Genomic DNA, 60948 nt, shown 5'->3' with positions numbered 1-60948 from the left:
GATCATGGGGGCAGTTTCTAATGGTTTAGCATCGTCCCCCTAGTGCTGCTTGTTTTAAAGCATGTAGCACCTCTCTCACCTCCCGCCAGCCATGTGAAGATGTGCCTTCTTGCCCTTCACCTTCCACCATGATTATAAGTTTCCTGAGGCCTTCCCAGAAGCAGAAGCCTGTACAGCCCACAGAACCATGAGCTGATTAAATCTCTTTCCTTTGTAAATTACCCAGTCTCAAGTATGTCTTCACAGCAGTGTGAGAATGGACTAATACAGCTGCTAACACAACATCTCTTCTGCAGTGCATGGATCAAAGAGTCATTTTGCCTTTCAAGTCTTTTTTTTTTTTTTTTTGAGATGGACTTTTGTTCTTGTAGCCCAGGCTGGCATGCAATGGTAGAATCTCGGCTCACCGAACCGCCTCCTGGGTTCAAGCAATTCTTTTCCCTCAGCCTCCTGAGTAGCTGGGATTAGAGGCACCAGCCACCACGCCCAGCTAATTTTTGTATCTTTAGTAGAAACGGGGTTTCACCATGTTGGCCAGGCTGGTCTTGAACTCCTGAGCTCAGGTGATCCACCTGCCTCGGCCTCCCAATGTGCTGGGATTACAGGCATGACTCAACCGTGCCCAGCCTCATTATTGTCTTCTTTTAAGAAATTCTTTTTTTTTTTTTTTTTTTTTTGAGATAGAGTCTCACTTTGTTACCCAGGCTGGAGTGTAATGGCATGATCTCAGCTCACTGCAACCTCCGCCTCCTGGGTTCAAGTGATTCTCCTGCCTCAGCCTCCCGAGTAGCTGGGATTACAGATGCCCACCACAACGCCCAGCTAGCTTTTGTATTTTTAGTAGACATGGGGTTTTGCCATGTTGGCCAGGCTGGTCTTGAACTCCTGACCTCAGGTGATCCACATACCTCGGCCTCCCAGAGTGCTGGGATTACAGGCGTGAACCACAGCACCTGGCCTAAGAAATTCTTTTAAGAAATTGCCACCGCCACCCCCACCTTCAGCAGTCACCATCCTTATCAGTCAGTAGCCATCGACATTGAGGCAAGACCCTCCACCAGCAAAAAGACTATGACTCACTGAAGGCTCAGATGATCCTTAGCATTTTTAGCAATAAAGTATTTTTAGGCCAGGCGGAGTGGCTCACACCTGTAATCCCAACACTTTGGGAGGCTGAGGCAGGTGAATGACTTGCGCCCAGGCATTTGAGACCAGACTGGGCAACACGGTGAAATCCCATCTCTACTAAACTTACAAAAAATTAGCCAATCATGGTGGCGTGTGCCTGTAATTCCAGCTACTTGGGAGGATGAGGTGGGAGGATCACCTGAAACTGGGAGGTCGAGGCTGCAGAAATCACACCACTGTACTTTAGCCTGGGTGATGGAGTGAAACCCTGTCTCAAAAATAAATAATAATAATTTTAAGAACTCACATTTTTGAGAGTCTGAAGGCCTATACAAATGGCCAGCACCAATGCAAAATTTTGTGGACATCTCTTGTTTTAGCTTGAAAATTCACGCAGATTCTGTACTCTATGTTTGTTTTAATGGGAACGTGACATCTTGATTTTTACTTTTGGTTAAATTACCCAACTTTCTCACCACCACCAGTATCAAGAAGAAGAATATTGGCATAAAGTCGATACTCCAAGATGCATCATGCTCCTGTGGACCGGGGTCCTTTGTGGTCAGACTGTCATGCACCCAGGGGATGCGTGAACCCAGTATAAGAGGCAACCTAAGCCAGACGCGGTGGCTCACGCCTGTAATCCCAGCACTTTGGGAGGCCGAGGCGGGCGGATCACGAGGTCAGGAGATGGAGACCATCCTGGCAAACATGGTGAAACCCCGTCTGTACTAAAAATACAAAAAAATTAGCCAGGCATGGTGGCGGGCGCCTGTAGTCCCAGCTACTTGGGAGGCTGAGGCAGGAGAATGGCGTGAACCCGGAGGGCGGAGGTTGCAGTGAGCCGAGATCACGCCACTGCACTCCAGCCTGGGAGACAGTGAGGCTCCATCTCAAAAACAAAACAAAACAAAACAAAAGAGGCAACCTAGTGGGGCTCTCGTTGTTGTGAGATCCAGGGTTGCGAAGATCAGTGAGATTCTGAATAGAGAGCTATTGACACATAATAAGGTCTCAATAAATTTTCTTTTTTTTCCTTTGAGACAGTGTCTCATTCTGCAGTGGGATAATTTAGGAATCAGAGAGACCAAGAGGTTGAGGAGGATACTTATTATTTATTATTTAGTTAGGTGCACTGGCCCAGTCAGATTAACATCCAAAAAGACTGAGCCCTGAACAAAGAGTCCGGTTACCTTTTTTTTTTTTTTTTTTGAGGCGGAGTCTCGCTCTGTCACCCAGGCTGGAGTGTAGTGGCGCCATCTCGGCTCACTGCAAGCTCCGCCTCCCGGGTTCAGGCCATTCTCCTGCCTCAGCCTCCCAAGTAGCTGGGACTACAGGCGCCTGCCACCACGCCCGGCTAATTTTTTGTATTTTTAGTAGAGACGGAGTTTCAACATGTTAACCAGGACGGTCTCGATCTCCTGACCTCATGATCCGCCTGCCTCAGCCTCCCAAAGTGCTGGGATTACAGGCGTGAGCCACCGCGCCCGGCTCCGGTTACCTTTTAAGCATTTTGTGGGGCAGGGGGAGATCTGTGCAGGGGGAAGCATCTTACAGAAGCAAGAAACAAAGACAGTTATTCAGTTGAGACATGCATTACATCATTTTTTACTTTTCAAGGAAAAACATGTTTTATGACTTGAGTTTATCTGCCTAGTGACCTTGCAGCTGCACAGCTAGAGAAACAGGGTCTTCACAATGCCTGGGAAAGGGAGAGAGATAAGGCTCACTATCCACAGAAAAACAGGCAGTTAATTTTTAAAGGGCTTTAGCTCTTTCTCTTCCTCAGGGTGAATTGGGTTTTCTTACATACAACTGAGTTTTCGCTTACACATTCTTTAATTTCTTTTAATTCCTGTTTTAACTCTCTCACCCAGACTGGAATGCAGTGGCCTGATCTCAGCTCATCGGAACCTCTGCCTCCCGGGTTCAAGTGATTCTCCTGCCTCAGCCTCCTGAGTAGCTGGGATTGCAGGCATGCGCCACCATGCCTGGCTAATTTTTGTATTTTTAGTAAAGATGGGGTTTCACCATGTTGACCAGACTGGTCTCGAACTCCTGACCTCAGGTGATTCACCCGCCTCAACCTCCAAAAGTGCTGGGATTACAGGCGTGAGCCACTGCACCTGGCCACGATAAATGTTCTTGCTTGCAGTTTTATCATGGCCTTGGCAGGTTCAAGTTTGCTATTATGCTACCTAAAGATGTCAGGAAACACAGGAAATGTCTTGGCAGCCAGTTTCTGGGGGTTTCCAGCGTTCCCGTGGAGAGGAGGGACTCACAGAGGGGACGCTGGTGCTTTAGAACACATGTGCTGGAGGAACTCCCTTCTCTGTTCACATTTCACCTTCCTACATCCCCAGGGAGACCCTGCCTGGGTCAGGCAGCCCCACCCGACAAGGACCACCTGGATTACACAGCTTTTCCCACAAAGCCACCTCACTCAGTCAGCCATGGGCCATTTCCTTCAATGCATGCAGCTCAAGCTGGGGCAACTATACGCAGAAAGAACCTGTGGCAGCTTCGAAAGAAAGTTTCCTGATATAATTCCAACAAAAGGCAGCATACATTACTCAGCTCTGCAGGGAGACTAAAGCCAGCCCGGGTCCCGGAAGGCACAGGAGTGTTTGGACGGTGGCTCTGGCTGCAGGAGACGCCACAAGAGCCTTCCCTCCCTCCCTCCCACACGAACAGCAGACTTGCGACACGGTCTGATGGCCCTCCCCATCTTCCCTCACATGGGCATCTTCCCTCCTAAAATCTCTGCCCATTTAATCCTATCTTGGCATCTGCTTCTCAGAGTACCCATTTCCTCAGAAGGAGGCTTTGGGTCTGATACCACCATCCCTCCAGACACCCATGGCCTGTGTGTAGACAATTCAATGCCGTGGGCTACACATGGTGGAGGAGCTGCTGGGCGATCCAGAGAGGAGAGTAACTGATTCTTCCTGGAGGCCTAGAAGGTCAAGAGAGGACAGGAAATGGTGGTGTTTTGGGAGAGCCATGAAGGATAAGTGGGAGGGAACTGACATTCCTAAAAAAAGAAGTGCAGGGGCCAGGCCCGACAGTTCATGCCTGTAATCCCAGCACTTTGGGAGGCTGAGGCGGGCAGATCATTTGAGGTCAGGAGTTCGAGATCAGCCTGGCCAACATGGCAAAACCCCGCCTCTACTAAAAATACAAATAAAAATGAAAAAACTAACCTGGCGTGGTGGTGGGTGCCTGTAATCCTAGCTACTGCGGAGGCTGAGGCAGGAGAATCACTTGAACCTGGGAGGCAGAGGTTGCAGTGAGCTGAGATAGCACCATTGCACTCCAGCCTGGGCGACAGAGCAAGACTGCATCTCAAAAAAAAAAAAAAAAAAGGAGGTGCAGAGACCCCAGCAGTTCAGTTCAGCATGGCCAGAGAGTAGACATGCACAGGGCGGTGATTCAAGGTGAGGCTGGACACAGCCCACAGCCCACAGTCTACAGGGTGAGGAGCAACACAGGAGACCACAGGTCCCTCCCTCACTGTGGCCAGTCCTTAGCCTGAGCAATGACAGAGAGTTCAGTGACAGTCAATGGACAGCAGCCTTTCCCCAACACTAGGATCCCAAAGAGCTTTTGTTATGTGGGTTTATCTTTCAATATTTGCCCTGTTAGATATTAAAACAGAGAACTTTTCTTTTTAAGATGAAGCTGGGGCTGGGCGCGGCGGTTCAAGCCTGTAATCCTAGTACTTTGGGAGGCCGAGTTGGGGGATCCCCTGAGGTCAGGAGTTCGAGACCAGGCTGGCCAACATAGTGAAGCCCCTGTCCCCACTAGAAATACAAACATCAGCTAGGCGTAGTGTCACCTGCCTATAGTCCCAGCTACTCGGGAGGCTGAGGCAGGAGGATCACTTGAACCTGGGAGGCAGAGGTTGCAGTGAGCCAAGATCACACCACTGCACTCTAACCTGGGTGACACAGTGAGACTCCGTCTCAAAAAATAATAATAAAATAAAAGATGAAGCTGGGCTGGGCTCAGTGGCTCACACCTGTAATCCCAACACTTTGGGAAGCCAAGATGGGAGGATCGCTTGAGGCCAGGAGCTCGAGACCAGCATGAGCAACATAGTGAGACCTCATCTCTACCAAAATACAAAAAATAAAAAATAGTCAGGCATGGTGATGGGTGCCTGCCATCCTATCTACTCAGGAGGCTGGAGTGGGAGGATCATGTGAGCCCAGGAGGTCAAGGCTGCGGTGAGCCACAATCACACCATTGCACTCCAGCCTGTGCGACAGAGCAAGACCTTGTCTCAAAAAAAAAAAATTGTTTTTTAATTAAAAACAGATGAAGCTGGAAGGCCAGCCTGTAATCCCAGCACTTTGGGAGGCCAAGATGGGTGGATCACCTGAGGTCAGGAGTTCGAGACCAGCCTGGCGGGCACCTGTAATCCCAGCTACTCGGGAGGCTGAGGCAGGAGAATCCCTTGAACCTAGGAGGCGGAGGTTACGGTGATCACACCACTGCACTCCAGCCTGGGCGACAGAGCGAGACTCTGTCTCAAACAAAACAAACAAACAAACCAACAAAAAACATGGCAGAACAGCTCAAATGCTAAGCCAAAGACTGGGGGCTTTATCCTGTAGGCAAGAGGGAGTTGTTGAAAGTTTTGAGCAACTGAGTCCCGTGACCACATTTGCATGTTTGGAAACATTACCAAGTCAGGATTAAAGGCTGGAGGGCAATTAGGAGGCCTTGCAGTAGGTCACGTGTCTTTTCATGCGGATTTAATGAGGAAGGAGTCAGAATATAACAGTTTTATTAATGGTGTTGGATTTACAACCAAATATCCCTTAACTATATTGTTTTATTTTCTAACATGAAAGAGCTTCTACTGTTAATCCTCTCTTCTGTCTCCTGAAGCCAGGGCTCCACAGGCCTTCCTCTGGGAGACACACCCAGGTGTGCCGCCTTCCCCTGCCAGATCCTCAGGCCTTTCTTACCCAACTCACAACTTCCCTTTCACCCTTAGTCCCATACCCACCATCTCCCGAGAAAACCTCCGCAATGGGCTGCCGGGGCCCCAGGCCCTTCCACCCATCCCGCCAGCACACCCTCCCCGTGAAAATGAGTGACCCCAGGCCAGCGTCTTCCCTCAGGAGAGAAGCCTGTCTGGATCCCCAAAGGCCTCTCCCTCCAGGGAAGAGGGACTCTCACTCTGGCCTCAGTGGTTACTCCAGAGCCCAAGAAATGCCCTGTGCGCTAAAACCAAAGAAGGTGTGAACCAGCAAGTAAGTGGGGAGCGGCCAGTTCTGGGACATCTAGTTGGGGGCCTTCTCTTCCCCATGAGCAGCAGTGTGACCTTGGCATCAGGCTCTTTCTCTTGGCTGGCTTCCTCAACGTTCAAGACGCTCGATAAACATATCCCAGAGGCAAAGCAAGTTAAGTCGAGGGTTGTTTATTCACCTAGAATCAGCTCTGGCCATTTTCCAATGTCTTCTTTTTGTTGTTTTTCTGGTTTTTGTTGCAACAGGGTCTCGCTATGTTCCCCAGGCTGGTCTCAAACTCCTGGCCTCAAATGAGCCTCCTGCCTCAAACTCCCAAAGTGTTGGGTTTACAGGCATGAGTACCCAGCCCTTAAGTGTCTTTGCTTTGGTTTATGTTTGTTTGTTTCCTTCCACTCCTGGTGCAAACCTTACATGTTTTTGACTGGGGAAACATATTTTGGACCTATGCCTCTACACTGACAGTGAAGAGCCCAATGGGTTGTGCACTAGGTCAGGGCTTCCCGCAGCGTCAGCCCCTGTGGCCAGCAGCATCACCTGGGAACCTGCTAGAAATGCACATTTTTGGCAGGGCGTGGTAGCTCACACCTGTAATCCCAGCACTTGGAAGGCCAAGGCAGGAGGATCACCTGAGGTCAAGAGTTCAAGATCAGCCTGGGCAACGTAACGAGACACCATTTCTACAAAAACTAAATTAAAAATAAAAAAAAAAAAAATGAGCATTTTCAGCCAGGTGCAGTGGCTCATGTCTGTAATCCCAGCACTATGGGAGGCCAAGGCGGGTGAATCACTTGAGGTCAGGAGTTCGAGACCAGCTTGGCCAACATAGTGAAACCCCTACTAAAAATAAAAATAAGTAGCCAGGTGTGGTGGCAGGCGTCTGTAGTCCCAGCTACTTGGGAGGCTGAGGCATGAGAATTGCTTGAACCCTGGAGGCAGAGGTTGCAGTGAGCCAAGATGGCGCCACTGCACTCTAGCCTTGGGTGACAGAGCAAGACTCTGTCTCAAAAAAAAAAAAAAAAGAAATGAGCATTTTTGACCTGTCCAACCTACTAAATCAGAAACTTAGCACCCTATGCTTTAACAAGTCATGGCTAAGGGCTTTAAAAAGGTGATTTTAATGCATGCCTAAGGTGGAGAACTAAGGGGAAGGCCTTTGGGTAAGGTGAATCTGGAGCGGGGGACCCAAGGCCTAAGGAGGAGGGGAGTGTGAGGCAGAAGGAGCCCCTTACTCTACAGGTTCTCAAGCTCCTCCCATCAATCCCCCAACCTGGCCCTGTCCCTCCCTCGCTCAACCTTAGTTTCTTCCTGGAATTCTCAGGCCTCCTGGTTCCCAAATTCTGATTTCCCCACTGACCTGACTCCAGATCTCCCTACCCCACTGGGTCTTGTCCCCAGCGTCACTCCAACCCCTCACCAGCAGTCCCCAGGCCATGCCAACCCCCACACTTTTTTTTTTTTTTTTGAGACAGAGTCTCACTCTTGTCACCCAGGCTAGAGTGCAGTGCCGCAATGTCTGCTCACTGCAACCTCCACCTCCTGGGTTCAAGCAATTATCCTGCCTCAGCCTCCCAAGTAGCTGGGATTACAGGCGTATGCCACCGCGCCCAGCTAATTTTTGTATTTTTAGTAGAGAGGAGTTTCATTTCACCATGTTGGCCAGGCTGGTCTTGAACTCCTGACCTCAGGTGATCCACCCGCCTCCGTCTCCCAAAGTGCTGGGATTACAGGCATGAGCCACCAAGCCAGTCCTACCCCACGCTTGTCAGTATTCTGGGAGATCCCCCAGTTCCCAGCCCCCTGGGCCCTGGCAACCCGCTCCCCACCCTTCTCCCGTCAGACCCGACCAAGGAGACCTAAGCTTCAACCCAGGCCCCCGCGCCCCTCCACTACCCGTCCGGCGGCTCAGGCCTCGGCGCCTTCGGGACCCACGAGCAGCAGCGGCTGGGCATTCTTGCCCTTGTCGTGCCAGCACACGTCGAAGAAGGGGTACACGGGCCTGGGCAGGCGCTCGTGGAAGGCAAAAAGCGGCACAAGCGCGTCGGCGTCGCTGGCATCGTAGAAGGAGAGGACGCCGTCGCCGAAGCTCAGGTAAAGGCCAATGCGCGTGGGCCGCCTCTCGGGGCTGCGCAGAGCGCGCGGCTCCTTGGCCTCCACGTGCGCCTCCAGGATCTTGCCCTCGCGCAGCCCCAGCAGCCACAGGCCCTGCGAGGGCACCGCGTGCAGGCGCCCGCGCCGGGGGGCCTCGGCCGCGATCACGCCCAGCGCCCAGCGCGGCTTGTCGCCAACATCCACCTCCCAGTAGTGCTCGCCCTCGGAGAGCTGCTGGTGCGCCACCACCGCCACCGCCTTGTCGAACTGGCGCGGGTCCTCCCCGGCCGGCGGCGCCTTCTGCTCCGAGCACTCCACGCGGCGGCCAGAGGAAGACACCACCAGGCTCGGGTGCGCAGAGCTCGGGTCAAAGGTCAGCTCCTCCAGCGCTGCCAGAGAGAACACGGTCAGAAAACCCTAGGTTTCTGCCTCGCTGGGGTCTTCTCCCAACCAATTGCAGGCCAGCTTTGTCTCCCCTAATCCTCTTGGCATCTCTGCTCACTGGGCTTGGGCCACAAGATCACACCTGGCTCAACTTCAGTTTGCCCAGCTGTGAGATGAGGCCATGATTGCTTCCCTCCAGGGTTGCAGGCAGGCCTGCATTTTCTTTTTGTTTTTGTTGTTGTTATTGTTGTTGTTTTTTGTTTTTGTTTTTTGTTTTTTTGAGGCAGGGTCTCACTCTGTCGCCCAGGCTGGAGCACAGGTGCAACCTTGGCTCACTGCAACTTCCAACTCCCAGGCTCAAGCAATCCTCCCATCTCCCATCTCCCAAGTAGCTGGGACTACAGCCACGTGCCACCACACCTGGCTAATTTTTTTAAGTTTTTGTAGAGACAGGTGTTCTCACTATGTTGCCCAGGCTGGTCTCCAACTCCTGGGCTCAAGTGATCCTCCCACCTTGGCCTCCCAAAGTTCTGGGATTACAAGCGTGAGCCACCGAGCCTGGCCAACAGGACTAAATTGATACAAGGCATGGGACTCACCATCTGAGGCCCAGACAAGGCCCAAGGCCCAAGGTCAAGGAGCCTGATCTTCACATCAGCCTAGACCCAGTCTCTGAGCCTTAGTTTTATCTTGAATAAAATGAGGCTGTCTGCATTCCCACCTGCGCTGAGGCAGGAAGGGCTGCCCCAGCAATGTGTATGTCCCAGAGCTCTGTAACCTGCATCATCCAGCTCTTGGGGGGAGGAACTGAGCCCTTGGGCCTCCCCAGCCACAGGCCGCCAGAGTCACTCTCTGACCCAGGCCAGTCCCCAGGGTTCCAGGAGCTCTGCAGAGCCTCAGTCCCCAATTGGCAGGATTTATCATCTCCACCGTCCAGAGAGGGGCAGAGACTGACCAAGGATCACACAGCAAGTCAGTGGCTCAGACCTAGGCCCCAGCATCCCGTGCCGCCAACAGCAGCAGCATTTTCATGTCAGTCACCCACTGCAAACCCCATGCTCTCAAAGGCCCTCCTCCCAACACAGGTTAGAGGACTGTAGCGGCAGTCCAGAGGCAAAGGGGCAATGGGTACCTCCTTCAGTGGCCTCCCCAGTTGGGACTGGGAGGCCTCTCCAGGGTGGCTAGGGCCTCCCATCAACTGCCTGGTCACACACAAACCTGAGCCAGTCCCTCCCGGTACCTGGCATCAGAGCCCGGAACATCTTCCTCCACACCTGGAATTTGAAGTCATCTGAGATAATTGGCAGCTGGATGTCCAGACGGGCGGGTGGGGGAGACTCTGCCAGGATCTTCTGCAGCCTGGGGGTGGGGAGGGGAAGGGGAGGCATGTGTGAGGGGGGAGGACAAGGGCTGGGGGGATTCCAGGATCTCCCCACATCGCACCCCTGCTTAAAACTCTTCCTTTGGAGTTTTGGTTTGGGAAGATGAGAAAATTCTGGAGATAAACACTGGTGATGGTTGTACAATGTGAATGTACTTAGCACCACTGAATTTAAATGCACACTTAAAAATGCTTAAAATGAGCGAGGTAGAGTGTAGTCCCAGCTGCTCAGGGAGGCTGACTCAGGAGGTTCACTGGAGCTCAGAAATTTGAGTCCAGTCTGGGCAACATAGCAAAATCCTGTCTAAAAAAAAAAAAAAAAAAAAAAAGAAGCTCAAAATTGTCAATTTTATGTTACATGTATTATTTTACCACTGTTTATTTGGTTTTGGTCTTTTTTTTTTTTTTTTTTTTTGAGATTGAGTCTGGCTCTATCACCCAGGCTGGGGTGTAGTGGCATGATCTTGGCTCACTGCAGCCTCTGCCTCCCCAGTTCAAGCAATTCTCCTGCCTCAGCCACCCAAGTAGCTGGGATTATAGGCGCCTGCCACCATGCCTGGCTAATTTTTGTGTTTTTAGTAGAGGTGAGGTTTTGCCATGTTGGCCAGGCTGGTCTCAAACTGCTGACCTCAGGTGATCTGCCCGCCTCAGCCTCCCAAAGTGCTTGGATGACAGGTGTGAGCCACTGCACCCGGCCCAACTACATTTTCTTTTAATCCTTCTGTTGGGATAAGGTCCAAGCCTCTCAGCTTCGCCAGTGTGCACACACTTACTACCCCAGCTTCCTCTTCCCTCCCACTCGCCAGCCCTCTCGCTGGCTGTCCCCTCTCCCAGCAATGCCTTTCTCCCCGCAATGCCCTTCTCCCCACAGTGCGCTTCTTCTCCCAGCAATGCCTTTCTCCCCGCAATGCCCTTCTCCCCACAATGCCCTTCTTCTCCCAGCAATGCCCTTCTCCTAGCAATGCCCTTCTTCTCCCAGCAATGCCCTTCTCCCAGCAATGCCCTTCTCCCAGCAATGCCCTTCTCCCAGCAATGCCCTTCTCCCAATGCCCTTCTCCCCATAATGCCCTTCTCCCAGCAATGCCCTTCTTTTCCCAGCAATGTCCTTCTCCCAGCAACGCCCTTCTTCTCTCAGCAATGCCCTTCTCCCCGCAATGCCTTTCTCCTCACAATGCCCTTCTTCTCCCAACGCTTTGCCTAGCCAGCTCCTGTTCATCCCTCCAGGGCCCAACTCAAACATTCACTCCATCCCTGGCCACCTCTTTCCCTCAACGGCCACACTGAGCACACAGTGACGCCTGTGTCCCCACCCACATGTGTCTCACGGCACCAATCTAGGAGGTCCCTGAGTGAAAGGATCCTTCCAGATCATTTCTGTCTACAACCTTGTGTTCAGGCAGGGGTGGGGCAGCAGACTGAATTGCGGGTGTGCAGGCACAATAGTGAGTGGAGAGTGAGCTGGCTGGTGTCCCTAGAAGACTGGGACAAGTCGGGCAAAGGGACAGGGCCAGGTTGCTCTCACCTGCTGGTCACCAGGCAGTATTTCTGGAGAGAGAGAAAAAGAGAATGGTGGTGAAGCCGATGGTGGGGACACTGGAAACTTTTGAGGATGGGGTAGACAACTAGGAATGCTGAGTGCAACGTCAGAAAGAATCAGAAAAGCTAAAAGAGGCCAGACGAGGTGGCTCATGCCTGTAATCTCAACACTTTGGGAGGCCAAGGTGTGTGGATTGCTTGAGGCCAGGAGTTCGAGACCAGCCTGGCCAACATGGTGAAACCCCATCTCTACTAAAAATACAAAAAAATTAGCTGGGCATGGTGGCAGGCACCTGTAATCCCAGCTACTCGGGAGGCTGAGCCACGAAAATCATTTGAACCCGGGAGAAGGAGGTTTCAGTGAGCCGAGGTCATGCCACTGCACTCCAGCCTGGGCAACAGAGCAAAGCCCTGTCTCAAAAAAAAAAAAAAAAAAAAAAAAAACGCAAAAGAGACCTAGAACTCAAGGCCACCCCTACCCCTTCACTTTTATGTGGATTACAAAGAGGTATCTTCGCCTCCAAGAAACTCTGATTCCACCTGTTAGAAAACTGTCCTAATAGGCCGGGTGCGGTGACTCATGCCTGTAATCCCAGCACTTTGGGAGGCCAAGGCAGGCAGATTGTTTGAGCCCAGGCATTTGAGACCAGTCTGGGCAACATAATGAGACCCCCATCTCTACTAAAAATACAAAAACTAGCCAGGTAAGCGCCTGTAGTCCCAGCTATGGGAGGCTGAGATTGGAGGATTGCTTGAGCCTACAAGGCTGCAGTGAGCTATGATCATGCCACTGCACTCCAGCCTGGGTGACAGAGTGAGACCCTGACTTTAAAAAAAAGACCAGGCGCGGTGGCTCACGCCTGTAATCCCAGCACTTTGGGAGGCTAAGGCAGGTGGATCACAAGGTCAGGAGATCAAGACCATCCTGGCTAACACGGTGAAACCCTGTCTCTACTGAAAAATAGAAAAAATTAGCCAGGCGTGGTGGCGGGTGCCTGTAGTCCCAGCTACTGGGGAGGCTGAGGCAGGAGAATAGCATGAACCCAGGAGGCGGAGCTTGCAGTGAGCCAAGATCCTGCCACTGCACTCCAGCCTGGGCGACAGGGCGAGACTCCATCTCAAAAATAAAAATAAAAATAAGAGTGTCCTAATAAATATATAAACCTACAATGTCTATGATATGAATAGTGCTCACTTAATACAATGTCCTTATGCAGTGCTCAACCTAAACAACCATATAGCAGTCCTGAGGCCTGCCCCTCCCGGCTGTGTGCTGCTGGCTTATCCCTGCCCCTCTCTGGGCCTATCTGACAATGGGATGAGGTCTCTGGGCCCTGAGCAGGGGGCTGAGGCAGGGAGGGGAGGTCACCCAGTGCTCACCATGAGGAACTCAGTCTGCGGCTTGTCCGCCACCTCCTCCAGCACCTTCTCCATCTGCCGCAGCTGCTCCAGGTAAGAGTTCAGGCTCCCCAGCTCCCGGCGCAAGGCGACCCCTGCCTCACCCCGTACACGCTCTGCCTCGCGGTCCAAGGAGCCCTCCAGTGCAGCCAGGAACACCCGCATCTTGCCCAGCTGCTCCCCCACGGCCCCCCGGAACTGACGCACTGTCTCCTGCAGGGATGGGGCAGTGATTGAAGGGATAAAGGCTCTTGGCTGGAGACCCCTAGCCTGGCCCCCAGCCCTCAGACATGGCCCTGTGAAGTCCTCACCTCCACCTCCACCAGCTGATGCTCCAGCACAGCCACACTCTTCTCCTTGCGCATGCATGCCTCCTGCAGCTGCAGTTTCTGCTGTGGCAGCTGTGTCTGGGGGTCGAGGCATGGAGAAGTGATGGGGATGCCACCCACCCGAAACCCACACCTCCCATCCTAAACCTGCCCTCTGTGGCTCAACCTCAATGCCAGCTCCTCCTCCAGCCATCTTCCCATCCCCAAACCCACTTACATGCCTCCCAGCCCCAGCCAGTGCTACTCCTGAGGTCCGAATGCTTCCCCTGCCCCTTGTCTATTTTGGTGCGGTTTTTTATTTATTTATTTTGGTGTTTTGTTTTGAGACAGGGTCTCACACTGTTGCCCTGGCTGGAGCAGTGGCATGATCACAGTTAACTACAGCCTCAACTTCCCAGGCTTAATTGACCCTCTCACTTCAGTCTCCCAAGTAGCTGGAACTATAGTCACACACCACCATGCCCAGCAAATTTTCTAATTTTTTTTTTTTTGAGTTGGAGTCTCGCTCTGTCACCCAGGCTGCAGTGCAGTGGCACAATCTCAGCTCACTGCAACCTCCACCTCCTGGGTTCAAGCGATTCTCCTGCCTCAGCCTCCCAAGTAGCTGGGACTAATTTTGGTGCACCACCACGCCTGGCTAATTTTGGTATTTTTAGTAGAGACAGGGTTTCACCATGTTGGCCAGGCTGGTCTCAAACTTCTGACCTCAGGTGATCCACCCACGTCGGCCTCCCAAAGTGCTGGGATTAGACATGAGCCACCACGCCTGGCCATGATTTTTAAAAATATTTTTGTAGAGACAATCTCACTATATTGCCCAGACTGGTCTCCAACTCCTGGCCTCAAGCAATCCTCCCACCTCAGCCTCCCAGCATGCTGGGATTACAGGCATGAACCGCCACACCCCCAGCCCCTTGTCTGTTTTGTTGACCCCTCCCTGGCCTTGCCTTCCCTGATCGCCTCTGCTCAGCAGTCAGCCCCATAGCACAGGTCTTTGCGAGGATGACAAACATCAGTGTGGTTTGGTCTCTCCCACCAGACAGGCAGGCACAGAGCTTGGCACACAACAGACCTCAGGGGGTACATGAAGGATATATGAAAGAAGAAAGGCAACCTACCCCTACTCCTGGGCTTCCTCTCTTACTTAAAAGCAGAACATCAGCCTCAGTCAGCCTGTCAGCCTGACCACCAAGTCAGCCTGCCTGTACACACATGGGCTTGGAGTAGGGGGCAGGAAATTTAATTAAAATGTCCCCTGCTGGCCGGGCGTGGTGGCTCACACCTGTAATCCCAGCACTTTGGGAGGCCAGGGCGGGTGGATCACGAGGTCAGGAGTTCAAGGCCAGCCAGACCAAGATAGTGAAACCCCATTTCTACTAAAAATACAAAAATTACCCGGGCGCTGTGGCAAGTGCCTGTAATCCCAGCTACTCGGGAGGCTGAGGCAGGAGAATCACTTGAACCAGGGAGGCGGAGGTTGCAGTGAGCCAAGAATGTGCCTGCACTGTAGCCTGGGCGACAGAGCAAGACTGCATTTCAAAAAAAAAAAAATGTCCCCTGCACAGACCAACCATTCTGTGGTCTAGATCTTACCCAAGACCTCAAATGCAAATATGCGAATATAGGAGAGCTCCCAATACTCCTGCCAAAGCCTTTTTTTTTTTTTTTTTTTTTTTTTTTTTTGGAGACAGGATTGCCTAGGCTGGAGTGCAGTGGCAGAATCACAACTCGAACTCCTAGGCTCAAGCAATCCTTTTGCTTCAGCCTCCCGAGTAGCTGGCACTACAAGCATGAGCAACCATGCCAGGCTACAAAGCCACTTCTTTGCTGGGAGGTGCCTGACCATGGAATCAGTTCCATTCCTGCCTCAATGACTTGCAACCTGTTTCCTCCTCTGCAGATTGGGAACAGCAATCCCCACCTCAACAATTTGGCGCCCCCACTCTCCCAGGGGAAACTGGGGGACCCTCTAGGCGGTGTTTGCAGAGTCCCCTCCCAGCAGGAGCCACAGGGTTGAATAGGAGCTGCCAGATCAGTCTCCTTCCCGGGACATCCCCGGGGGCGGCAGCTCCACCTGCTGCAGGAAAGGTAGGACCTGATGGCTCCAGGCCCTCGGAGGCTCAGAGGCGCAGGGCTGAGCCATGGGAACGAAGCGCGAGGCCATCCTGAAGGTGCTGGAGAACCTGACACCGGAGGAGCTCAAGAAGTTCAAGATGAAGCTGGGGACGGTGCCGCTGCGCGAGGGCTTTGAGCGCATCCCGCGGGGCGCGCTCGGGCAGCTAGATATCGTGGACCTCACCGACAAGCTGGTCGCCTCCTACTACGAGGACTACGCAGCTGAGCTCGTCGTGGCCGTGCTGCGCGACATGCGCATGCTGGAGGAGGCCGCACGGCTGCAGCGGGCCGCGTGAGGGCCACTCTGAGCTGGTACGTGATCTCGGGACCCAACCCCGCTTCCTCGCCAAGGACCCAGGCGTCAGGTCCCGCCCAGAGCCTTCCTGTTCCCCTCCTTCAGGGTCCCTCCTGGGGTCCTCCCTCAGACCTCCGGCCAGCCCCTCCCGGCGGCGAAGGGCTGGGCTGCCGCGAACCCCGGTGGGCTGCATCTCGCCCCACTGCCCCCTTCCAGGCTCCTGGGCTGCCTGGGCCCTGTTCCGTTTCATGGGTTCTGTGCTTTCTTCGCAGATAAAGACGGGCAAGGTTGGGCGAGGTTGGGGTCTTTTTTTTTTTTTTTTTTTTTTTTTTTTTTAGCGGCAGCAAGATTTATTGCAAAGAGCAAAAGAACAAAGCTTCCACAGCATGGAAGGGGATCCGAGCGGGTTGCCCTGAGGTTGGGGTCTTAAGCACAGGTGTGCTGGGATGGGAGGGGTCCCGGGAGGAGGCTCCTGCCCTGAGCTAGGAGACCACCAGCTAGGACTGGGCTGAACTGGGCCAGGCAGGACTGAGAGGCTGGGTCCCTGGGAAGTCTGGGGGCCTCGAATACCAACGAAAGGACGGTGGTCTACCCCTTCTAGGAGGCGGGTCAAGGCAAAAGGAGTAATGCAACGCCTGTGAACCTGCCCCACGCGCGCACCAGTCGCGTAAGACAACAGCAGTGTCTCCACCTCGGGGACCAAGGACGCCTCCGTGCCTCCAGACCCCGCCTCCTCCAGCCCCTGCACCTGTCATTTATTCTTCCACTGCCCAATAAATATTCATGGCAGACTTTACTGGGGCTGCGCGCACACGTGCCCGCCGGTAGCTATACGTGTGTGCTTTTGCCACACGGATGACACGCACCAGCCAGTGTGCGTTCGTCTCTATTTGCCTCTGTCTGGGTGTCTCTGCTGGGTACTTCGGGACGCGCACAACTGCGTGTGGGCTCCCAAGGCTTTCGGGACTTCCAGCTCCACCCAGAAAAACATCCTGGACGGGGCTCTCGGTGCCACCCTGGGCCCGCACACATAAGTGCAGATCCCGGCTGCCTAGTCCTTCCAGTCTCCCTTCTGGTGAGGCCCCGCCTGGGGACCGTCAGGCCAGCCCAAGTTCCTCAGCTTCAGTGGTGCGTGGGCCTCCGCTGAGCACAAGGGGACAACCCTGCCCCGGCCGCCTGGCTCGGTCCCGAACGCCGCGCCTCCAGTCCAAAGTGGGCCAGCGCCGAGCAGGGAGCCAGCCCGAAAGGCCCACCGGGTGCAGGAATGCGAGCGTGGGCCGCAGGGGCTGGTCAGTCCCTGCTCCGCCTGGCTCCGCCCGGCCCATCAGACCCGCCCTGGGGCTCCGCCCGCCCATCTCCAGTTTCCTCTAGGGACTAAGGCCGGGAAACCTAGGTTTGCTCAGCGCCCTTATCGCCAGGCTCCATCCCTGCGCGGCTTTCCTCTGCCAGCCCCGCCTTAAGCTCCTCAGACCCTCTTTCCTGGCTGCTTCGCCCCGCCCCCGCCCCCGCCCCCCGCAACTCCAGGAGCTCGTGAGCCGCTCTAGAGACTCAGAAGCCAAATCACTGCAGCGACCTCCCCATCGGCCCCGTGCCACCGAACAGCCCCTCCGACCACGATGCGCGCGGATCCCGCACCTTGAGGCGTGCGTGGGCCTCGGCGGCAGGCAGGAGGCGATGACCGCGGTGCGAGCCGAGTGAGGCGCACACTCCGCACACCAGCGCGCGGTCCTGCTCGCAGTAGATGCTCAGCGGGTCCAGGTGCTCCTCGCAGTGGCCCTGCGGCACCTGGGCCAGCCCCTCCACCAGGCGCGCCAGCTGCAGGTTGGTGCTGAGTGCCTGCGGCCGCGTGGGGGCCTGGCAGCAGGGGCAGAGAACGGTGCCATCCGCCGCCGGCTCCCCGGCCACGCGGCCTAGGCAGGCGCGGCAGAAACTGTGGCCGCACTCGGCTGTCACGGGCGCGTCGAACAGCTGCAGGCACAGCGGGCAGGACAACTCCTGGTGCAGGAGGCCGGGCGCAGCCGACATGGCGGGCCTGGGTGGAGGAGGAGTAGGTTAGGGGGACCCCGCGGCGCCGCGCTCCCGGCCCAGCCCTAGCCCAGGCCGGGCCCGCCGCCCCGCAGGGAGAAGCCCAGCCTGTAAAGACCTCACATCCTACACTGGATGGGACTCTGACGGCCAAGGGGAAAGAGGAACTCGGTCTCAGGCCCAAAAGCAGCCTCCACTGCAATTCTCAGCTCCAACCCCAAAAATATGCCCTAACAGTCAACCCCAGCTCCTGAACACAAGCCCAGATTCTAGCCCACTGTCCTTGCCCTCGCCTTAGCCCCAGGCCTCAGCCTCTGACCTTAGTCCCGGACCCAAATTCTCCAGAGCCCCCACTCCGAGACTCCCCTCCCTCACTTTACCAAGATACCCAGACCTCCCCTCCCCCTCTCTCCAGCCCACGGGACTCACAGGTCTGGTTGGAGATCTTAGGCTGAAAGAGACTCGAAGGAGGACCGGTCAGGGTTGAGCTTAGCTGGACTGGGGTCAGGGCTGGGTCCAAGGATCTGAGACAAGCAGCAGGCTCCAAGCAAGGACAGGGACTCACAGGGGCAGCTGGCAGTGGACACCACGCGTGATGGGCACACAGTGCTCAGCGGAAGACCCTCCCAGACTGAGCCATGGCCCCAGGACTATATTTAGCTGCCCTGCCCAATCCCTCCCATCACTTCCGGAAACCGTTCTAAAAGTGAGGGCTGAGTAGTCCCTGGGCACACATCACATGACAGGGCCACCTGTCTTGGCCCATCCACTGTTCTCTCCCCGGCCTGCCTGGAGTCAGAGCTCAGAGCCAGCAGGGAGCCAGGGCCTTTCACACCACAGAAAAGACAGAAAATTGAAGGGGGTCTGCCCTTTCTCCCCCAACTCCCACCTCCACACTCTCCAGCTCCTTCCTCCTTGCTGGCAGCCCCTCCCCAGCCTGTCACCCACTCATTCCCCAAGTTTATGGCTGACCAAGGTCACCCTGGCAGGATTACCCCACCTGCAGGAGGGCAGGACCTCACCCCACCCTGAAATGTTTTCTTCCTCCAGAGCTGAGGGGAGGGTCTTTTCCACTTTGGTCTCTCTAGTACACCCAGGACAAGCCTGGGACAAAGTAGGCCTCTCTAAATGCTTGGAGAATGAATGATAGAGAGACATTGAACAAATGAATGAACTGAATCCAGAGCCTGCAGCCCAGAACTCAATTCTGCCCTGGTTCCTGTATGTGTATCTTTCAAATCTCAGCTGAAATTTCATTTAAGTGGCGCTGGGATAACTGGCTAGCCTTATGCAAGAGAATGAAACTGGACCCCTACCTTTCACCATATAAAAAAAATTAACTCAAGATGGGTTAAAGATTTAAATGTAAGACTTCAAACCATAAAAATCGTAGAAGAAACCCCAGGAGAAATACTATTCTGGATATCAGCCTTGGTAAAGAATTCTTGACTAAGTCCTCAAAAGCAACACAAACAAAAATTGTTAAGTGGGACCTCATTAAACTAAAGAGCTTCTGCACAGCAAAAGCAAAAGCAACTATCAACAAACAGACAACTGAAGAATGGAAGAAAGGCCAGGCGCGGTGGCTCACGCCTGTAATCCCAGCACTCTTGGGAGGCCAAGGCGGGTGGATCACGAGGTCAGGAGATCGAGACCACAGTGAAACCCCGTCTCTACTAAAAATACAAAAAATTAGCCGGGCGCAGTGGCGGGCACCTGTAATCCCAGCTACTCAGGAGGCTGAGGCAGGAGAATGGTGTGAACCCGGGAGACGGAGCTTGCAGTGAGCCGAGATCATGCCACTGCACTCCAGCCTGGGGTACAGAGTGAGACTCCGTCTCAAAAAAAAAGAATGGAAGAAAATATTCACAAACTATGCATCCAACAAAGATCTACTATCCAGAATATATAAAGAAACTAAAGATTTCAACAAGCAGAAAACAACCCCATTAAAAAGTTGGCAAGGGCCAGGCACAATGGCTCACACCTGTAATCCCAGCACTTTGGGGGGCCCAGGCGGGTGGATCACTTGAGGTCAGGAGTTTGAGACCAGCCTGGCCAACATGGTGAAACTTCGTCTCTATGAAACATACAAAACTTAGCCGGGTGTGGTGGCAGGTGCCTGTAATCCCAGCTACTTGGGAGGCTGAGGCAGGAGAATCGCTTGAACCTGGGAGGCAGAGGTTGCAGTGAACCGAGATCGCACCACTGGACTCCAGCCTGGGTGACAAGAGCGAAACTCCAACTCAAAAAAAATAGCTGGGCATGGTGAAGAACACCTGTAGTCCCAGCTGCTCGGGAGGCTGAGATGGGAGGATTGCTTGAACCTGGGAAGCAGAGGTTGCAGTGAGCCAAGATCATGCCATTGCACTCCAGCATGGGCAACAAGAGCAAAACTCCATCTCAAAAAAAAATCAATAAATATTAAAAAAAAGAAAAGAAAGAAATTTCATCTAGAATAAAAACCAAAGTGCTAACTGTGGCTTACAAAGCCCTATCTGCTATGACCCCATTAATCACTCTGACTCTTTTATCACCCCTTTCCCCATTGATCACTCGGCATCAGGGACTTTGCACTTATGGTCCCCTCTGCCTGGAACACTCTCCAACCCAGGTACTGCATGGCATCCTCTTTTTCCTCCCTCAGACTTTGCTCAATATTACCTTTCCAGCAAGGCCTCTCCCAATTCCCTGATTTTAAATCTCCTAACTCCCCAACATCTCACTGCCTGGCTTTCTTTTTCTCCATAACATTTATCAGCATCTGACATGCAATGTATTCTACTTGTTTGCTGGTTTCTTGTCTGTCTCTTCCTACGGAATAGAAATTGTGTTTACTGCTTGTCTCCAGCTTAGACTAAAGTGTGTGACACACATTAGGCGCTCTACAGATACTAGGTGAATGAATAAACACGCAAACTCAGTCCCTCTCATTTGGCCTCTCCATCTTTCTCTTAGCTTCCCTCAAACCTTTTCCTGGTTTTACTCTTTCCTCTCTCAACTGCTGTCTCTCTCAGAATGAATTTTTGTTTCTGTTTCACTCTCTTAATCTCCCCTTTGGACTCTCCCTTTGCCTGTCTCTTAGGTTCTTAATTTTTTCTTTTTTCTTTTTTTTTTTTTTTGAAATGGAGTCTTGCTCTGTCGCCCAGGCTGGAGTGCAGTGGTACAATCTCGGCTTACTGCAACCTCCACTTCCCAGGTTCAAGCGATTCTCCTGCCTCAGCCTCCCAACTAGCTGGGATTATAGGCACGTGCCACCACGCCCAGCTAATTTTTGTATTCTTAGTAGAGACGGGGTTTCACCATGTTGTCCAGGCTGGTCTCGAACTCCTGACCTCAGGTGATCCACCCGCCTCGGCCTCCCAAAGTGCTGGGATTCCAGGCATGAGCCACCACGCCCGACCGCTCATTCCTTCTTGCATGTTATGTGGTGACAGCATGAACTTCTGCTGGCCTGCTTAGGAAGGTAGCTACTTCAGGCTGCCTGACACCTTGTTTAACCTAGGCCCTCGTTCAGGCTGTAAACATTTGGCTCTTTTAGGAGGAAAAAAGTTCTATTATTCTTTTGGATAAGAGCAATTACCTGTATAAATGACTGCAGATAAAATTCTGAAATTAAGATGTGAAAAGTCTCAGGAAGCTGGTGCTCTTTTTTTTTCTTTTCCTTTTTTTTTTTTTTTTTTTGTTCTTTTGTTTTTTTGAGACAGAGTGTCGCTTTGTCGCCCAGGCTGGAATGCAGTGGTGAGATCTCGGCTCACTGCAAGCTCCGCCTCCTGGGTTCACGCCATTCTCCTGCCTCAGCCTCCCGAGTAGCTGGGACTACAGGCGCCTGCCACCACGCCCAGCTAATTTTTTGTATTTTTAGTAGAGACAGGGTTTCACCATGTTGGCCAGGATGGTCTCGATCTCCTGACCTCGTGATCTGCCTGCCTCGCCCTCCCAAAGTGCTGGGATTACAGGCATGAGCCACTGCGCCCGGCCAAAGCTGGCGCTCTTTACCGGCACACTGAGAAATCCAGGGGAGTTTTGTGTCCCCACCTTCTTTGTCCTTAAGTCTCTGAGGTCTCACTGTGTTGCCCAGGCTGGAGTGCAATGTTACAATCATAGCTCACTACAGCCTCGACCTCCCAGGCTAAAGTGATCCTCCCACCTCAGCCTCCTGAGTAACGGGGACCGCAGGTGTTCACCACCATGCCTGGCTAAAAGCCCCTGATTTCTTCTCTTCCATTCTTGATGGCTCAGACGCAGCCTTGTGTTAGCAATAGGAAGAGGTTTGAAAGAGGGTATATCTGGAGCTGGTCTCTGAAACCACAAGTTGCTCATGCTCAAAAACTCAACTTCCAGAACTTAAATCTCATCCAGAGTTTCCAATATTGCCAAGTTGGGACTGAAGGTCCTGCTGTCATCTATAGGAGTGGGTGTCTAAGACAGGTGGGTGATAGTCAACTCAATCCTTCCCTGCAGATGGGCCAGGACTGGCCTCTGATCCACGGAAGGAACATTGATTGTCTTAAGCAGACTGAGAACAAGAAGAGGCAAGAAGCCATGTGCAGGGAAGGAGGGAGTGGTAAACCAGTATAGCTGGCCCTATGAGGTCCCTCAGACCTAAAGAGCTAGGGATAGATTTCAGCTTGTCCTAAGGGAAAGCTTCCCAACAGCTCAAGCAATGAGTGCCTTGGAAGGTGAGAGCTCCTAATTACTGGATACATGCAGAGAGAGGCCAGAAAGCCCTAGTCAGGGCTGCTACAGAAGCAAGTCCTGAATGCTGACTTCATGAGCTCATGCTGGGCACCCCTGGGAAAATCACCTGCCTCTCTGGGCCTCAGCACGTTCAAATACAATATGAGGATAAATAACATCATCCTGGCTGGGTGTGGTGGCTCACACCTGTAATCCCAGCACTTTGGGAGGCCAAGGTGGGAGGATCACTTGAGTCCAGAAGTTCAAGACCAACCTGGACAACACAGCGAGACCCCCGTCTCTACCAAAAACAAACAAACAAACAAAACAGTATGGTGGCTCATGCCTGTAGTCCCATAGTCCCAGCTACTCCAAAGGCTGAGCCAGGAGAATTGCTTGAACCCTGTCTCAGAAAGAAAAGAAAAAAAAAAACATCCCATAGAGTTGTCATGAGGATTAAACTGAAAAATATGCCACATAGGCCGGGTGCGGTGGCTCACACCTGTAATCCCAGCTCTTTGGGAGGCCGAGGTGGGGGGATCACTTGAGGTCAGGAGTTCAAGACCAGCCTGACCAACATGGTGAAACCCCATCTCTACTAAAATTATAAAATTAGCTGGGCATGGTGGCTGGTGCCTGTCACGCCAGCTACTTAGGGGGCTGAGGCAGGAGAATTGCTTGAACTCAGGAGGCAGAGGTTGCAGTGAGCTGAGATCGAGCCATTGAACTCCAGCCTGGGCAATAAGAACAAAACTCAGTCTCAAAAAAAAAAAGAAAAGAAAGAAAAAAAAATATGCCACATAAACAGGGACAGTGTGCTGGCACCCAAGGGCTTAGGAAGCAGTGACTGTCACTTCCAGGTTCCAGTCCTGACTAGAATTTCCTTGTTGTGTGACCTTGGGCAAGTCGCTTAACCTGATTTTCTCACCTATAAAATGAGAATCATGTAAGGATTGGTATCAAGACTATGTATTTCTGTAAAGATGCAACAAGTAAGTTGTTTTGTTTTTTGTTTTTTGTTTTTTGTTTTTTTTTTGAGATAGAGTCACTCTGTCACCCAGGCTGGAGTGCAGTGGGGCCATCTCAGCTCACTGAAATCTCTGCCTCCCAAGTTCAAGCGATTATTCCACCTCAGCCTCCCAAAGTGCTAGGATTACAGGCACACACCAACACGCCCAGCTAATTTTTGTGTTTTAGTAGAGATGAGGTTTCGCCATATTGCACAGGTTGATCTCAAAATCCCAAGCTCAGGCAATCCACCCACCTCGGCCTCCCAAAGTGCTAGGATTACAGGTGTGAGCCACCATGCCGAGCTCTTTTATTTTGTTTTGAAACAGAGTCTCACTCTTGTCTCACAGGCTGGAGTACAGCGCTTGAACCACCTCCCGGAGGCAAGCAATTCTCCTGCATAAGCCTCCCGAGTAGCTGGGATTACAGGCACCCGTCACCATGCCCAGCTAATTTTTGTGTTTTTAGTAGAGACAGGGTTTCACCATATTGGCCAGACAGGTCTCGAACTCCTGACCTCAGGTGATCTGCCCGCCTCAGCCTCCCAAAGTGCTGGGATTGCAGGTGTGAGCCACTGCACCAGCTCTTCACAATTCTGAACTCATTGCAGCCTCATAACAACGCTTTCACTTTCCTACAGGGAGGCCATGGGGCACAAGGGCTAAGTGACTTGCCCAACGTCCTGGCAGTCTGTGGTCCTTCTTGCCCCAGGAGAAGCAATCTGGCTCCAGTAATCAAGGTGTTACTTTGTTGTGGGGGTGGGGGTCACACCCAGGAAGCAGGCATCCTAATTCCACCAACCACTCTGGCTCCTGTCCAGGGGGGCAAGGGTGAGCCTGGGCTGAGAACTGGAGGCTCTTTCCTGCCAGGGGTCAAAACTCAGCTCTTGGAGCTCGCATCCAGAAAGAGGGGAGGGTCAGACCGGGCACGGTGGTTCACGCCTATAATCCTGGCACTTTGGGAGGCCAATGCGGGCAGATTGCTTGAGCCCAAGAGTTCGAGATCAGCCTGGGCAACATGGTGAAACCCCGTCTCTACGAAAAAATACAAAAATTAGCCAGGCATGGTGGCACATGCCTATGGTCCCAGGTGCTTGGGAGGCAGAAATGGGAGGATCACTTGGGCTTGGGAAGTTGAGGCTACAGTGAGCCGGGAGGGTGCCATTACACTCCAGGCTGGGCGACAGAGCCTGACCCTGTCTCCAAAACAAAAGCAACAAAAGAATTTGCAGTCTGCTCACAGAGCACATGCACCTGCCAAAAGATGTCACTTGTTCTCACTGAGCTCCGACCTGAAACTGCTGCAGGAGGGAGGCTTCCAGTTCTCCGAGAGAAACGGCTGCATTTCCCCAGTCCCTTGTCCCTTGCCTCCCTGTGACATCTCACCAAAGTGCTAACACTTGCTCTGAGGTGACGGCAGGTGACAATCACAGCCAGGAGCTTCCCCGTCTCCATCTGAATGTGTGTATCAGTAGGACGTAACTAGGGTCAGATGCCAGGGGCAAGCTGGGCCCCAAAGGAAGGACCCTGGGTGGTGATGCTCAGAAGTAAGGGGAGCTTCACCCCCACGGGGACTCACATGCTCACCTCCTCTCTACCAAGAAGCTGAGTGTGAGGAGGAGAGAGGCATCACTCACTCACACACACGCATATACACACACATACACACACTCCTGTAGGTGCATTTTCCTGCAGCCCCAAAGGTTCCGTTGAAAGCATCACATTTGTTTTACCTAAAGCAAAGGCCACCACATCCAAACAAGGGCTCTGGAGATGCAGGCAGGAGGCCACATGGCAAAGGGGACCCCTGCTCTGCGTTGTAGGGATTGAATCAGGCAATCATTTTTAAATGGATCAAACACCCAAAGCTCTTCCAACTCTACCAAAGTGAAAAGAGCAGGTTTCGATGATTCTAGATTCTAGGATTCTTGTGTCATTCTACAACAGCTTATCAAGGCTGGATCTGTGCCAAGCTCTGTGCTGGAATGTGACCTTAGACAAGCCCTTCCACCTCTCTGAACCTATCTTCTCATTTACAAAGTGGGGCCATGATTCCCTATCTCAAAGGGATTGCTATAAGGCTTAGAAATAATGCACGTGGGCTGGGCATGGTGGCTCACGCCAGTAATCCCAGTACCTGGGGGGGCCAAGGCAGGCAAGATTGCTTGAGCCAAGGGGTTCGAGACCAGTCTGGGCAACATGCCAAAACCCCATCTCTACTAAAAATACAAAAGTTAGCTGGGCATGATGGCTCACGCCTGTCATCCCAGTTACTCAGGAAGCTGAAGCACAAGAATCATTTGAACCCATGAGGCAGAGGTTGCAGTAAGGGGACATTGCACCACTGCACTCCAGCCTGGGTGACAGAGCAAGATTCTGTCTAAAAACATATATATTACAAAAATTGGCTGGGCATCGTGGTGCGCACCTGTAGTATCAGCTATTTGGGAGGCTGACATGGGAGGATCGTTTAAGCCCAGGAGGTCAAGGCTGTAGTGAGCTATAATCATGCCATTGCTCTCCAGCCTGGGCAACAGACTGAGACCATATCTCAAAAAAATAAAAAAAAAAAGAGAGAGAAAAAGAAAAAGAAAAGAAAGGAAGGAAGGGAAGAAGGGAGGGAGGGAAAGGAAAGAAAGAGAGGAAAGAAGAAAGAGAGGAAGGAAGGAAAGGGAAGGGAGGAAGGAAGGAAAGAAGGAAAGGAGGGGGGAGGAAGGGAGAGAAGGAAGGAAAGAGAAAGGAAGGAAGGAAAGAAAGAAGGAAGGAAGGAAATAAAGAGGAGATAGAAAGAAAGAGAGAGAGAAAGAAGAAAGAAAGAGGAGGGGAGGGAGGGAGGAAGGGAGGGAAGGAAGGAAGGAAGAAAGGGAAAGAAAGAGAAAGAAAGAAAGAAAGAAAGAAAGAAAGAAAGAAAGAAAGAAAGAAAGAAAGAAAAAGAGAGAGAAAAGAGAAAGAGGCCAAGTGTGGTGGCTCATGCCTGTAATCCCACTACTTTGGGAGGCAGAGGCAAGCGGATCACAAGGTCAAGAGTTCAAGACCATCCTGGCCAGCATGGTGAAACCTCATCTCTACTAAAAATACAAAAATTAGCTGGGTGTGGTGGTGCGCACCTGTAGTCCCAGCTACTTGGGAGGCTGAGGCAGGAGAATCGCTTGAACCTGGGAGGTGGAGGTTGCAGTGAGCCGAGATCACGCCACTGCACTCCAGCCTGGCAACAGAGCGACACTCCATCTCAAAAAAAAAAAAACAGAGAGAGAGAGAAAGGGAAAAACAAAAGAAGGAAAGGAGGGAAGGAAGGAAGGAGGCATGCAAAGGACTGCAGACTAAAGGCTTATTTCTATTATTTATTAGAAGAGGTGACTCCTAGGTTGGGTGTGTTGGCTCACACCTGTAATCCCAGTGCTTTGGGAGGCCAAGGCAGGAGGATCGCTGAGCCCAGGTGATGGAGATCAGCCTGGGCAACATAGCAAGACCCCATCTCTACAAAAAAATTAAAAAATTAGCTGAGCATGGTGGCATGCACCCGTAGTTCCAGCTACACAGGAAGCTGAGGTGGGAGGATCGCTGGAACCCAGGAGTTTGAGGCTACAATGAGCTATGATTGCGCACTGCACTCCGGCTTGGGCAACAGAGTGAGACCTCATCTCTAAAATAAAAGCAGAAAAGAAAAAGTGATGCCTGATGAACGTCAGAAGACAGGCGGGAACTCACCAAGTAGACCAGGAGGAAAAAGAGGCCGAGCAGAGAGCAGCCCCCACAGGGGCGGAGGTTCACAGATCAGCAAGCTGGAAGGGGCAGCTGAAGAGGTTGGCAAGGACCTTGAAGGCCAAGCCAAGGGCTTGGGACTTGAGTTTGAGGGCACTGGGGAGTCATGAGGGGGTCTCTGAGCCAGGCAGGTGCAGGATCATATGTGTGGGTAAGGAAGATGTATCCTTCTGGCCACAGTGCACAAAAGGAAATGGAGATTCTGGAAGGATAAAGGCCAGTGAGAAGGCATGATAAACATCCATGAGCCAAGGAACACTGGCTGTTGGACCACAAGTGCCACCCACGGTGAGGATGTTGGCACACAGCTTACCCCAGCCCACATGCTACAAGGATGGGGAGCAAGGCCAGGCACAGTGGCTCACACCTGTAATCCTAGCATGTTGGGAGGCCAAGGCAGGAGGACTGCTGAGCCCAGGAGTTTGAGACCAGCCTGAACAACATAGGGAAACCCATTCTCTATAAAAAATTTAAAAACTAGCCAGGCATGGTGGCACAACTGTAGTCGCAGGTACTCGGGAGGCCGAGGTGAGAGAATTGCTTGAGCCCAGGAGTTCAAGGCTGCAGTGAGCCACAATCCCTCCGGTGTACTCCAGCCTGGGCAACAGAGTGAGGTCCTGTCTTCAAAAGAAAAAACAAACAACAACAACAACAACAACAAAAAGGCTTTCAGCAGGGTAGCAGAGCACTGCTCCCCATCGTGGTTTTTGTTTGTTTGTTTTTGTTCCTGTTTTGAGATGGAGTTTCGCTCTTGTTGCCCAGGCTGAAGTGCAATGGTGTGATCTCAGCTCACTGCAACCTCCACCTCACGGGTTCAGGCGATTCTCCTGCCTCAGCCTCCCCAGTAGCTGGGATTACAGGCACCTGCCACCACGCCCGGCTAATTTTTGTATTTTTAGTAGAGATGGGGTTTCACTCTGTTGGCCAGGCTGGTCTCAAACTCCTGATCACCCACCTCGCCCTCCCAAAATGCTGGGATTACAGGCATGAGTCACCGTGCCCGGCCCATCCTGGTTGTCTTGTTTGTTTTTGAGACAAGGTGTCTGTTGCCGAGTGGCACAGAGTGCAGTGGCACAATCATAGCTCACTGCACCCTCAACCTCCTGGGCTCAAGTGACCCTCCGGCCTCAGCCTCCCAAAGCACTGAGATTACATGCGTGATGAGCCACTGCACCCAGCCATGCTGGAAGCTTTTGAATACAACATGCTGCAGGCATCACAGCCTCATTCATTCCTTCACTCAGCAAATCTTTACTCAGCACCTAATGTGTTCCAGATACATTTTTTTTTTTTTCAGATGGAATCTAGCTCTGTCACCCAGGCTGGAGCGTAGTGGTGCAATCTTGGCTCACTGTAGCCTCTGCCTCCCAGGTTCAAGCGATTCTCATGCCTCAGCCGCCCTAGTAGCTAGGATTACAGGCGCCCTCCACCACACCCAGCTATTTCCAGGTACATTCTTGACGCTAGGAATTCAGCAAAGAATAAGACAGTTAAGGTCTCCGATGCTCATAGGGCTCACATTTTAGAGAGGGATGAATGTCCAATAAGCATATAAACGTATAATATGTCAGGGTCGTATGACTACAAGGAACAGTGATTGTTACAACCCAGATGAGAGGGAAAAATAAAGGATTCCAAATATCCCCCTTGGGAAGTAGAGTCAGGATTCAAACAAAGAACTGTATGGCTTCAAGTTCATGGTCTTTAATCTCCTGGAGGCTGTCTTTCTTTTTTCTTTTTTTTTAATCAGTGTTGACCAGGTTGGCCTCGAATGTGTAGCCTCGCCTCCCCGAGTGCCAGGGCAACCGGCCTGAGCCACAGCGGCTCCCAAAGGCTGTCTCTCTCTGAAGAGCTTGTGTATAAGGCATAGCTTGCAGTTACTGGTATCCTCCCTTTAGCCACAAGGTCCATTCATTCGTTATTCATTCTGGAACCGTTTACTGAGCACCTACTATTTGTCAAGCCCTGTTCTGGATGCTGAGTAGATAACGATGATCTGGACAGGCATGATTTACAGACAGGCAGGGAAAAGTGGTTTTAAACAAGTGCACAGGATTCATTACGCTTGCCATGAGAGCTACAGATACGTAGCTCATGTTATGAATTAGCCTAGGAAAAGCTCTAAGTCTGGTCTCCCAGAGAAAGTGACATTTAACTTGAGGCCTAAAGTTTCCCAGGCAAAGAGGGAAGAGATTTCAAGGCTGAGGGAACAGCATGTGCAAAGGCTTGGAGAGGTCAAAGGAAGCTGGCACACTTGAGAAACTGAGAGACCAGCGTGGCTACAGCTCGGAGATTGAGGGAAAGCAGGGCATGGCATAAGACAAGGCCAGGGAGGCCCACAAAGGTCAGACCAGCAGACCTCCCCAGCCATGTTAGGAACAAATTGAGGGCAGGACACGGTGCCTGGTGCCCATAATCTCAGCATTTTGGGAGGTGAAGCAGGAGGATCGCTTGAGCCCAGGAGTTCAAAGCTGCAGGGAGCGATGGTCGCGCCACTGCATTCCAGCCTGGGCAACACAGTGAGACCCCGTCTCTAAAAGAAAAAAAAAAAAGGAAGAATTTTAGGTACAGCACAGGTTCCAATGCTATCCCAAGCCCCTGGGCCCAGAGTGGCTGGCTCTCTACCCAGGATGCTCCCTCCAGTTGAGAATGTTCTCAACCAATAGCTCTTGTCATCACTTCCCAAGAAATTCAGCTCTTGGGATCAAATTCTGGCTCCCCTAGGAAGCATCTGGCAAGGTTTCGGGAGCCATCGGGTTGGCCATGTTATGCTGGAATATTTATAAGCACCGGAGGCTTATCCCCATGTCGTAGAAAATGAAACTGAAGCTCAGAGAGATTTGCACTCTCTGCCCTTTTGTACAACTCATTTTTCCCCAGTATGTGGAATTGAGGGAGCTTCACGCTTCTAGCTGTCATGATTCCAAGATTCTACGACATGTGGGAGAGGATCCTAAGGTTCGGGGAACCGCGGAGGTTTCGGGGTTCTAGAAATCCGAGGTTCTAAGCCTAGGTGCTCCAATAAACCCAGTGAGAGCCAGCCCAGGTTTCCGGTCTGTACTCGCTGGTGCAAGCCCAGAGACAAGCAGGCGCCACCCATGAGCCCCTCTGCAGCCCCCTCCCGGGTCCCACCTCGCAGGCCAGCTGGAGGGCGCGATCCTGGCGTCCCCCGACGGCCTGGGGCCCCAATCCAGAGGCCTGGGTGGGAGGGGACCAAGGGTGTAGTAAGGAAGCGCCTTTTGCTGGAGGGCAACGGACCGGGGCGGGGAGTCGGGAGACCAGAGTGGGAGGAAGGCGGGGAGTCCAGGTTCCGCCCCGGAGCCGACTTCCTCCTGGTCGGCGGCTGCAGCGGGGTGAGCGGCGGCAGCGGCCGGGGATCCTGGAGCCATGGGGCGCGCGCGCGACGCCATCCTGGATGCGCTGGAGAACCTGACCGCCGAGGAGCTCAAGAAGTTCAAGCTGAAGCTGCTGTCGGTGCCGCTGCGCGAGGGCTACGGGCGCATCCCGCGGGGCGCGCTGCTGTCCATGGACGCCTTGGACCTCACCGACAAGCTGGTTAGCTTCTACCTGGAGACCTACGGCGCCGAGCTCACCGCTAACGTGCTGCGCGACATGGGCCTGCAGGAGATGGCCGGGCAGCTGCAGGCGGCCACGCACCAGGGTGAGCCGCCCCCGTTCCCCTCCACCCCGTCTTTCCCCTCCACCCACACCAGCGCTTACCCCTCGGGCTCTTCCGCTTTCTGTTCCTCCTACCCCTAAACAAAGCTGCTCTACCGGAAAGGAGGCTCCCCGCGCTTGGCCTACCGACCAACGGGACCCCGGCCTCACGGCGGGAAGGGAAGGGAAGGGGATCACTTGGCCCATATCCTTCCAGGCTCTGGAGCCGAGCCAGCTGGGATCCAGGCCCCTCCTCAGTCGGCAGCCAAGCCAGGTGAGGCCTCCACACCCAGCCCGGCCCCACCGCACTCCTGCACAGCCTGCATCTGTGCTCCCGCAACCAGGGCAGGGCAGGGCAGGCACGGCTTGGCAACCCTGCGCACCCCACCCACCAACCCACACCCTGCGGGGGAAGGCAGACAATATTACCCTCATCCCACTGCATGTGGGGTCCTGGTGGGCCGCCCCCTGGAGCCCTGCCCCTGGGCTTGCAGAGGAATTCCTGAAGAACTCAAGTTCAGCAGGGACAGGCCCCACACCCTGGCTTCTGGCTCATGTTCTCCTCCCACCCCCAGGCCTGCACTTTATAGACCAGCACCGGGCTGCGCTTATCGCGAGGGTCACAAACGTTGAGTGGCTGCTGGATGCCCTGTACGGGAAGGTCCTGACGGATGAGCAGTACCAGGCAGTGCGGGCCGAGCCCACCAACCCAAGCAAGATGCGGAAGCTCTTCAGTTTCACACCAGCCTGGAACTGGACCTGCAAGGACTTGCTCCTCCAGGCCCTAAGGGAGTCCCAGTCCTACCTGGTGGAGGACCTGGAGCAGAGCTGAGGCTCCTTCCCAGCAACACTCCGGTCAGCCCCTGGCAATCCCACCAAATCATCCTGAATCTGATCTTTTTATACACAATATACGAAAAGCCAGCTTGAACTTGTGTGTTTTCCTGCTTCTAGCCTGCTGGCATGTGCAGAGCTCAGCTATGCTTCAGAGGCCACCCAGCCTCCAGCTCCATGTCCCTAGGGCCTCTGGCACCCCAAATGCTTCCCCCATCCTTCCTGGTATCGCCATGGAATATCCCTCCTCATTCACCAGGTGGTGCTCCTCCAGTGCTCCCTAAAGGGTCTAACCTTGCCGTTATAGATAACAGCCTGTGGCCCAGGTCCGAAGGTTAAAAGAGGCATGTACCAAAGGGCGCAAACTGGTGGGCAGCTCTGTCCAAGCCATTTAGAAACACACTAGTCTTCATAGCTCCCCTACCTTCCACATTTTCCACTGGAGAAAAATGCAGAATTAGAGAAATTTGCAGGGGGAGACACATTAGAGCATTATCTAAACATAGGACAGAAGAGCACAAGTCACCAAATTGCTCGAGGGCTCCTTCTGGCGCTGGCTCTTAACAGGCTTAAAGGCTCCCTCTGCCCCACCCCATCCCGTGAGGGAGAGGGTCATAGGTTGCACTTTGCTCAAAAAACATGCCAACCACCAAAGCAGATTTTCAGGAAATGAGTTGTGTGTGGTAGCTGCCTCTTTTCTTGATGCAATTTTTTTGGAGGGTTATTACTTATTCATTCATTTGAAAGGAACATTTAAAACTTTTTTTTTGAGATGGAATCTCGCTGTGTCACCCAGACTGGAGTGCAGTGGCGTGACCTCAGCTCACTGCAACCTCCACCCCCCAGGTTCAAGCTATTCTTGTGCCTCAGCCTCCCGAATAGCTGGGATTACAGGCCCCTGCCACCACACCTGGCTAGTTTTTGTGTTTTTAGTAGAGAAAAAGTTTCACCATGTCAGCCAGGCTGGTCTGGAACTTCGGACCTCAAGTGGTCCACCCGCCTCCACCTCCCAAAGTGCTGGGGTGCTGGAATTACAGGCGTGAGCCAATGCACCCGGCCACCTTTTTCTTTTTTTTTTTTTTTTTTTTTTTGAGACGGAGGCTCACTCTGTCACCCAGGCTGGAGTGCAGTAGCATGATCTCAGCTCACCGCAACCTCTGCCTCCCAGGTTCAAGCAATTCTTGTGGCTCAGCCAGTCAAGTAACTGGAATTACAGGTGCTTGCCACCCCACCTGGTTAATTTTCGCATTTTTAGTAGAAACGGGATTTTGCCACGTTGCCCGGGCTGGTCTCAAACACCTGACCTCCAGTGATCCATCCACCTCAGCCGCCCAAAGTGCTGGGATTAGAGGTGTGAGCCACCGGGCCTGCCTTCTTGATGCAATTTTTGCCTACAAAGGGAAATATGAGTATCTCTCTCCAGGAAACTTGAGGTCTTTCCAGAGGCTGTTTGGGAAAGCAGGAATCTAGGGCTACTTCCTGAGTACACTTTACAAGCAATCCTTTCTGGCCTTGAAGAGGATTTGCAAAGCAATGGGCAGATACCAAGGAGGCCCTGAATCCTATCCTTAGGAATCACCAAACAACCACTTTCCAACCTCACTGCCCCACCAGGCTTATCTCTAATTACATCTTATCTGCAACACGCCTCCTACCTCGTCCTCCCTGCCTCTAGCTCCAAGAGCCTGAGAAATCCAAACTGATCATGGGAACAGACTCTCACTTTTTTTGAGACGGGATCTCATCTGTTGCTCTGGCTGGTGTGCAGTGGTGTGATCATGGTTCACTGCAGCCTCAAACCCCTGGGCTCAAGCAATCCTCCAGCCTCAGCCTCCTGAATAGCCGGGACTACAGGTGCATACCACCATGCCCAGCTGACTGTCATTTTTAACAGGACACCTAAACTCTCCTCCTAACCTGGCACTTAACCCCATGCAACCTCTCCTCTCCTCACATACCCACGATCCCACCACTATCTGCTCATACCAGGTGCCCTTGCACATGCTGACCCCTTTATCTCTGGACACCTTGACATCTTCTACCTGCCCCAGACTGCCCATACGCATGCGTTCCTCTGGGTTTCAGAGGCTCTTCCCAGTGTCTCTGTGGCAATGCAAACCATGTGCTGGTCTACCTTCACAGAAGACTCCACCACTCCCCTGCTTAAATGGACGCTTAAATGGAGACATCTTTTCAACCTCTGTAGAAGTGCCTTGCATGTAGAAAGTAATATATGGCAGTTACTGTGTATCTCTAGTATCTAACAGGATTTTTTTTAAACTTCACAGGAACCTAATCATTCTCCTGACATGGGGCCAAAGGTAACACATCCTTGCATGACAGACATCCTTAGAGTCGCTACAAAAACCAGTGCAGGCCTGAGGGAAGGAAGTGGTTCCAAGAAAGTTTCCCTAAGATAAAACATTTCTTGGGGCTTCCTTTTTCCTTTGGGCTGTGGGAGAAAGAGTCCTACCAGAAGTCTCCTCAGATTTTAGGCATAGCATAGTGGTTAAGGACAGAAGTTCTATAGCTAAAGAATAGAGGTTCAAGTCCCTGCCCCACCTCTCACTAGCTGTGTCAGCATCCCCTCTAAAGTGGGAGTGACAGGAATCAGCTCATCCCCTAACAGCAACTGGCTCATGGCAAGTACACCTCAAAAGAGTTAGCAATCACCTCCACTAGGACGATTCTGCTCCTAGCCCCTCAATGGCTTAGAACTGTATCTGGGAACCTGTGCTATCCCAAGAACAATCTAGAGTGCCCCTCTGGCAGCACCCCCAAACTCGTTCTGTCACTCCCAGTCCTAGTAGTGGCTCCATGGGTGTGGAAATCCCAGCCCCAGTCCGGATGGCCCCAGACAACTCCAGCATCTTGGGACACATCCCAGATAAGCTGAAGGGCAGCCACTGCAAGCGGTAACATTCCTGCCAAGACCCAGAACTGGATTTCAGAGACATTCAACAAAGTGAAGGAACAACTCAAAATCACCTTCCCCTAACACCTGAAGGGCTTTCCCATGCTTCTCTGAGGCCCTGCAGGAACCAAATCCCATCCCTGTGCTAGGAACTCCCTCCATGATGGTCCAGATCTCCCCACACCAGCAAAAATCCCACAAAGAGGACAGCATCCTCTTTTTTGCTCAAACCTCCCATTTAAGCTTCACAAGACTTACAAAAAAAAAAAAACAGAACAGAAGCCAGTGTTGACTGGGCCTCTGCTAATTACAAAAACCCACACGCAGGGCCCTGTCTTCCTTTTCCTTAGCTCCTAGCCAGCATTTTATATAGAAATATAATCCTAGCACTTAGGGACGCCAAGCAGAGAGGATTGCTTGAGCTCAAGAGTTTAAGGCCAGCCTGAACAACACAGTGAGACCTCATCTCCACAAAATAATTTTTAAAATTAGCTGGACATGGTGGTTCATGCCTGTAGTCCGAGCCACCGTGGCTGAGGTGGGAGAATTACTTGAGCCCAGGAATTGGAGGTTGCAGTGAGCTGTGATCATACTACTGCACTCCAGCTTGGGCCACAGAGCAAGACCCTGTCTCAAAAAAATAAAACGGGGGTGAGAGAGGGAGAAAGATGAAAGTTTTGTACAAAGTTCCCCTTCAGAAATAATTTGACTCTGCCAAACTCTAGAACGTTACTCTAAGAGAGGTGTTGAACCAACAGCATCATTATCACCAGAAAGCCTGTCAGAAATGCTTTCTTTGCGGGGAGGGCAGGGGGACAGTCTTGTTCTGTTTCCCAGGCCTGCGGGCTGGAGTGCAGTGGTGGGAACACAGCTCACTGCAGCCTCAACCTCTCCAGCTGGGACCACAGGTACATGCCACCACACTTTTTTTGAGATGGAGTCTCATTCTGTCACCCTGGCTTGAGTGCAGTGGCATGATCTCAGCTCACTGCAACCTCCACCTCCCAGGTTCAAGCAATTCTCCTGCCTCAGCCTCCCAAGTAGCTGGGATTACAGGTGCATGCCACCACGCCTGCCTAAATTTTGTACTTTTAGTAGAGGTGGGCTTTCACCATGTTGGCCAAGCTGCCCACCTTGGCCTCCCAAAGTGCTGGGATTACAGGTGTGAGCCACCACGCCCAATTTTTTAAAATTCTGGTAGACAAAATGTTGCTTTTACCCAGGTTAGTCTCAACTCCTGGGCTCAAGTGATCCTCCCACCTCGGCCTCCCAAAGTGCTGAGATTACAGGAATGAGCCACCGCACTTGGCCTGAAATGCGTACCTTGAGCCCCACCTGGACCTACTGAGCTAGAATCCATGTTGACAAATTATAAAGTTCAATTTATAAATTAAGCACAGGAGATTATTATACTGTACTGAAACTGTGTAAGGTGAAACCATAGGTAAGGGAGGATTCCTCTGTATATATATTTTTTTATTTTTTTAAATCTGTGTGTGTGTGTGTGTGTGTATATATATATATATATAGGTATAGATAGATAGATAGATAGATAGATAATCCCCCTCAAGTTATAGAGGATGTGGTTCTAGCCATCTCAGACTGACAGGTTTGCGCACCCCTGCCCACAAGAGTAGGGATTTGCCTTGTTTCCTCCTCAAGGGCACAATAAACAGGATGGGTCAACTTTCCCTCAAACTCTGGAAAATCAAAACCAAAAAACAAGCACAACAAGCCTAGGTCTCCTTTTATTAATTTACTTATTTTTTTGAGAGTCTCGCACTGTCGCCCAGGCCAGGGGGCAATGGCACGATCTTGGGTCACTGCAACCTCCACCTCCCGGTTTCAAGCGATTCTCCTGCCTCAGCCTCTCGAGTAGCTGGAATTACAGGTGCCTGCCACCAGGCCTGGCTAATTTTTTGTATTTTTAGTAGAGACAGGGTTCACTATGTTAGCCAGGCTGGTCTCAAACTCCTGGCCTCAGGTGAGGATCCAATATTTCTACAACAAAAAATCCTGGTCAGATGTGCTGGCACAACCCACTTGACAATACTTTCTCAGCTTGTATATGCCAGCGCCACTGAAGATTGTATTTGCATAAGAAGGTGAACACAATTGTAGAAATATTCTTCTAAGTCAAATTATTTCAAAACAGCCAGGTGCAGTAGCACACCTGTAGTCCCAGTCATTCAGGAGCCCGAGGCGGAAGGATCGCTGGGGCCCACTGAGACCAGCCAGGCCAAAAGTGAGACCCCATGTCTTTAAAATTTCAAAATAAAGTTAAAAATGAAGAAAAAGAGGGTTTGTCAGAACTGAGGATCCAAAGGTAAAAATGGAGTCTGAGACTACTGGGGAGGAATGACTGCAGATAGGATGCCACATTCCAGGACCCCACATTCCCTACTAAGTTTAGCCTCTCTTGCAGGCTAGGATAGGAAGTGACACCTGGTTACAGACTCCATGGTGGATGGTTAAGAAGGATAAGAAATGTCACCTCACACCTGTTAGAATGGCTGTATCAAAAAGATGAAGATAACCAGCAAAGATGTGGAGGAAAGGAACCCCTATACACTGCTGGTGGAAATGTGGACTAATACAGCCATTATGGAAAATAGCAGGAAGCTTCCTCAAATAGCTAACAGAAGTACCCTATGACCTAGCAATACCACTTCTGGGTGTACATTGAAGGGAACTGAAATCAACGTCAGCTGGGCACGGTGGCTCACGCCTGTAATCCCAACAATTTGGAAGGTGGAGGCAGGCGGATCACCTGAGGTCAGGAGTTTGAGACCAGCCTGGCCAACATGGAGAAACCCCATCTCTACTAAAAATACAAGAGTTAGCTGGGCATAGTGGTGCACACCTGTAATCCCAGCTACCTGGGAGGCTAAGGCAGGAGAATCGCTTGAATCTGGAAGGCAGAGGTTGCGGTGAGCCAAGATCCTACCACTGCACTCCAGCCTGGGTGGCAGAGCAAGACTCTGTCTCCAAAAAAGGAAAAAGAAATCTGTACGTCAGAGATGTCTGCACTCCCACCCAATGCAGCGTTATTCACACTAGCCAAGATATGCAAGCAACCCAAGTGCCCAATTAACGGATGGATTTTTAAATGTGGTATGTAGACACAACAGAATGCTATTCAGCTTTTTAAAAGGAAACCGTTATTTGTAACATGGGTGAATCGATAAATCTAGAAGACATTATGCTAAATTAAATAAGCCACAGAAAGACTGCATGAACTTATACACGGAATCTAGAAAGTCAAACTCGGAAACTGAAAGTAGAATGGGGGTTACCAGAGGCTTGGAGGTATGGGTAAGCAGGGAGACAAAGGGTACAACACTTCAGATCCAAGAAATGAGTTCTGGTAAGCCACTGCACAGCATGGTGACTATAGTTCATAAAAACGTGAGACACAGTGGCATGCATCCATAGTCCCAGCTGAGAGGCTAAGGGCAAGAAGATCACTTAAGCCCAGGAGTTCAAGTCCAGCCTGAGCAACATAGGGAGACCCGTTTCAACCCATTTATGCCTAGTGCTCCATTACAGGTGTGACCCACCACACTCGGCCAGAATACACTATTCTTACTGAATGACTGAAGTCAATCATTTTTTTTTTTTTTTGGTCTGATTATTCACAAAACATTTGCAACCTCCAGCATAAAAGGGCTGAAATAACAAATTTCAAAATTTTCTAAGAGTGGCTTTGTATGTTCTCATTCATGCTAATGATATGAAGTGATGGATTAGCCTGATTTGATTCCACAATGTGTACATGTACAGAAATAGGACATTGTACCCCATAAATATATACAAGTTAATTAAAAATAAAATTTTCATAGCCGGACACAGTATCTCACACCTGTAATCCCAGCACTCTGGGAGGCCAAAGTGGGACAATCACTTGAACCCAGAGCAGTTTTGAGACCAGACCAGCCTGAGCAACATGGCAAGACCCCATCTCCACAAAAAATACAAAAAAAAATTAGCCAGTCATGGTGGCAGGTGCCTGTAGCCCCGTCCCAGCTACTCCAGAGGCTGAGATGGGCAGATCGCTTGCGGGTGGGAGGCAGAGGTTGCAGTTGGTCGAGATCACACCACTGCAATCCAGCCTGGGTGACAGTGAGACCCTGTCTCAAAAAAAAAAATTTTTTTTTAAAGGATGAGACTGGAAGGAAGACATGCCTAAAGGTAGATCAGTGAGTCAAGTCTCACATGGGCTGGACCTTAGACCTTAAATCCTGGTCAATCTACCCACCACTGACATAACTGCAGCCCTACATCCAAGTACTGAAACCCAGGAAGGCCCGGCACAAGATGGGGAAAAAAGCTGAAAGGGCTAACTGAAGGCTACATCAAGGAAGGGACAAACAGACCTACAGCACAGCTCTCCCCACCCTCCTCACTTCCTACTTAGCCTGTCCCAATTCCAACTCACAAAAACGGGACACCTAATGCTTCAAGACAGATTTCAATCATTCAGTAAGAATAGAGTATTCTGGCCAAGCGCAGTGGGTCACACCTGTGATCCCAGCACTTTGGGAGGCTGAGGCAGGCAGGTCACTTGAGGCCAGTTCAAGACCAGCCTGGGCAACCCAGTGAAACCCTGTCTCTTAGAAAAAAAATTTTAAAAAAAAATTACCCAGGTGTGGCAGCAAGGAAGCACCTGTAGTCCCCAGCTACTTGGGAAGCTGAGGTGGGAGGTTGGCTTGAGAGGCACCAATGTTCTCTCTGCTGCTAGGTGTCTCTATCCATTCTCCTGGAAGATCCCCCCAAACTGGACCTACGCACTAAACAGTCACCTGGGACCCTATTTCCTTTTAAGGTCAAGGCCAATCACATATGCCATTTGAAGGACACAGGAACTTGACACTAATGGTCCCAGTAATCAGATCTTACAAGGAGCTTCGACCTCCTCCACTCCTAACAGGAGGGCATCAGGGGACCACAACCAAAGCAAGATTAGAATCCTGCTAGGCAAAGCACCAACAGTGAACTACTCAAATATCGTATCAGGCCATTTCAACTGAACATTTAACAAAGAAACCAGCAGTGGCAGGGACGGAGAGAACTGCCACATCCTCTACATGTACTAAGTCAAAGCAATGCCTGGGAAGGCCCACTTGACGATCCTTTGTTTTTAATACGCCAGACCACTCTCCGCCTACTGTTGCTTAGAGAGCACCCCAATGCTGGCAGGGAAGGTAAATCTGCTATTCCTTTTAAAAGTCATGGTTTATTGGGAGGCTGAGGTGTGCACATCACCTGAGGTCGGGAGTTCGAGACCAGCCTGACCAACATGGAGAAACCCCGTCTCTACTAAAAATACAAATAAATTAGCTGGGCATGGTGGCGCATGCCTGTAATCCCAGCTATCGCTTGAACCCAGGAGGCGGCAGTTGCGGTAAGCCGAAAAACGTGCCATTGCACTCCAGCCTGGGCAACAAGAGCAAAACTCCATCTCAAAAAATAAAGTCATAGTTTCTGTGCCTCATATCACCCAAGATTCAAGGATGCAGCAACTCTTCGGTAGAGAACATACTTGTGGAACACTTGAAAATTTGAGAGGATGGCCAGATGCAGCAGCTCATGCCTGTAATTCTAGCATTTTGGGAGGCCAAGGCAGGTGGATCACCTGAGGTCAGGAGTTAAGAGACCAGCCTGGCCAACACGGTGAAACCACACCTCCACTAAAAATGCAAAAACTAGGTGGGCATGGTGGCCCACGCCTGTAGTCCCAGCTACTCGGAAGCTGGGATTCTCCTGAGGCAGGAGAATCGCTTAAACTCAGGAGGCAGAGGCTACAGTGAGCCGAGATCACGCCACTGCACTCCAGCCTGGATGACAGAGCAAGACTCTGTCTCTAAAAATAAAAAATAAAAACTTGAGAGGAAAGCACTTCCCAATTAGGGGTCCCCAGCACATTTGTAAGCTATGCTTGTGATGGCAGCTGTCTTACAAACCAAATTCGAAAACCCTGTAAATAAAACCTTTTTGCTCTTGGGTTAATGTTACGCTCTGTGTAACTAAAATAAAAAGCATGCTAAATAACTGGTTGGCAGGTACGTGCAAGTTTACAACCACATGGTAAGAGGCCGAGGAGCACTGCTCTAAGGTTTTAACTCATTGGCTGCAACCCCTTCCCCCTCTTATCACTTATCATTCCCTTAGGAGGGCCTTCCACCCTCCAATCAAAAAGGGATCAAGCCTAAAATCTCAAAATGTCAATGACCTCAAGCCCTCTGAGTACAGGCAGGATGTGAAAGTAACCCAGCCAGACCAGTCTCCTTATAGCTGCTATCTACCCAAGCGCTGTTCACCAGGGCAGCTAGGAAGGGAGTCACTCGCCTCCTAGATCCTGACTCCACTCCACAAACTCCTGCAGCACTGTTACTCTCCTTCCTGTGAAAGACCCAGAGTGGCTAAGCGCTCTCCACCATGGTCAGATCTGAATACTGCCCCATTTAAATGTAGTTTGTTTGAGCCTCACCATTAAAAGGGCCAAAAGATCCAAGAGTTCTTAAAAAGGGATAAACTGCTGCAAATAAACTAAGACCAGTATGCAAATAAATGTGGTAAAGGAAAAATTCCCCATAGCTGGGCAAATTTAGGCCAACACTCATGACATCCCATGTTCTTCATTTCTCATTTATACACCAACTTTCCCCGTGACAGAAAAGTTTAATCTCTGCTCTCAAGGATATCATTTGGCCTTCTCCCCGAACACTGTATTCCAGTTCCTGCTGGGCAGGGTAATCTGAACAGGAAAACTCTCCACCTTCCTGATCGGGACATCGATCTTCCAGGAAAGTGAAAAGGGGGAAGAGGAACAAAATTTAACTAAAATGGTCACTTTTAATGGGAACCAGAGGTATAGTTACAATTACATAGTCCGACACAAAAAAAACCCTTGGGTGATCAGGAATTGGAAGGTTACAAAATAACGAGGGTAACACTGGGTACAGGACAAAAAGCTGTTCCAGAACCTGGGGAGCCAGGCTAATTAATACGGCCTCTCCCTGCGATCCTGTCTGTGCTCACCCCTGCAAAAAAAAAAAAAAAAAAAATTAAGTATCCATTATATTTGAGTTACCAGCCTCTCCAAGCCTAGATATCCTATCTGCCCCTCCTACCTAATCCAGCGAGTATCTTATCTCAAGTGGGTCTACAGATTCACTCCCCCTGAGTTAATTTTCCTTCCCTCTCCACTACTGGTTACAACCTCAGGTCTTTCCACCTAGCCCTCAAAATGAAACCACTTTCTCAACAAAACCCTGTTATCCTATGGCCTCGGCTCAACTGCTCTACTTTTTTATTCTGATTTAAAGTCTTACCTGGAATCCATCTTGCCAGGGCCAAAGCCACCTCTGTCCCCACCACCCCGGCCCCCTCGGAAGCCTCCACGGTCCCCGCCGCGGCCCCGGTAGCCGCCTCGATCATAGCCTCCTCTGCCACCACGACGATCATCCCCGTAGTTACCCCCTAGGACAAAAGAAACAAGATCTATCATATTCCCATTCCCCTATCTTCCCTGAGCCTCCCCGCTGAAAAATTAAGGATTCTTTGGTCCCAGCTCCCTAGCACCAGGTCTGCCTTTCTTACCCATGTGAGAGCCACCTGGTCCCCCTCCTGGGCCATCTGGTTTAGGGGCCTTACACTGGTTGCATTCATTCCTCCAAGAGAAGTTCATATTCTCACAGGTGCTAAGGAGAAAGGAAGACAATCAGTCTGGAGCGATGGGGAATAGGCAAGACCAAGAACTAGGAAGAAACTACGGTGATTTCAGAGATACAGTGAGGAAACTGAGGCTTCAGAAAGACAAAATGGCTTGCTTCTCAGAGTCAGGAACAAAAATCAGTATTACTGAACCGAATCCATTACCTTTCCCATTACATCAACCTTACCTAGGTAAGCTTTTGGCTAAATCTGACCCCAACAGTGTGGCCTTGACATTTACTTCTTTGGAAAACACGCACATACCTCATTACCAATATATCAAAGAGCACGCATGCAAGAGAATTAAGAAAAAAATTAAGTTTCACTCACGGATTAGGACACTTCCAGTCACCAGCTCGCTGCTGTCCTCCACCGCCACCACCTCCACTGGGAAATCCTCCTCGGCCACCACCACCACTGCCACCACCTCCATAGCCTCCACGGCCCATGGGTCCTAATGCAGATAGACCAAGTATGGGTCTGCTCCCTCTCCAAGTTTGGTAAATCTAACCCATTCCATGCAAGCCTTTACCATCTTCTGCACTCTCCCCATCACCCCTCTGCACCATTAGCAGGTAGCTCCTCACCTCCTCGCCCTCGGCCTCCACGACCATTGCCACCACCCCGATTAAAGTCTGCCCGGCGAGTAGCAAATGAGACCTTGATAGGATTTCCGGAAAATTCTTTACCTAGAGAAACAAAAAATCATCAACAGACTTTAAATGCAAGACACATTAATCCGAAAATACAAGAGAAGCGTGCCTTTCTCAAACGGTTTATAATCTGCTGACACATAAGCAAAAATGAGATTACCTGAAACCGCAGCTAAAGTAAGTGTTGGAAGACTCAAAAGAACCCTCAAACTATGGCTTGTTTCCTAAAGCTTGCTGCCCTATATCCCCAGCCCCACCTCTGCCAGCCTTCTCATACATACCATCAAACCAGTCAATAGCTGCTTTAGCGGAAGGTGGGTCATCAAAAGAGACCGTTGCCTCTCCCTTCAGCTTGCCAGTTTCCCTGTCTGTGTACAAATTAATCATGGGCTGTCCCGTTTTCTTGTTTGTCTGAAGAAAGCAAAATGAGGTAACATCAACTTTAAAGGCTACAGTACTCCCTTTCCATCTTCTTCCTCTAGAACATGAGGTTTATAATTCCCAAACTTCAGCTCCCCTCTTCCCAGTTACTTCTTCCTACCTCACATGTAAACCTCCATTAAAGAAAACTGTCTCTCACTCCAGTATTGAAAGATAAAACTAAAAGTTACTATAGAGTACAAATCTCAGAGTTCAGGGCACTCTGATAAGTTATACTTTTTGTGTTAAGATAGAACTTCTTTTAGAAAACAGTAACTAAGGCTCTTTCCTCAACAAATTAAGCTGGCAACAACCACTAAGACTTGTTTTTACTGCTGGCAACCATTAAAGACTTGCTTTTACTAATGTGTGAAATCCACAAGCCTACAACACTGACAGAAAGCACCCACTCCTCTCCACAAGTACCTTAATAATACCAATCTGCTTGAAGTAATCAGCCACAGACTCAATTGTAACATTCTCACCCAGGCCTTGCACAAAGATGGTGTTGTTGTCTGAATTATCCTGTTCTGCTTGTTGAACAGAGAAAATGCAAATGTGAAAAGGTAAAATAAAAAACACAGGAAAAAACCTAAAGCACCTAGTATCCATCAAGCAACTGGTATCATTTGGTTTATGGAAGACAACTAAAAAGAAATCCACATCCCTTTTGAGTCCCTATATGCCAGCCATGCTGATAAATTTCAGATTCAGTTTGACAATTATCCTTTGAAACATGTTAACACCCAGTACACAGTTTGGAAACCAGGGCTCAGGAGTGAAATGCCCAACAAGACCACACAGAAAAGTCCATCAGTATTTATCAACTTTCAGTTGAAGGTCCCCGAATTAAATAAGAAACCCATTTTACATTCAAATCTAGTACACAAACATCAATAAAACCTAAACAAGAGTTCAATGCTTTACTTCATGTGGTCAGGTCTTTCACTAGTTTTGTTCACCAACTTGGACATGATCCACATTTTCAAAGAACCACTGCTGTAAACCATCTGAGTGTGGTCCAGACGCATCAGCATCACTGGGGACTTGTTAGAAAGGTAGATTTTCAGGGTCATCTCAGACCTAAATCACTGGGGGTGGAACCCACAAGCCAGGTATTTCTGAGAAATACTTCATAACAAATACTTCTCACTGCTAACTAAGGACACACCTAACTCCCTTCCTTCTCTATCCCCATTTTTTTCAGTTTCCTTTTTATAATAGTTTCAAAGAACATCCAGGCAGTCTTGATACCACTTTAGCCACTCTTTTCATGCCACCACGTGTGAACTCACCGGAGTCATGACGTGATCCTTGGTCCCGAGGGCCTTTAGTGACATGGAAAAAAAGAACAAAAAAAAAAACAAAAACAAGGAAAAGAGGAGCCGTTAGTCAACAGGAAAAAACGGACAAGGAAAAAAACACCAAATCCAAACTTGTAAAATATCAAGTAAGTGCTCACAGCCTCACTCCAAACCCTTTCCTGGGTCGCCTGCCCAGAGGAGAAAATTCTAGGCAGGCCCCTTAAGATCTGTAACTTGAGTCTCCACAGAGACAACTCCACACTTCAGAAAATGCTGCCTCCCCCAGCTCAGGCTGGGAAATGTCCTCAGCACAGGTGGCAGGGGAAACGGAGACCCATTAAAGTGAACAAACCAACTCAGCTTGGCCCGGTTCTCTCACCCGAGAGAAGAGAGATGGGCTCGCCACCAGCCATGCGATGTGCATCCATCCAGTTTCTCCCAACTTTACCACCAGACACTTAACCCTTGTGGAACAATTTTTAATTTCATCTTTAGAAACCATCCTTAAAACCGTGTTGTTTCCCCGAAACCACATGAAAATAAAAACCATACATAATAGCTATTGTATTTTTTAAGCATGTCCCAGGGAACAGACCAGAAATCTTATTTCCGTAATGCAGCCTCTATTTTGTTTTTCCAGAGACCATCTTTGACCAATGTTTATCTGAATTCGCCATATATAAATATTGTACCCACACGCAATGACACCTAAGTCATGAACCCACGCCTTTGGCTTTAAATCTTGAAACAAATCAAGAAACCTTTTGTTAGTTAACCAAACCAGAAAAGTTCCAGCTTACTGGGAGACTTCTCAAATTTGTCATTTTTCCATGAATTCAGTTTGTGCTGTTTAAGACCTTCCTGGTCCATGAATTCAGTTTGTGCTGTTTAAGACCTGGTTATTTCCCATGAGCCACACATGCTTCCAATCTTTCTTGAAGTAGTGCACATGTTCCTTCCCAGAGCTAGTTTCTATTTGCCCATCTCAGTTAAGTCCATATACATAGAGTTGCATTCATTGACACCATTCCGTACTTTATAAATGTATACCAACTTCACCATCCTCAGGGCAATGTTACATCCCTCTTCCAGAATTAAACATTCGGAGTTGTCTCCCACACACTCACACACACACAAGCCTTGGACACAACGATCAAAAGGATCCTAAAGCCAAGATGGCACCACGTGTTCCAGCACGCACTCTCCAGTTTCTCATGATGATGGTCACTAAGTGCCAGGTGTGGCAACAGCCCAGTCCAAGGCCTACTAGACCCCTCTTATTAACCTGGGGCAAACCCATTTGGTAAAAGATGACTATTGAGTCTTACCCCTACCTGCTCCAGGTTAGCACACACCAGGCAACAGGTGGCATTCTACCCTACCCCTTTCTGGAGGTGGTTCTGGACACCTCAAAACCTTTGACATTTAAATTAACACGCTAAGACATCTGCAAATGAACAATCAGACAAAGCATTGCTGGGAGTTGGGAATTTTGGAAACTCTGTTCACTTACCACCAAATTTATTGAAGCCACCACGGTCACTTCCGCTGGAGAAGACAAGTTAGAAGAAAGGACATGAAGCTTCCAACGGCTACAAAAGGTTGTTTTTTGATTTTGTTTAACATTCCCCAAACACGGGTAGGTGTTTTTGGAAAAAGATACAAGTGGCTACTAAAATACATCCCTTCCTGACCACCCCTTGTCTGACCTTTGAGCATGTCACACACACGTGTGCAATTTCTCAGACACAGTTTATAAAGATTTTGCTTTAAAAGGTTACGTATCTATTTCCTCTGGAAAAAAAATAACCCATTTTCCTTGGTCGTTCTTCCGATGGAGCAGATGTTTTTTTTTCCTCTTGTCGCAAGTGGTTGACAACCAAGTAGTTGGTTTAAAAACCCTACCCCAATTTACCCAGAAGACATTTCACACCAGGCTGGGGTAGCCTTGAACACATTTTTGTGGTTTTTGCTTTGAAAGCAGCAAGCAGACCCAACCCCATTCCATAAAAAGTCAAAACCAAAGGCAACTTCCCCTTAAAGCAAGACAAACTTAGCTAAGCTCTGTCCTAACTACTGAGCTGTTTTTGATCTCCCCCAACCCCCGGGGTCACCCCTTCTACACTGCGAGAAGAGCGGAGTATTTTGCAATGTCACCTTTCATACCTGTGGCACATAAAATGCAGAGCAAGTTAACAGTCACATAACAGTTGTTTTTCTTTTTAAAGTTTTGCATTAAACACACGCACACATTTCCTCATTTTTGTTTTCCTCATTTTTGCACGTTTTTGAGATTGCCCCCACCCACCTCTGCATACTTACCATTTCCAAACTCGGTTTAAAAATCTACTTTTTCCAAAAACAGTAACACTGACATTCCTCCCCTTTTTCATGGGAGACAGAGTAGGGTCCTTCAAATCTTATTTACCAACAGATTTGACAACTGTTTTAACATCAAATCTAAGGTTTTACTTCAAATCAACTTCAGCAGGAAGGAAAGAAGGTCCAGTTGGACAAGCTGATGAATTTTAAGTAACCAGGGGAAGGCAGACAGTGGAACAAATAGGTGGGAGACCACTGTCAAAGCATATTTTTGCCCAAAAGGTCTGCTTACTTCAGTCAGCTGGCCCCATAAACCAAGTCACACACAAAATCAATGTCGGTCAAATTAGTGCAAATCAAGCTCGTGGATTCAAATGACTATAGAAAACGGGAAGAGTAGCCAATTCCTGGAAGCTGAAGTCAGGTTAACCATTACCAACTCCCTAGAGGACACATGGGAATACACATACCAAGTTTCCCTACTATTTCCCAGGAGTGGGATCATCGGTTTCCCTTGCAGAGAAAGAAGTCTTCACTTCCATGTTTCTTGCCTAGGATATTAATGACTCCAATCCATACGTATCTATGTATGGTTTCTTTTTTTTTTTGGAAACAAGTATCATTACTCAAAATCTCTATTCAGTGGTATGGATGGGAGTTCAGGATCCCAAGTTCTCACAAAAATAAAATGGGGATGTAAAAAGAAAGTCACTGCCCCCAAATCAAAGCCCTCACAGATCCCTAGACAACAAGAATACTAAACCATGCACTAGGGACTGGCTTCAGGGAGATTCATGCAATCCTCCACACTCCCCACCAAAGATACTCCCTGGCTCGTGAGACACCTACCCCATGCCACCTCTGCCTCCACGGCCACCTCCACGACCTCTGGGTTCATAGCCACCACTGCTGCGGTTGTAACCACCACCGCCGCCGCCGCCGCCGCCGCCACCACCACTGCCACCCCTGCCGCGGCCTCCACGGTCCTGCTGTCCGTAGCCACCGCTGCCACCTCCACCACTCTGGTCTTGACTGCCATAACCGCCACCACTGCCACCACCACTACTCATGGAGGATTGATCTTGGCCATAGTTACCTGTGAGAAAAGAAAGAATGGTTAAAAAAAAAAACAAAGATTGTAAAGTAGCACTAAAAGGTTTGAAAAGGTTTGACAAGTGCCAGGCAATAAAGGACAAAAGAAAGTAAAAAGACAGCTAGGAAACAAGACAGGAACCCTCTTTTAAGCTAAAACAGGAGAATACAAATCCTTATAGAAAATGGGCTGCAGACACCAGGCGCGGTGGCTCACGCCTGTAATCCCAGCACTTTGGGAGGCCAAGGCGGGCGGATCACAAGGTCAGGAGATCGAAACCATCCTGGCTAACATGGTGAAACCCCGTCTCTACTAAAAATACAAAAAATTAGCCGGGCGTGGTGGCGGGTGCCTGTAGTCCCAGCTACTCGGTAGGCTGAGGCAGGAGAATGGCGTGAACCCGGGAGGCGGAGCTTGCAGTGAACCAAGATTGTGCCACTGCACTCTAGCCTCAGCAACAGAGACAGAGCGAGACTCCGTCTCAAAAAAAAAAAAAAAAGAAAAGAAAATGGGCTGCAGACAAAGCTGAAGACATCTCACCTCCACCTCCGCCACCACTGCTGCTGTTGTACTGGTTCTGCTGTCCATAGCCCTGAGGGGGATTATAGCTTTGCTGCTGTCCATAGCTTTGCTGCTGTCCACCATAGCTAGGCTGCTGGCTGTAGCTCCCACTCTGGGGCTGCCCATAGCTGCTGCTCTGAGAACTGCTACCGTAACTAGGGAAAACAAACAAAAAACACAATCACAATCACAGCATAGCCCCCAATTTCCTTTCACTTTTAATGGAGTCCATTCTCTGTACCCAACACAGGCTCCCCTACCCCAATTACACCTCTGAACTGCTCCTACTGCTGGTCCCTTTATCATTCCTCATCAATTCACCCCTCTTTTCAAGCCTTCCCCGACATCAACACCACCGACATCAACACCACCGTACCTTCCCGAGGTGCTGCTGGGAGCTGGCTGCTGGCCATAACCAGGGTAGGAGGACTGCTGCCCGTAAGACGATTGGGAGCTCTGGCTACTGCCATAGCCGCCAGTCGAGCCATATCCCTGGGGAGTTGACTGAGTTCCATAGCCTGCTACCAGGGTAAGAAAAAGGAAGTCACAAAAGCCACCAGGAAAGAGAAAATGTAAGGAATGGGTTAAAGAAAACATAATACCTATACTCATAAAGTCAGCCTCTCAGAAGCTGTTAGTGATGTTGCAACTCATAGGCAAAGATAGTTACCCTCCTTTCAAAGCCTAAATTTAATGCTTCAACTTCTACCAACTCTTTAGTACAGTTCCAATTTCACCCCGCCAATCCCAACACCATCTCCAGCACCACCCTCTAAACCCAGGCCCAAGGATCCCTATTAACAGCACTGTAATATGCAGCTGTGCGTGCAGTATCTACAGGACAACCACCTTTCTTAGTTACACTTCAGGACCTTGAGGCAAATCCCACCTCCTTATGTATCACATGATTTCATACATTTTCAAACAAAACCATTTTCTCCATTTCAGAATTGGCCTAAAACTGGTTCTTCCTTTAGAAAATATGCTCTCTTTCATGCTGATGGAAAATAAGAAGAGTCAAAAAAATTAAAAGCCAAAGAAAATAAGTGGAAACAGAATCACAAACCAATAAACATTTTTTTTTTTTTTATGTTTTTGAGATGGGGCCTCAACACACTGCCCAGGCTGGAATGCAGTGGCTGTACACAGGCACCATCATAGCTCACTGCAGCCCCAAACTCCTGAATTCAAGGGATCCTCCCGCCTCAGCCTCCTCAGTAGCTGGGACTACAGGTGTGCCACAATGCCCTGTAAAGGACTCAGACCCCAAAGAGTTTTAAGACTTATACACTGTTTCAGGGAAAAGAAATATGGAACAGTTTCAACATCTCAGTGCTGCTCAGGTTTAAGAAAAGCAACATTCAGGGCATTGTGGCTGACGCCTGTAATCCCAGCACTTTGGGAGGCCAAGGCAGGCAGGAGGTCAGGAGTTCCAGACCAGCCTGTCCAACACGGTGAAACCCCATCTCTACTAAAAACACAAAAATTAGCCAGGCGTGGTAGCAGGTGCCTGTAATCCCAGCTACTCAGGAGGCTGAGGCAGGAGAATCGTTTGAACCCGGTAGGCTGATGTTGCAGTGAGCTGAGACAGCACCACTGCACTCCAGCCTGGGCAACAGGACCAGACTCCGTCTCCAAAAAAAAAGAAAAAGAAAAGCAATATTCAGAAAGAGTAGGAAGAGGTGAGTAGGAAGAGGTGACCCGCTGAGAGAGACTCACTGTTCTGGCTCTGGCCATAAGAAGAATAGCTGCTCTGGCCATAGCCTGGAGTGTCCGTGGACTGGCTATAACCACTGTAACTCTGCTGTCCGTAGGGCTGACTGCTCTGCTGGGAATAGCCCTGCCCGGGCTGGGTGGGGTAGGCCCCATAGCTAAATAAAAGGAAAACCAGCGTGATCAGAAAACATGGCTTGACCACCCTTGCCCTCTACAAACTCTGGAAGCCCAAAAATAGCACTCACCTTTGGGTTGCTTGTTGGGTATAATCTGCAAAAGAAAAACACAATCACATTATCTTCAGCTGCCACTCTGAAAGAGTTGAATTAAAGCTAAATTCCTTAACTCAAGCACTGATGAATAAAAAGGACCACGTAGGCCAGGCACGGTGGATCATGCCTGTAATCCCAGCACTTTGGGAGGCCGAGGTGGGTGGATCACTTGAGGTCAGGAATTCGAGACTGGCCTGACCAACATGGTGAAGCCCCATCTCTAATAAAAATACAAAAAATTAGCCGGGCATGGTAGCGCACGCCTGTAATCCCAGCTACTCGGGAAGTGAAGCAGGAGAATCGCTTGAACCCGGGAGGCAGAGGTTGCAGTGAGCCATTGCACTCCAGCCTGGCAACAGAGCGAGACTCCATCTCAAAAAAAATAAAAATAAAAATAGGACCATGTTGCAACAAAGGGCATAAAATTCCTCCATGAGACACTGGTTGAGAAGAGGAACAAACTGGCGTTATCAGCCAAGTGTTCTTACAATAAAGAAAAAGTGAAGAAAATGCAAGTTTCTACAGAGTCCCAGAAGCCTTAACCATTGGAAAAACCAAGGTCTTGGTGGACATCCACAATTTTCTGCAAGCCCAATTCATATCAGTGATTGCTCTAAAACATCGCGCATTCGTTTCATCCACTCTATGAGAAAGCCATTATCGCCAGGAGTCAAGAGACTAACTCTCCCAACGTCGCAGAGCTACCAAAGTGGCACAGGGTTGAATTCGAACAGTGTTCAGATTGTGGCCTCTGCTCTCAGCCCAGACCCACAGAATAAGAAAGTCTCAAAAAAGGCCATTCTTCACTCTTTGACCAATCCCGGAGATGAAGTGGGCTTTTTAGTGCAAAGCCAGAGAATCAAAAGAGCCCTTGGACCCCAAATGACAGAGATCATGCAACTGCTCGCCTTAGGAGGCGAAAGTCAACAGGTACTCGAGTCCCCAGCCCTGGGACTCCAGATGGTTCCGTTTTCTCACCTACCCTGCCTTCCCCCAGCGAACAAAAAGCAACAAAAGCGCTTTTGAAAAGCCCCACTTAAGATACACGAACAAGATCAACTCATCCTCCCAGCACAGGAAACGCGGCGCTTCCCCCGCAGGAAAAGGGAAAGGACCAGGAGAGGGTGTGGCCTCGGGCGGCCGTTCTTCTCCGTCCCTATCTGAGAAAAAAGAAATTTAGACCAGGCGTGGTTGGCTCACGCCTGTAATCCCGACACTTCGGGAGGCCCAGGCGGGCGGATCACCTGAGGTCAGCAGTTCGAGACCAGCCTGACCAACATGGTGAAACCCCGCCCCTACTAAGAAACACAAAAATTAGCCGGGCTGTGGTGGCGGGCGCCTATAATCCCAACTACTGAGGAGGCTGAGGCAGGAAAATCACTTGAACCCAGGAGGTGGACGTTGCAGTGATCTGAGATCGCACCACTGCACTCCAGCCTGGGCGACAGAGAAAGACCGTGTCTCCAAAAAAAAAAAAAAAAGAAAGAAAGAAATTTAGGCGGGAAAAACTCTCGGGCCCTGTCCCCAAGTCCGTTGGTCGAACCCTGACCACCGCCGCCAAACCGTTAAGCTAGAGGGCGGCCCCGATCCCGAGCCTCCGCCCCCAGCCGCGTGGCAACCCAGGCGGGAACGGAGCGGTCCCGCCCATTCGCGAACGACCACTGAGGAACAAGGCTCACACCGGACGCGCGCCGCCGAGTCTTCCGCGAAGGGTCTCGCGACAGAAAGCTGAACCAACACGAGGCGGGGAAGGGGTACCCGCGCCGCGAAGGGGGAGGGGCCCGCAGAGCGCGTGCGCGCCACGAGTGCCCGGATGCAGCACTGCGACAAAGCGGGCTCGAGCGCGGGGCCGGGAGTTGGGGGAGGCGAGGCCACAGAGAATGGGCGTTTTCCACCCTCACCTGACGCTTCAAACCCCTAAGAAGCGTCCCTCCCAACGCCCACCCCAAGCAAACGGACTGCGAAGACTTCCCGCCCCGCGCGCGAGGGCCAGAGGAGCGAAACAAAATGGCGACACCAGCCTCCTCCAGTTACTCTTCTCCGCGGCTTCCCGCCACAGGGGCGCCAAATAATCCCACACGGGATCGCCGCCCCGGTCCCACTGAAAATGAAAAGCCCAGCTGGGAGGCCTCGGCCGGGTGCGCCGCCGCCGTCGCCTCGCGCCCTTACCTACCGTTTGAGGCCATGTCCGCGCACGCGCGCACAGGCAAGCAAGCCACTAAGTTCCAACACCGCTGAGCACCGACGCCTGAAGGACTGAGCAGCCCCGCCTTCTGCGTCGAAGCTTAAGTACGCTCCGCCGCCTACGCACCGCGCAGGCGCGCACCAAACGCGGAAGAGCAGGGGGAGGCAGGAACGCACTCCGCCCCCTTCGTAGGGCAGGTAGAGGGTCCGAGCAGGCAGAAGGGAAACAAGTTAACTAGAATCATGCGAATACTATACATAATCATATTTTTTGAGGAAGAACCCCTCTCTCCTCGGCAGGACTAGCCCACGATCTATCTCCACCCCCATGAAGGCACAGTGGTACGGCCTGAGTGCCCGCTGTGGGCGGGGCGAGGGGGGGTCCCGGCGGCTGGGGACGAAACTGGAGTCACAGCCGGGAGTAGCGGGGTGGAACCGAGATTCCTGTGGCCGGGCCCCTTCGCTGGGCCCCGCTTTCACCCAGGATGGCGAGCTCCTGCCCTCCGCCCTCTTGCCGCTGTATGGGGCGCCTCGTCCCCGCGGCTCCAGCCTCCCTCGTCGGCAGCACACTGGCCCTCCCTCTCCTGCGCCCTGAGGTTGACTTCGTCGTCTTTCGGGGTTGCCTTGCGTTTCGGCCTTTCTGGGGTTCGGGGATTATGACGTTTGACCTGAAAGACAGCAGGGATTTCGGCCGGGACCCCTGGGCCCCGGGCTCGTCCAGCACTGGGCTCTCACCCGGATCCTCATGGCTTTGCCCCTGGGGAGCCACGGGGCGGAACAGCCCAGGCCATCCTTGGGACCAGAGAGGGTTGACCTCAGATGTAGGGTCCCCAGCCTTTTCTCAGGGACCTCCTTTTTATTTTTCTGAAGCCCTACCAGGGCGATCCCAGAAATAAAACGTGTACAAGGCTTAAGTGGTTTCAAAATGCACCGATAATTTCCTTGTCATCAGTCTTAAGAAGGAAGTAAAGATACCTCCGTTTTCTAGATAAGGAAAGTGAGACTCAGAGACCCAAGTAATTGTGCCTGATTACAGGGCAGCTAAGAGGAGTGGTGATTCGAATCCAGGTCTTGTAACTGCAAAACACTCCTCTTTTTGGTGGCATGAATGCTAGAGTGTTTGGTCGCCTTTTCACTTCCTGTGAGAGCAAAAGCAAAAAGAAACATTCAAATTAACTTGCAACTTGCACTTTCATCAGCCTTGCCTGGAGAAGGCAATTTGAAACTACTGAATAAAACAAGACAAAAGACGTTAATTCCTGATACATAGGCACGCAGGTTTTCCTTCCCAACTTAACCTTTCAGCAGGATTTCAGAAGGTCCTTTGAGGGTTGGACACGTCTTTCTAGAGAAACAATGAGGGCCATGCCCTGGGCCCGCCCACAAATTAAGCCCCACTAAGCCCTTGACTTCAGCCCTAAAGGCCCTGAATATGCCAATATCCACCCCACCGCCTTTGGAAGGAGAGTTCAACTCTCCAGTGAGAGCAAAAGAAAGGAAGTCCACCCTTATTCATGCATTAAGTCACAAATATTTATTTAGCACCTAATATGTTCCAGGCACTGTTCTGGGCACTGGGTATGCATTCCTGTACAAAGCAGATGAAGTTAACATTTAATAATAAAGCTGACCGGGTGCGGTGGCTCACGCCTGTAATACCAGCACTTTGGGAGGCCGAGGCGGGTGGATCACGAGGTCAGGAGTTCGAGACCAGCCTGGCCAACATGGTGAAACCCCATCTCTACTAAAAATACAAAAATTAGCCAGGCGTTGTCCGCGCATCTGTAATCCCAGCTACTCAGGAAGCTGAGATGGGAGAATCGCTTGAACCCAGGAGGCGGAAGTTGCAGTGAGCCAAGACGTGCCACTGCACTCCAGCCTGGGCGACAGAGCAAGACTGTCTCAAAACAAATAATAATAATAAAGCTGACATTTAATAATGATATACATTGTGCTCATCTATAATATGTAATAGCTAACACTTTAACAAGACTTACTGTCAGGCCCTGTTCTGACTGAGTAAACTCTTGATTTTATTTTTCACAACAAAAGGCTGATGTGAGGATGACATTTTATCTTTTTTTTTTTTTTTTTTTGGGACACTGTCTCACTCTGTCACCCAGGCTGGAGTGCAGGGGCGCCGTCTCGGCTCACTGCAACATCTGCCTCCCGCGTTCAAGCGATTCTACAACTTCAACCTCCCAAGTAGCTGGGAGTACAGGTGTGCGCCACCACACCCAGCTAATGTTTGTATTCTTAGTAGAGACGGGGTTTCACCATGTTGGCCAGGCTGGTCTCGAACTCCTGGCCTCAGATGATCCACCTGCCTTGGCCTCCCAAATTGCTGGAATTACAGGTGTGAGCCACCACGCCCTGCTAAGGATGACATTTTACAGATGAGGAAATAAGCATAGAAAGACAGGCAGTTGACCGGGCACGGTGGCTCACGCCTGTAATCCCAGCACTTTGGGAGGCCAAGGAGGGCAGATCACAACGTCAGGAGTTCGAGACCAGCCTGACCAACATGGTGAAACCCCGTCTCTACTAAAAATACAAACATGAGCCAGGCATAGTGGCGCGCACCTGTAGTCCCAGCTACTCAGGAGGCTGAGGCAGGAGAATCGCTTGAACCCCGGAGGCAGAGGTTGCAGTGAGCCGAGATCGCGCCACTGCACTGCAGCCTGGATGATAGAGTAGAGCAAGACTCCGTCTCTAAAAAAAAAAGAAAGACGGAAAGTTATGCTGAAGCTACACAGGAAGTGGCAAAGCTGGGTTCCCACTTTGTACAGACCACAAAGTGTACTTGAGTGTAGTAAGTGCCATCACATGGAATCAAAGACTGGAAACCCTGCCAGCAGAGTAAGTCATCCATCAGGTGGACAACCACAGAACACTAAAGAGAGATGGTAACCCTGAAGCCAAGGCTTACTGGATAAGTAGAAGTTTGCCAAGCAGCAAGGGAGGAAAGGCTATAATAGGCAGAACCGCGAAGACAAAGGCACAAGTGGGGAAGACACTGAGGCAGAGTTCAGGCTCCAACTGTGACTCTGGGCTGGGCATGGTGGCAGATGAGACTCGGTCTCAAAAAAAAAAAATTGTGACTCTGAAAGACTACATCAAATGGCCATTTCTTTCTTTCTTTTTTTTTTTTGAGATGGAGTCTCACTCTGTCACCCAGGCTGGAGTGCAGTGACGTGATCTCAGCTCACTGCAACCTCTGCCTCCCGGGTTCAAGCAATTCTTGTGCTGCAGCCTCCCGAGTAGCTGAGATTACAGGCATGCATCACCATGTCCAGCTAATTTTCCTATTTTTAGTAGAGACGGGGTTTCACCATATTGCCCAGGCTGTTCTCAAACTCCTGATCTCAAGTGATCCACCTGCCTCGAATGTTTTAATTTTTTTAACTAGTTGCCAACACTAAAAATAGTGGGCCATTCCAGGCCCACTTCCATAGGGCAAGGGTCAGCTGGAGTGAGACACTGTCACCTTTAGCTGCCATATGTGCTTTAAGTTCACCATAAATGTCTTATTTACTTCCTATCTCTGACAGGAAAGTCAATGTTAAATTTTTCTTTTTTGAGACAGGGTCTTGCTATGTTGCCCAGGCTGGTCTTGAACTCCTAGGCTCAAGGGAATCCTCCCAAAGTGCTGTGATTAAAGGTGTGACCACCACACCCAGCTTCAATTAACATGCATATCAGATATTGGGCCAGATGCGTTGGCTCACACCTGTAATCCCAGCACTTTGGGAGGCTGAGGTGGGCAGATCATGAGGTCAGGAGTTCGAGACCAGCCTGACCGACCTGGTGAAACCCCATCTCTACTAGAGATACAGAAATTGGCCGGGCGTGGTGGCGCGCATCTGTAGTCCCAGCTACTCGGGAGGTTGAGGCAGGAGAATCTCTTGAGCCAGGGAGGCAGAGGTTGCGGTGAGCAGAGATTGTGCCATTGCACTCCAGCCTGGGCGACAGAGCAAGACTCCATCTCAATAAAAAAATAAACGTGTATATCAGATATTGATTTTTTTTTGAGACAGAGTCTCACTCTGTCACCCAGGCTGGAGAGCAGTGCTGCAATCTCAGCTGACTGCAACCTCTACTTCCCAGGTTCCAGCAATTCTCCTGCCTCAGCCTCCTGAGTACCTGGGATTACAGATGTGCACCATCACACCCAAGTAATTTTTTTAGTAGAGATGAGGTTTCCCTATGTTGGCCAGGCTGGTCTCGAACTCCTGACCTCAAATGATCTGCCTGCCTTGGTTTCCCAAGTGCTGGGATTAGAGGCATGAGCCACCGCACCCAGCTCAGATATCCAGATATTTATTTAGTTAGTTAGTTTTAATTTATTTATTTAATGTTTTTTGTTTGTTTTTTTTGAGACAGAGTCTCGCTCTGTCACCCAGGCTGGAGTGCAGTGGCACAATCTCAGCTCACTGCAACCTCCGCCTCCGGAGTTTGCAGTTCTCTGCCTCAGCCTCCCGAGTATCTGGGATTACAAGCTCCCACCATTACGCCTGGCTAATTTTTTGTATTTTTAGTAGAAACAGGGTTTCACCATCTTGGCCAGGCTGGTCTTGAATTCCTGACCTCCTGATCCACGCGCCTCGGCCTCCCAAAGTGCTGGGATTACAGGCCTGTGCCATCGTGCCAGGAAGTTACATATATATATTTATTTATTTATATTTATATATATTTGTTTGAGATGGAGTCTCGCACTGTTGCCTGGGCTGGAGTGCAATGGCGCGATCTCGGCTCACTGCAATATCTGCCTCCCGGATTCAAGCGATTCTCCTGCCTCAGCCTCCAAGTAGCTGGGATTACAGGCACCCGCCACCACGCCTGGCTAATTTTTTGTTTTTTTTTTTAGTAGAGATGGGGTTTCACTATGTTGGCCAGGCTGGTCTCAAACACCTGACCTTGTGATCCACCCCTCCTCGGCCTCCCAAAGTGCTGTTACAGGCGTGAGCCACTGCGCCCGGCCCCAGAATTTATTTTTTAAAGACGAGGTCTCATTTTGTTGGCCAGTTTTGTCTTGAACCCCTGGCCTCAAGCAATCTTCCTGCCTCGGCCTCCCAAAGTGCTAGAGTTACAGTTACAGGCATGAACCACTGCGCCTGGCCTAGATCAGATATTTAATGCAATTTTTCTTTTTCTTTTCTTTTTTTTTTTGAGCAGGGAGAGGTTGGTTTTCACATTTTTAGTGGGAGCCATGGGAGGGTCCTCCTCTGGCAGTGGAGGTGCTCACAATTTCTTCAGCCACTCCAAACTGGGGCCTTGGGGGTCCTGGGGGTGGCTGGGCACGTCGGGCATGTTCCCATCATTGCAGACAGGCACTGGGTAGTTGTAGGGCATTGCCTCGTTGATCATTATGGAGTACTTGGTGTAGGGGCTAAGTGGGGGTAGAATTACAGTGAGGCTCCAGATGACAGAGGACAAGACCAGCACTGGCTCCTTGGCCCAGGAAATCTTGAGGAAGGTGCTGAGTCTCGTGGCCATCTTGGTCTCAGTGGTGATGACAGCGGCTTTTTTTTTTTTTTTTGAGATTGAGTCTTGCTCTGTCACCCAGGCTGGAGTGCAGTGGCGCGATCTCGGCTCACTGCAACCTCCGCCTCCCAGGTTCAAGCAATTCTCCTGCCTCAGGCTCCTGAGTAGCTGGGATTATAGGCACGTGCCCCTACGCCCAGCTAATTTTTGTATGTTTAGTAGAGATGGGGTTTCACCATGTTGGCCAGGCTGATCTCGAACTCCTGAACTCATGATCTGCCTGCCTTGGCCTCCCAAGTGCTGGGATTACAGGCGTGAGCCACCATGCCTGGCCTCTTTTTTTTTTTCTTTTGAGTTAGGATCTCAATCTGTCACCCAGGCTCGAGTGCAGTGGTGCAATCAAAGCTCACTGCAGCCTCAAATTCCTGGGTTCAAGCAATCCTCCAAACTTGGCCTTACCAGCATCTGGGACTACAGGCCTGCACCACCATGCCCAGCCTCTATTTGGGTTTTTTTTTTTTTTTTTTTTTTGAGACGTAGTCTCGCTCTATCACCCAGGCTGGAGTGCAGTGGCACGATCTCGGCTCACTGCAAGCTCTGCCTCCCGGGTTCAAGCGATTCTCCTGCCTCAGCCTCCAGAGTAGCTGGGACTACAGGCGCCCGCCACCACGCTTGGCTAATTTTTTTGTATTTTTATTTTTAGTAGAGATGGGGTTTCACCATGTTAGTCAGGATGGTCCCAATGTCCTGACCTCGTGATCCACCTGCCTCAGCCTCCCAAATTGCTGGGATTACAGGCGTGAGCCACTGTGCCTGCCCTCTATTTGGGTTTCTAAAAAAGAAAGAGGGCCAGGCTCAGTGGTTCATTCCTGTAATGCCAGCACTTTGGGAGGCCGAGGCAGGAGGATCATTTAATAACATAGTGAGATCCTGTCTCTACAAAAAAATTAAAAATTATCTGGGTTTGGTGGTGTGTGACTGTGGTCCCAGCTACTTGGGAGGCTGAGTCTGGGGCAGGGGAGTGGGGTACTATCCAAGAGGTCAAGGCTGCAGTGAGCTATGACTGTGCCACTGTACTCCAGCCTGAACAACAGAGTGAGACCCTGTCACAAAAAAAAAAGAAAAAGAGAAGAACAGTTAGGGATATATATATATGTTTACTTATGCATAAAATATCTCTGGAAGAAGAAAAACAAGTCATAGCCTATTTCTGAGGAAGGAATCTGGGGAACTTGGGGTCAAGGATTGAAGGAAATTCACTTTTCCTAGATCCTTTTGTATTTTAATTTTTCACTATGTGCATATAATGACCAATTTGAAAGCAAACTGACTCCTACAATGCACCACAGCATGGTAGCTGAGGAGGGTATTATACAGGGTAAGACCAGCCACAGGGGAAGAGTGATTACTTTTGCAGTGAGTAGGGTGGGTCAGCCTTCACTGAGGAGTTGACTTTTTTTTTTTTTTTGAGATGGAGTCTCGCTCTGTCGCCCAGGCTGGACTGCAGTAGTGCAATCTCGGCTCACTGCAAGCTCCGCCTCCCGGGTTCACGCCATTCTCCTGCCTCAGCCTCCCAAGTAGCTGGGACTACAGGCGCCCACCACCATGCCCGGCTAATTTTTTTTTGTATTTTAAGTAGAGACGGGGTTTCACTGTGTTAGCCAGGATGGTCTCGATCTCCTGACCTTGTGATCCACCCGCCTCGGCCTCCCAAAGTGCTGGGACTCAGGCGTAAGCCACTGCACCCAGCTATTTTTTTTTTTTTTTTTTTGAGATAAGGTCTCACCCTGTCGCCCAGGCTGGAGTACAGTGGTACAATCTCTGCTCACTGCAGCCTCAATCTCTTGGGTTCAAAAGATCATCCCGCCTCAGCCTCCCCAGCAGCACACACCACCACGCCTCAGTAATTTTTGTTTTTTGTAGAGACTGGGTCTCATCACATTGCCTGTGGGCGGCAAGCCACCCAGGCGCCAAGGCAAGAGACCGAGGACACGAGCTGTTCCAGTATAATAAAATATAAAACAAGAATAGTTATACCAGATATAGATCTTAGATATGATTATATATGAATATCATTAATCATTCGTTTGTAGCAATTACTCATTATTCCAATATTATAATAATCCTCACTGTATAATCATAACCTAGGAGAAACCAGGCCATACAGAGATAGGAGCTGAAGGGACACAGTGAGAAGTGACCAGAAGACAAGCGTGCGAGCCTTCTGTTATGCCCAGACAGGGCCACCAGAAGGGCTCCTTGGTCTAGCGGTGACCCCAGCGTCTGGGAAGACGCCCATTGCCAGGCGGACCGTGGTCTAGCGGTAGCGAAAAGTGTCAAGGAACAACACCCGCTGCTTAGCAGACCGTGAAAAAGAGTCTCCTTTTCTCTGGGGGAGTTTAGAGAAGACTCTGCGCCTTCACCTCTTG

The 60948-nt window shown here is 50.6% G+C and overlaps 4 protein-coding genes and 1 pseudogene across 6 annotated transcripts; 2 read left to right on the top strand and 3 right to left on the bottom strand.

The window, feature by feature from the left end:
* Positions 1-5903: 5903 nt before the first annotated feature.
* TRIM72 (tripartite motif containing 72) lies at positions 5904-18635 on the bottom strand. The gene is made up of 7 exons (XM_001157628.7): positions 18370-18635; positions 17551-17947; positions 13488-13583; positions 13159-13389; positions 11765-11787; positions 10102-10220; positions 5904-8866 (listed from the first exon to the last, which is right to left on the bottom strand). Exons 2-7 carry the CDS (start codon positions 17938-17940, stop codon positions 8292-8294), a joined length of 1434 nt encoding a protein of 477 aa, XP_001157628.2. The 5' UTR covers positions 17941-17947; positions 18370-18635; the 3' UTR covers positions 5904-8291.
* On the top strand, positions 15540-16711 carry PYDC1 (pyrin domain containing 1). Its single transcript, XM_001158748.5, has 2 exons — positions 15540-15932; positions 16517-16711. Exon 1 carries the CDS (start codon positions 15647-15649, stop codon positions 15914-15916), a length of 270 nt encoding a protein of 89 aa, XP_001158748.1. The 5' UTR covers positions 15540-15646; the 3' UTR covers positions 15917-15932; positions 16517-16711.
* An 11639-nt stretch (positions 18636-30274) lies between the features above and the next one.
* PYCARD (PYD and CARD domain containing) lies at positions 30275-31977 on the top strand. 2 transcript variants are annotated; one of them, XM_001158687.8, is made up of 3 exons: positions 30275-31050; positions 31264-31320; positions 31622-31977. In XM_001158687.8, the coding sequence occupies exons 1-3, from the start codon at positions 30777-30779 to the stop codon at positions 31876-31878; spliced, it is 588 nt and encodes a 195-aa protein (XP_001158687.1). In that variant the 5' UTR covers positions 30275-30776; the 3' UTR covers positions 31879-31977. The 2 variants fall into 2 exon arrangements, with proteins under 2 accessions (XP_001158687.1, XP_001158625.1); XM_001158625.8 differs by lacking the exon at positions 31264-31320 and having other exon boundaries at positions 30473-31050.
* Positions 31978-41629: 9652 nt separating this feature from the next.
* On the bottom strand, positions 41630-53650 carry FUS (FUS RNA binding protein). 2 transcript variants are annotated; one of them, XM_016929751.3, is made up of 15 exons: positions 53025-53650; positions 50825-50849; positions 50583-50734; positions 49240-49381; positions 48843-49018; positions 48059-48305; positions 46401-46435; positions 44879-44911; positions 44010-44113; positions 43445-43574; positions 43098-43199; positions 42841-42964; positions 42397-42497; positions 42129-42276; positions 41630-41837 (listed from the first exon to the last, which is right to left on the bottom strand). In XM_016929751.3, exons 1-15 carry the CDS (start codon positions 53035-53037, stop codon positions 41798-41800), a joined length of 1572 nt encoding a protein of 523 aa, XP_016785240.1. In that variant the 5' UTR covers positions 53038-53650; the 3' UTR covers positions 41630-41797.
* Positions 58277-58531, bottom strand: LOC742285 (NADH dehydrogenase (ubiquinone) 1 alpha subcomplex, 3, 9kDa pseudogene; annotated as a pseudogene).

The sequence above is a fragment of the Pan troglodytes genome, chromosome 18, assembly GCF_028858775.2.
Source record: "Pan troglodytes isolate AG18354 chromosome 18, NHGRI_mPanTro3-v2.0_pri, whole genome shotgun sequence".
Lineage (NCBI taxonomy): Eukaryota > Metazoa > Chordata > Mammalia > Primates > Hominidae > Pan > Pan troglodytes.
Note: the sequence above shows the minus strand (reverse complement) of the source record. Positions and strands in the feature narration are given on the sequence as shown.

Coding starts and splice junctions, on each gene's coding strand:
- PYCARD (XM_001158687.8), top strand. CDS start 30,777: ATGGGGCGCGCGCGCGACGCCATCCTGGATGCGCTGGAGAACCTGACC. Junction 31,051..31,263: donor GCAGGCGGCCACGCACCAGG/GTGAGCCGCCCC, acceptor ATATCCTTCCAG/GCTCTGGAGCCGAGCCAGCT. Junction 31,321..31,621: donor TCAGTCGGCAGCCAAGCCAG/GTGAGGCCTCCA, acceptor TCCCACCCCCAG/GCCTGCACTTTATAGACCAG.
- TRIM72 (XM_001157628.7), bottom strand. CDS start 17,940: ATGTCGGCTGCGCCCGGCCTCCTGCACCAGGAGTTGTCCTGCCCGCTG. Junction 13,390..13,487: donor ATCAGCTGGTGGAGGTGGAG/GTGAGGACTTCA, acceptor CCATCCCTGCAG/GAGACAGTGCGTCAGTTCCG. Junction 11,788..13,158: donor CGCAGACTGAGTTCCTCATG/GTGAGCACTGGG, acceptor CTCTCTCTCCAG/AAATACTGCCTGGTGACCAG.
- PYDC1 (XM_001158748.5), top strand. CDS start 15,647: ATGGGAACGAAGCGCGAGGCCATCCTGAAGGTGCTGGAGAACCTGACA.
- FUS (XM_016929751.3), bottom strand. Junction 46,436..48,058: donor GGAGGCAGAGGTGGCATGGG/GTAGGTGTCTCA, acceptor TGTCTTCTCCAG/CGGAAGTGACCGTGGTGGCT. Junction 44,114..44,878: donor AGGATCACGTCATGACTCCG/GTGAGTTCACAC, acceptor TTCAACAAGCAG/AACAGGATAATTCAGACAAC.